The sequence below is a fragment of the Heterodontus francisci genome, chromosome 2 (genome assembly GCF_036365525.1).
Source record: "Heterodontus francisci isolate sHetFra1 chromosome 2, sHetFra1.hap1, whole genome shotgun sequence".
In the NCBI taxonomy this organism is placed as follows: Eukaryota; Metazoa; Chordata; class Chondrichthyes; order Heterodontiformes; family Heterodontidae; genus Heterodontus; species Heterodontus francisci.
The window spans coordinates 187,668,001-187,740,089 of NC_090372.1; positions in this window are offsets into that span (position 1 = coordinate 187,668,001).

Consider the following 72,089-nt stretch of genomic DNA (forward strand, 5'->3'; position numbering starts at 1 on the left):
CCCTCTTGCAAGCTTCAAACCCTGTTTTCTGACCATAAGAACCCAGGGTGCCCCTGCTGCAGACAGAGACTCCTTGAAGGAAATCACATTCATACAACTGTCTCCAGGAAAACAGCCAAATCAGGGGTTTACATCTTTAAATCAGAAGCATCAGGACCACCGAGGGGAAGTTGTAAGACCACTGAGTTCAGCCTGAAACCAGCCGAGTTACCAACCTCCACAGATGGTATACCCCTTTTGTTTCTCTGGGCTCTAATTTGACCAATCTAGCTTCACGCCCCACTCACTCTGTAACCTATTTGTGTGCATGCGTGAACTTCATGTGTGTGTGTGGCTGTGTGTGTGAAAGTCACAGCATATTTTATTATTTTACTTAGATCAGCTTAAGTATAATAAAGGTAACTTCTTTCTTCGTTAAACGCAAGAATACCTGTACAATTGGTTCTTTTATGATCACAGTGCATAAACAGTTAAACACTCACTAAATTGGCAAGCAGATCCTTTAAAAAAAATAAATAAATAAACCTGTTGTAGTCAAACAAGGAGAGGGAAAGAGGGGAGCCATTCGGCCCCTCCTCACCTGATCATATCAATAGCTTGTATTCCACTAAAAGAAGATGCCACAATATTTCATAGGTGTCATACAGGTAAACTTTCAGGCCTCTTCATGATGCATGTTGATGATTTCTTATGGGATGTACTGCAGAATTTGAGAAATATGTTATTCATAAAATTAGAGTAGAATTTAAGATTGTGAGTCAGGCTTCTGGGGCTTTTAAATGTATTAATTTAGATAATAAGTAAAATAGATCTGGAATAGCTTTAAATCAACAATGCACTTAAAGAGAGTTACTCCAATCCCATGTAATGGTGCTCGGTCATCATAGAAAGATGATATTATATCTAAAGAAGAGACAGAGCAATTGCAAAGTTTGCTTGGTCAATTGAACTGGTTGTGCACTCAGACTAGCTTTGATGTATTGGAGTTAAGTACCATGATGAAACATCCTAAATTCGAGAACATTTTAAGGGCAAATAAAACAACAAAAGAATTAAATTTGGAGAAATGCGTACTTAAGTTCCCATCCTTAGGTGACCCAAAGAACATGAAACTAGTAATTTTTAGTGATGCTTCACATGCTAGTCTTGCTGATAGGTATTCGAGTGCAGCTGGTTTCATAATATTTCTGATGGGTGAAAATGGGAAATGTTGTCCATTAGCTTGAGAAGCTAAGAAGATAAGAAAGGTTGTTAAAACTACTTTAGTTACTGAAACACTGGCTCTCGTGAACGCAGTGGATATGGGATTCTATTTGTCAAATATTTTAATTGGCATGTGTGCAATGGTGTACTGAAGTTAGTATACCCATTGAATGTTAGGTAGATAATCGTTCATTGTGGGATAACGTACACTCTACAAAAAGTGAGTGAGCAAAGCAACTGGCTTGAAACAAATGCTGTAGAGAAAGGAAATCTCTTAAATTAAATGGGTTGATGCAAGTCATCAACTGCATGATTGTTTTATAAAAAGACATGCTTGTACATAGAAATTGTTAGGGGTCCTGGAGGAGGGTTCTCTTGCAATGTAATGTTTTGTACAGAATATGGGATTTTTTGTGATTTGTTTTGAAATTTTATTTGGGCATATTAACTCTTAATTTTATTTAAAGAGAAAGAAGGGAATCTGTTAATTGTATATCAATTGTGTTTAATTATATGCAGGTGAAGGGCATGAATTGGTGTTTCACTTGAGCACATCTAAACAGACACTTACTGAAACTGGTGTGGTTGAGTTAGGAGGTGTATGCTTGTAATGTTTCACTCTGTAAATAAATGTTAGACTGAGGAAAGATTGGCTGCAGTACTATCCTTCACCAACTAGTTTTCTGGAGTATAACATTTGTGTCTGTGAAAATCCTTTTATGTGATTGGCTACTTGAACAGCCTGATGACATCACTCCAGCTTTATGCTGTGAATCCCCAGTAAAGAACAGCACAGTCAATTCCAGTATCACTGCCTGGCGGTAGATGTGAAATCCTCGCCGGAGAGATCATTGGATCTCTCAGCGAGACAGAGTTCGTGGTCAGCAGTGAGTGCCCTTGCTTTGTTGCTGTACGCAAAATCCGGGCCCATATTCCTGGGAAAAGAAGGGGGAAGAGTTGCACCTGATGGTTGTTCAATGATCACTGCTTAGTTACCCTGGATGATGGGTAATGATAGGATTGGGTCCGCTGACAATTACCATCCAGACTCACACAAAAAGAACGTCACCACAGCAAAGGACTGGAAGCTGTTAGTGTTTTTGTAAGCACAGCTCAGTGTAAGCTGTTCTGCTGAAAAGTCGTCGATATGGAATATTAACTCTGTTTCTCTCTCCACAGATACTGCCTGACCTGTTGAATGTTTTCCAGCATTTTCTGTTTTCATTTCAATATAAGTTACTGTCTGAAGGACTGATAAACCGAGAAATTAAAATGTTAATATTGCACATGATAAATTTAACCATGTTAGTTTGATATCTTAGGAGTGGTAGAGTCAGAAATGAATTATGATTGTCTGACAAATAGAGCTATTTATCGTATTACTTGTTGGAATTATAATAGATGGTAGGTTTTCACAAACCTTTACTATGCTGCAGATGAGTTATCTTAACAAGTGTGAAGACCGCCACATCTGCAGATAAGAGAATTCATCTAGCAAAACCATGCTGGTTTATCACTAGAAAAATATCTCAAGGATGGCCTTAACCTTGACACCATGTCAATGACACAACTATTTCTCACTTAAGAAGCATTGGAGCTAAAATAGCTGGGAAAATTGTCCTTAGAGACTGTTTTTCAGCCTACCTGGCTAATTGTTTCATTGTTAATCTTACATCAAAAATGATAATGAGACACCAAAACACAAGGTTAAACAACAAGAGCCAGCACTTGTACAGAGCCTGTAATGTAGAAAAATCTTCAAAGGTGCTTCCCAGAAACATAATTAGACAAAAATGAATGCCAAGCCAAAGAAGAAGGTAAGAGCCTTTTATAAATCTTGGTATTTTCTTACATTCATAGCTATTGTTTCTACTTATATTCTTCTGCATACTTCATCATTTTTATTATTTTAATTTATTTCTTCCATTATTTACGTCCAACATACCGATTTCTATCCGTTCTATGCATTTTACCCTGATAAAAAGCAATTTTAAAATAATGCCCATACCACTTTTTGCCTTTACCACAGCCCATCTGCAGCTGAAACCCAAATCCAATGCCTTTGTCAGCTCCAGACTGGACTATTCCAATGTTCTTTTGGCCGGCCTCCCATCCTCCACCTTTTGTAAACTTTGGCTCACCCAAAACTCTGATGTCGAAAGTGGAAGAACAGGGAAATTAAAATGGAGGTCGGGAAGGAAAAGTACTGCTCAAACCCAACAGGGAGGATAGAGGAAGAACTTGGAGAAAATACAAAATAAATTCACTGAACAAAATCTGCTAATAATGATCTTCCAACTTTTTACAATCCCAAAGCAAAGCCCATTCTTTTCAATGGAAATCAGCCCTATTACAAGGAGCACTTAAGTAGGATCTACCCGGACCAACCTGGATACAACAATGGAATCAAGCTGAAGCTAATTGAAAGGTAACCTACTGTAGTGTGAATCTCACATGACATGTGCATTCATTGCCTGGTAAGACAGCCCAACATCTGCACACAAATGCAATGAGGCAATGGGCATGAAGATGGTGAGCAAGAACTCGTCTTTGTCTCTGAAAACAAAACTTCAGATCATCGATGATCTAGACCACACAGGAAAATTGCATGCCACACTCTGAAAAGACCTCAGCTTAGAAAAGAGCCCTGCTGTCACTGAGGAAAAATCAAGGCAGAGATTGTAGAGCAGCATACAGAGAAAGCAAATAGTACTGCAACTCATGAAAATCTCTCTGAAAGAGTTAACTACTGGCTTAAAACAGCCAGTGAGAGTAACTTTCCAGAGTTGGGCAGTGATATGTACAAGGATTAGTGACATTGGGCTAGATTTTCCCAATTGGGTCACAATCCCAACATTGGGCTCAATTCTGGTTCGGGAATACATATGTGGCTGTGGTGGGACATCACTTGTGATCTTTCCGGAAGCAGCCAATTAAGAAGCCACCTCTGGGAGCCCCGTCCAATTAAGGATGATGGGCGGACAAGAGAAGTGGGAGGCCCAATAGGAGGGCCTGCGATGATGTCCAGCCGACAGACCCACTGAGAGAGCAGGCCACTGCTGTGGCAGGCAGGAGTCCGCAAGGTCGCCTCAAAATGGAGGAGCACTCTGTAGCATTGGCCACATCTGTCAGGCCATAATTGTGAAGGGAGAATCCCTCCAAGGATGAACTATGGCCATGGCTGTAACCATTGCATCCCAGTGGGTCCATGGTGGGGTGCTGGAGAGAAGGCGTCAATGGCTCCTGGCCTGCCACTGAGAGGTTGCCTTCAGTTCAGTTCTGGGCTCCGGCCTCAGCAAGTGGCCCAGTCACCATCAGGAAGATCCTGGTGTTGGCGGCATCTCTCCCCCAGTTGGCCTAATAGTGGGGCTAATTGGCTACCCACTGCTGACAAGCAGGTGGCCTCTGCCACGCTCACCCCACCTTTGGTAAGACTACTCAATGGTGGGAACATGTCGGGTAACTGACCCAACACAATCTTTTCTGATTTTGCTCCAAGTCCCGTCTCCTAACCCACCTTTGCGGGACTGGGAAAATTCAACCCTTTGAGTTGAGGAGAGGATGTGGAAATCTCTGGTGATGAGGACATCCAAGGCCAAGAACAAGTTATCCTTTCGCTGGATGAGTGCAGAAAGACAATCGCAACTGTGCAAATCTTCACACAGTTATTACCTTGAACCGAGAACCAGTTTGGATCAGTTCACCAGATAAAAACTGCATGCATTTTTAAAAAACATGAATAATATGAAGCAATATCTTTGTTACCTCTAGACTTGATTATTCTAAAGGTCTCTAGGCTGGCCATTCTTCTTCCATCCTCTATAAACTTGAGCTCATCTATAACTCTGCTGCCCTTATTGTATCACCCATTACGCCCATGCTTGTTGACTTGTACTGGCTCCTGGTCCAGCAACACCTCAATTTTAAAATTCTCACCCTTGTTCTCAAATCTCTCCATGGTCTCACTCCTCCATATCTCTGTAACCTCCTCCAGCCCCATAACCTTCGAGATCTCTGCACTCTTCCAATTCTGGCCTATTGTGCATCCCCTATTTTAATCACTCCACCACTGGCGACTGTGTCTTCAGCTGCCTAGGCCTTAAGCTCTTGAATTCCCTCCCTAAACATCCCCACCTCTTGACCTCTCTCTCCATCTTTAAGACACTCCTTCAAACCTATCTCTTTACCCAAGCTTTTGGTCACCTGTCCTAAATGGACTGAATTTTAACAGCATGCTGAGCTCTGCAGTGGTGTGCTGTGAAAGTGACAGTCTTCCGACACGGAAGTGTCACCACACAGCCACCGTGATGCTATGTGCAGGGGCTCATTTAAATGGAGGCGGTGGACCTGCCGCCACCGATGACATAGAGGGGGCGGCCGCTGCCTCCCCAGCAACGGCGTCTTGCACTACCGCGCAGGTGCCAGCGCCATTTTTAAAGGGCTTCAAGCGCTGAGCAAAAATTTACATTTTTAAAGGTATATTAGATTTAATTTGTTTTTAATAAAGAATTAGACGATGGAGGCCCTTCCCAACACCACACAACACCCCACAATGGTCTTTTCATTGCCCAAGTTCACAAAACTGATTTTATTCCCGACCCAAACTTCCCGACCCAGCCTTCTCACATTTGCCCTTCAACCCCTTCCCATCATCCCCACAGCCAATAAAAAGTGTTTTCCCCACTCCCCCACCCCTCCCACCTTGATAATTTTATTCCTTCCCCCTCCCCACCAGTGTCTCGCCTCTGAACTCCAACGGCGTTCCAAAGGCTCGTGAGTCGCAGCCGATTGGATGTAAAATCGGCGTGGGACGTCTGCCATCGGCAGGCAAGACCAGGGATGTGGAAGGCCCACTGACTTTAACAGCAGGGCCTCATTTAAATAACCCATCACTGACTCTGACCTGACGCAGTGGTTAGCACCGCAGCCTCACAGCTCCAGCAACCCGGGTCGATTCTGGGTACTGCCTGTGCGGGGTTTGCAAGTTCTCCCTGTGACCGCGTGGGTTTCTGCCGGGTGCTCTGGTTTCCTCCCACAGCCGAAGACTTGCAGGTTGATAGGTAAATTGGCCATTGTAAATTGCCCCTAGTGTAAGTAGGTGATAGGAGAATTGAGGGAAGGTGGGGATGTGGTAGGGAATATGGGATTAATATAGGATTAGTATAATATGGGTGGTTGATGGTCGGCACAGACTAGGTGGGCCAAAGGGCCTGTTTCAGTGCGGTATCACTCTATGACTCTATGACACATGGTTAGCTGGTGGGAATATAAATATAATGGCAGGAGGCCACAGTCAGGGACCTGTGGGGATGGTCCACAGCAGTGAGTAGAAGTAGGGCTTTGCAGGAGGTAAGGGGATCAAGTGGGAAGGTGGGGGGAATTTCCTGGGAGCTCAACATGGGGAGATGCTGTTGGGAATGCCTAAGGGCTCCTTGGGGAAGTAATCCAGTGCCTCCTGGCCCACAAGTAGCTCTAAAAAGATCAGATTTTTCATGCTTACCTTGGCCAGTTGGCGCCTCCTATTTTGGATCTGTTGCCAGGAAGTCAACAGCCCAGGACTGCTCCTGGCATTTTGGAAATTTTATGTCATGACATGGATGATGCCATCAGGTCATGAAGTTTGAATGATAACTAAGCCCCCACCTGCCTTTTGCAGGACCCTCGTCAATGGCCAGATTTGGGGTTGTAAAATGGCCTGGAAGGCAGCGGCTGAGAGCTGGAAGATAGAATTTTAACGTTTTAACCTCTGCCATGCACCTTCCCCGTTGAGGAAATTATAAATCAGAGCCAGCGCCTCCAGAATTATCATGATCCTGCATTTGTTGACTTTGTAGAATGTTATTTCTGCTGCTGTTGATGATTAACAAAAACAGTATTCCGTAATAAGAACAAAGAACAAAGAAAATTACAGCACAGGAACAGGCCCTTCGGCCCTCCAAGCCTGCGCCGATCCAGATCCTCTACCTCATGTCGCCTATTTTCTAAGGGTCTGTATCTCTTTGCTTCCTGCCCATTCATGTATCTGTCTAGATACATCTTAAAAGATGCTATCGTGTTCGCATCTACCACCTCCGCTGGCAACGTGTTCCAGGCACCCACCACCCTCTGCGTAAAGATCTTTCCACGCATATCCCCCCAAAACGTTTCCCCTCTCACTTTGAACTCGTGACCCCTAGTAATTGAATCCCCCACTCTGGGAAAAAGCTTCTTGCTATCCACCCTGTCTATACCTCTCATGATTTTGTACACCTCAATCAGGTCCCCCCTCAACCTCCGCCTTTCTAATGAAAATAATCCTAATCTACTCAACCTCTCTTCATAGCTAGCGCCCTCCATACCAGGCAACATCCTGGTGAACCTCCTCTGCACCCTCTCCAAAGCATCCACATCCTTTTGGTAATGTGGCGACCAGAACTGCACGCAGTATTCCAAATGTGGCCGAACCAAAGTCTTATACAACTGTAACATGACCTGCCAACTTTTGTACTCAATACCCCATCCGATGAAGGAAAGCATGCCGTATGCCTTCTTCACCACTCTATTGACCTGCGTTGCCACCTTCAGGGAACAATGGACCTGAACACCCAAATCTCTCTGTACATCAATTTTCCCCAGGACTTTTCCATTTACTGTATAGTTCACTCTTGAATTGGATCTTCCAAAATGCATCACCTCGCATTTACCCTGATTGAACTCCATCTGCCATTTCTCTGCCCAACTCTCCAATCTATCTATATTCTGCTGTATTCTCTGACAGTCCCCTTCACTATCTGCTACTCCACCAATCTTAGTGTCGTCTGCAAACTTGCTAATCAGACCACCTATACTTTCCTCCAAATCATTTATGTATATCACAAACAACAGTGGTCCCAGCACGGATCCCTGTGGAACACCACTGGTCACATGTCTCCATTTTGAGAAACTCCCTTCCACTGCTACTCTCTGTCTCCTATTGCCCAGCCACTTCTTTATCCATCTAGCTAGTACACCCTGGATCCCATGCGACTTCACTTTCTCCATCAGCCTACCATGGGGAACCTTATCAAACGCCTTACTGAAGTCCATGTATATGACATCTACAGCCCTTCCCTCATCAATCAACTTTGTCACTTCCTCAAAGAATTCTATTAAGTTGGTAAGACATGACCTTCCCTGCACAAAACTATGTTGCCTATCACTGATAAGCCCATTTTCTTCCAAATGGGAATAGATCCTATCCCTCAGTATCTTCTCCAGCAGCTTCCCTACCACTGACGTCAGGCTCACCGGTCTATAATTACCTGGATTATCCCTGCTACCCTTCTTAAACAAGGGGACAACATTAGCAATTCTCCAGTCCTCCGGGACCTCACCCATGTTTAAGGATGCTGCAAAGATATCTGTTAAGGCCCCAGCTATTTCCTCTCTCGCTTCCCTCAGTAACCTGGGATAGATCCCATCCGGACCTGGGGACTTGTCCACCTTAATGCCTTTTAGAATACCCAACACTTCCTCCCTCCTTATGCCGACTTGACCTAGAGTAATCAAACATCTGTCCCTAACCTCAACATCCGTCATGTCCCTCTCCTCGGTGAATACCGATGCAAAGTACTCGTTTAGAATCTCACCCATTTTCTCTGACTCCACGCATAACTTTCCTCCTTTGTCCTTGAGTGGGCCAATCCTTTCTCTAGTTACCCTCTTGCTCCTTATATATGAATAAAAGGCTTTGGGATTTTCCTTAACCCTGTTTGCTAAAGATATTTCATGACCCCTTTTAGCCCTCTTAATTCCTCGTTTCAGATTGGTCCTACATTCCCGATATTCTTCCAAAGCTTCGTCTTTCTTCAGCCGCCTAGACCTTATGTATGCTTCCTTTTTCCTCTTAGCTAGTCTCACAATTTCACCTGTCATCCATGCTTCCCTAATCTTGCCATTTCTATCCCTCATTTTCACAGGAACATGTCTCTCCTGCACGCTAATCAACCTCTCTTTAAAAGCCTCCCACATATCAAATGTGGATTTACCTTCAAACAGCTGCTCCCAATCTGCCCCCAGCTCCTGCTGGGGAATGGTAACACTTTTCTTTTGTGGGTGTCTTTTGGAAGTTTGGATGCAAGGTTGGCAGGACAGTGTGAGTATACGCAGAGTGCTCCAGCAGTGTAGCAATGGGGGGAATTTTATGCTCTTCCCCCGCGTTGGGTGTGGAGGTGGGGAGAGCATTTAATGCGCACAGGCAGCTGACGCCATTGCCGGCGATGGACAGCCCACCCCCTCCACATGATCGGGGTTGGGGGGGTGGTGGTGGGTGGAGGCAGCCTGCCCCAGGGATGCAAATGAGCCTCCACACGGAAGATTGCGGTGGCTCTATGGCCTGCTGCCTGTGTGGCAGGCCATCATTTTTCATTCCGTCGCCAATCTCGGTGGCGAGGTTATAAAATCCAGCCCGATGCATCAGGGAGGTCAAGGACAGAATCTATTTGGCTAGAGCTCAGGAACAAAAAAGGTGCAATTACATTGCTCGGTGTAGTCTAGAGACCACCAACTAGTGGGAAAGATGTGGAGGAACACATTTGCAAGGAAATTACATAGGAGTGCAAGAATTATAGAGTAGATATAATGGGGGAACTTTAATTATCTGAATATAGACCAGGCGAGTAGTAGTGTAAAGGGCAGAGAGTGGCAAGAGTTCCGAGAGAGTGTTCAAGAAAATTTCTGCAGCAGTATGTTTCCAGTCCAAATGAGAAAGTCGGCACTGCTAGACCTGGTTCTTGGGAATGAGGTGGGCCAAGTGGATCAAATGTCAGTAGGAGAACATTTAGGGGACAGTGATCCTATCATAAGGTTTAGGTTGACTATGGAAAAGGACAAAGAGGATGAATAATTAACTAGAGGAAAGCGAACTTCAATGAGGTAAGAATGGATCTGGCCCAGATAAATATGAATCAAAAGTTGGCAGGAAAAGCATTAGGTGAACAATGGGCTACCTTCAAAGACGAGATAGTTCAGGCACAGTCAAGGTGTGCCTTGAAAGGGAAAGGTAGGACTAACAAATCCAGAGCTTCCTGGATGACAGAAGAGATTGAGATTAAGATAAAGAAGAAATATGCTCATGACGGATGTCAGTTAGAGAATACTATTGAGAACCTGGCTGAATATAGAAGGTTCAGAGGTGAAGTGAAAAAGCAAATAAGAGAAGCAAAGAGAGAATATGAAACGAAACTGCCAGCTAACATAAAATGGATTCCCAAAGTGTTCAACAGGCATATAAATAGTAAAAGGCTGGAAAAAGGAGGAGTAGGGCTGATTAGGGACCGAAAAGGGGATCTACACATGGAGGCAGGAGGCATAACCGAGGTAGTAAATTAATACTTTTCTTTTATTCGTTCAGGGGTGGGGTGGGGGAAGGGGTGGGCATCACTGGCTAGGCCAGCAGTTATTGACCATCCCTAATTGCTCTTGAGAAGGTGGTAGTGAGTTGCCTTCTTGAACCATTGCAGTCCTTGGGGTATAGGTACACCAACAGTGCTGTTAGGAAGGGAGTTCCAGGATTTTTACCCAGCGACAGTGAAGGAATGGCGCTATAGTTCTAAGTCAGGATGGTGTGTGGCTTGGAGGGGAACCTGCAAGTGGTAGAGGTTGTGGATTTGGAAGATGCTGTCGAAGGAGACTTGGTGAGTTGCTGCAGTGCATCTTGTAGATAGTACACACTGCTGCCACTGTGCGTTGGTTGTGGAGGAAGTGAACATTGAAGGTGGTAGATGGGGTGCCAATCAAGTGGGCTGTTTTGTCCAGGATGGTGTAGAGCTTCTTGAGTGTCATTGGAGTTGCACCCATCCATGCAAGTGAGAGTATTCCATCACACTCCTGACTTGTGCCTTGTAGATGGTGGACAGGCTTTGGGGAGTCAGGAGGTGAATTGGTCACCGCAGAATTCCCAGCCTCTGACCTGCTCTTGTAGCCGCAGTATTTATATATGTGGCTGGTCCAGTTCAGTTTCTAGGGCAATGGTAACCTCAAGATGTTGATAGTGAGGGATTCAGCGATGGTAATGCTATTAAACGTCAAGCAGACATGGTTAGATTATCTCTTGTTTCAGATGGTCATTGCCTGGCACTTGTGTGGTGCTAATGTTACTTGCCATTTATCAGCCCAAGCCTGGATGTTGTCCAGGTCTTGCTGCATATGGACATGGACTGCTTCAGTATCTGAGGAGTCGCGAATGGTGCTGAACATTGTGCAATCATCAGTGAACATCCCCACTTCTGATCTTATGATTGAAGGAAGGTTATTGGTGAAGCAGGTGAAGATGGCTGGGCCTAGGACACTACCCTGAGGAACTCCTGCAGCAGTGTCCTGGAACTGAAATCATTGACGTCCAACAAACAAAACCATCTTCCTTTGTGCTAGCTATGACTCCAATCAGAGGAGAGTTTTCCCCTGATTCCCATTGACTTCAGTTTTGCTGGCTCACCTTGATGACATCAAAGCAGCATTTGACCGAGTATGGCAAGGGCAGTCACTCTCACCTCATCTCTGGAGTTCAGCTCTTTTGTCCATGTAATGCTGTAATGAGGTCAGGAGCTGACTGGCCCTGGCAGAACCCAAACTAAGCGTCAGTGAGCAGATTATTGCTGAGCAGTTTATTGCTGAGCAAGTGCCACTTGATAGCACTGTTAACAATCCCTTCCATCACTTTGCTGATGATCGGGAGTAGACTGATAGAGCGACAAATCTTTTAATGTATTTTCCCAATCCACCATAGCCAACTTGCCCCTCATACCTTCATAGTTTCCCTTGTTCATATTTAAGACCCCAGTTTCAGAATGAATTATATTACATTCAAACGTAATGTGAAATTCCACCATATTACGGTCATTATTTCCCAAAGGCTCGTCTATAGCAAGGCTATTAATTAGCCATTTCTTATCACATAATACTAGATCTAAAATAGCCTGATCCCTAGTTGCTTCTTGACTGTATTGCTCCAGAAACCCATCTCGTATACACTCCAGAAATTCATCCTCCACAGCATTGGTGGGGATTAGGTTTACACAATCCATATGTAAATGGAAGTCACCCATTATTACTGTATTACCCATGTTACATGCATCTCTAATTTCCTTATTTATAGCATGCCCAACATTACCACTACTGTTTAGTCGCCTATAAACAACTCCCACCAATGTTAGCTGCCCCTTGATCCACCCAAACTGATTCCACATCTTGATCCTTTAATCTAAGATCCTTTCTCACTAATGTACTTATCTCGTCCTTTATTGAAAGCGATGTCCCACCTCCCTTCCCTTTTTGTTTATCCTTCCGAAATGCTGAATGTTCTTAGATATTCAGTTCCTACTCTTTGTCACCCTGTAGCCATGGTTCCAGCGATGAGGAACTGCAGTTATGAAGATAGATTGTAAATGTTGGGACTGTTTTCCCTTGAGAAGAGATTTGATAGAGGTATTCAAAATCATAAGGGGTCTGGACAGAGTAGATGGGGAAAAACTATTCCCATTCATGAAAGGATCAAGAACAAGAGGGCACAGATTTAAGTTAATTGGCAAAAGAAGCTATGGCGACCTGAGGAAATATTTTTCACACAGTGAGTGGTTAGGATCTGGAATGCACTGCCAGAAAGTGCAGTGCAGGCAGGTTCAATCGAGGCATTCAAAAGGGAATTAGATAGTTATCTGAAAAGGAAGAATGTGCAGGGTTATGGGGAGAAGGCAGGGGAATGGCACGAAGTGGATTGCTCACTCGAGCAGCCGGTGCAGACATGATGGGCCGAATGTCCTCCTTCCGTGCTATAACAATTCTGTGATTCTGTGGTTTGCTTGCTGGCTCCGGGGGTGGGAGGGAGGAGGGGGTCCCTCATTAAAAGGCACTTAGTGCCTGATCGAGGAACCCAGCATCGGGAAGTGGGGCCCACTGAGATATAAAATCCCGATCACTGTTTTCAGCTGCGTCCTCGTGATTTTTTCGATATTCTTCATGATTCCCCAATGGTGACCGGGATTTTATCTTGGCGACAGGGGTCTCGACCACTGGCTGAAACGCTAACAAGAGCCTCCTCTGGTGAAGGCCGGCACATTACCTACCAATTAGGTACTTAAGTGGACATCGGCGGGCCTTCCTCAGGATTAAGGACCCCAGCAATGGAAGTCCCGCCTGCTGAGAGCTGTTGGCCAATCAGAGGTCAGCAGCTCTTTAACTGAGCAGCGCCACCTCAATGGCAGTGCCGGTACTGGACTCACCAAAGGCGCTGGACCCAGGCCCCAGTTGAGTCAGGGCGGGAGGGCTTTCATGGGGTGGGGGCTGCAGGGGAGGGGGATGTCGGGGGGTCAGCAGCAATGGTAGAGGGTGGCTCTCAGCGGGCCTCTCCCTTTCTGATGTTGGGTCCCTCGTTCAGGTACTAAGTGCCTCTTAACGAGGGATCCCACTGCCCCGCAGCAAGTAAGCAACCCGCACGGGTTTGCTTGACGTGCTCCCCATGTGGCGACAGGCCCACCCACTGCTGGGCTAATACCGGTGGCGGCGGGATGAGGCCCTTAATTTCCTACTTAGCGGCCTCAATTGTCAGCGGGACGTGATGGCCATTCACAGGCATTCCTGCCCCAGACTTAATTTGGGTGGATGCGGGAAGGTGGCAGGGTCGCCCCCTGTTACCATCCTGCCCGAATAAATGCTCTCCCAGCCTCCATACCCAAAGTGGGGGAGAGCATAAAACTCCCCCCCCGGTGTGTCAATCGTTTTTAGCGTATCCATGGGCATGTGTTAATATTGCAAGTTGTTCCTAGAAATATGTCCACTCACACATAAAAATGTGAAAATCTGAGTGATATGTGGCTTGTCCCAATTAAAATAGCACCAGTAATTGTGGCTAATATTGAGTTCATAAGGAAGTTATATTGCTAATGTTGTATCTCCTAGATAACTTTATTCTCGGCTTGTTTGACACCTCTTGCCATCCTCTGCTATTTTTTCCAAGTAGCTGCTATGTTAATCTTATTCGATTTCCTCCCGTACGATAAACTCACATTGTAATCTGACAGATTCAAGACATCTGTCTGAAGGAACTGTGAAAAAATGTCAATGGCTGCCAGCAGAGCTGTGAAATCCAGACTGAACTGGATAAATGTAAAGGAACCAGCCAAGGACTGAGGAGAACAAACATTTGCGAAAGGTTAAATTAGATCCATAGATTTTTATTACAAAGTTGCTATCTTGAGCTTTACATCTGTGCAGTGCCACATAATAAGAGTCAGGATTTGATGAATTTTTAGTGAGTTGCATAGATAAGAGAAAGCAATAGGTCAGATTGAGCTCACCAGGCAGTGAAAATAATAGTGTGAATGATTCAGACATAATTCCAAAATATTTTATTTTTGTCTTCCTACACTACATGGTTCCTGGCAACTTAAAGCTTAGTCAGTTTCCCATGGGATCTGAAGGGCATGTGAGATCCACTAAACAAAGGCGTATTGCTGTGTATGGAATTGTGTGGCTGACCTCTGCAAAGAAGGCTTTCCCTTTGGGACACGTACCCTACTCGGTATTATGGGTAAGGGATTCTCAGTCAACGGACCATTAGGTCACCATTAACTCACAGTTCTATTAAATCACTGCAGATATAAGGTTGGATTTTACCAAGCCCACGACATCTGGCAGAGGGGGCCAGAATATAAGTCCAGCAGCGGCCCACCATGGAGGTCGATGCCGGGAGGGCCCGGCCCGATCCTCCCGGCGGCAGCGAGGCTCCGTGGAGGCCCCCCACCACTGGGCAACGGGACCGGAATTTCAATATTTAAATTAAGAAAATGAATAGATTTAAATAAACCTACCTTTCATCTTCTGGCCCTCCGTGATTCTCAGTGAGTCGGCCGTCACTCCCATGCCTTCAATTCCCCATCTGGGGAAAGCCAGCGTGACACTGGTGGGAGGGAGGAGGAGGTAAGATTCTCAGTGCCGTGGATGGCAGCAGGACAGGGTCAAATAAATATAATGGGTGTAGGGGATGGTGAGAAGAGGTGAATTTTAAACTCTGTGTAGTCTTGGTGGGGGGGGGGCGGTCAGATTTAAAAGGTAAATGTTTTGGAGGGAAAGGGTAAATAGTTAATGCAATTGTTATTGGGAAATGGGAAAGGGGAGTTAGAAATTTATTTAAGAACTTTTGGTGGGGTGTAGCTTTAAAAATTTAAATCTGCCGGCAGGGCTGGCTGCCCTTTAAAAGTGCTCCTGTGCACAGGCAGCGGTCACCATTGCCAGGGATGGACAGCCCGCCCCCTCCACGTGATTGTGGGGGGGGCAGGCCGCCCCGGCTATTTAAATGAGCCACCGCGCAGAAGATTTCAACGGCTCTTTGGCACGCAGCCCGCCATTTTTTGAGCTCACAGCCGATCTCGGCAGCGGGCTCTTAAAATCCTTTGTCTCCTTCTGAAAATACATTGTCAGATGGAAGGTTGTGAATTTAATGTTCATATTTCATTTTACAGTGCTGGTTCCATCCAGGGAAACCCACAGCTACCACAGACTGCATGAAACTGACACAGAAGCGATAGTAACACAAACCTTTAGAAAACAGAAAGTAATACTCGTGGGGGAAGCACATGGCACAGAGTATTGAGGCTCCAAAATGATTCCTCAAACTGTGAGTTCCTGATCTTGGGCTACGCCACCCAGTCATGAAATGAGGCTAAGAAAGACAGGAATGATTAGAGGATGCACGCAATACTTTCGAGTCTTCTTTTGGATAACTCAGATGCAGAGCTGTCAGGCTTCTGATTTAGGGAATAGATCCTGAACAGAGAGAATATTAAAAATTGAAAAAACTTGATTATATAAAAATCAGATTCAAAGGCAACAAAAGTAAAGGAAAACACTTTTGTTCCAAGCCAATTGTTAATTTCTGTAGCCTCCTCCAGCCTCTGCACTCCTCCAATTCTTTCATTTTGCAACTCCCCGATTTCCATCACCTCACTTTTGGTGGCCATGCCTTCAGCTGCCTAGGCCCTTAACTCTCCAATTCTCTCCCTAAACCTTTCCATCTCTCTACCTCACTTTCCTCCTTTAAATTAAAACCTACCTTTTTGACCAAGCTTTTGGTCATCAGTCTTTTATGTGACTTGGTGTAAAATGTTTGTCTGGTCATGCTCCTGTAAAGTCCCTTGGGACATTTTACTATGTTAAAGGCACAATATAAATGCAAGTTGGCATTGCTTTCAATGCCTCTGTCGGGTGGGAACAGGATAGTAGAGCACTGAAAATCATTACCCTATTCCTGCTCTCAATCTACCTGTGGGCTGACACATAGAAAACCCAGCTGCCCACCTGTTTCAGGTGAGAACCCACTTGTAATGTGTAAATTGTGATCCTATTTTATACATAGGCCTCAGAGGCAGCTTTGAGGTACCAATGGGCAGAGTGTGTGCCACACATGTTCTGCCCAGTGGTACTGGGTATATAACAAATTAACCACTGCAAGCTGCTCCAAAACCAGGCAATCTTCTGGGAGATTTTCTTCAACAGCTTTTCGTGGCGTCAGGGCCCCTCAAAAATCTGCCAGTCCGCTGCCATCATGTCTTCTGCCTGAGCTTTGCAGAGGAGCTGTTGGATGTCTTGCCTCCTGATTACATAAAGCTTAGGGAAAATACTTAATTTAAAAAAATTGTTGGGCTTTTGCTGCTGCTGAGAGAAGCAGGAGTGATCTTGATCTCAAGTTTGGGCAGTGCAATCATTTTTTTTGTATGACACAATGATGTATTGATATAAATTGTATCACTGTGTCATGTATTGGCAAAGATACATGTTCATTCGGCAAACCCGCCTTTAATCAATACAATGAGTATCCCTTTAATCATGAATAATAATCTATTTTTATGAATCCTCTGGATTAAATAAGTCCTCATTTGTTGACATTTCTATTTTCCCATGTATTTTAGTCGGCAGTAGCTGCACCAATCTCTCCAAAGAAGTTGAAACTTGTTTTACTGCACAGATGAATTGATAAAAAATACAAACTGGTGCCAAGTGCTCTGTGTACGAAATAGAACTTGCTTGGAGCCTGCAGTTTTTTTTTGTATCAAGGCAAGCAAACACCGTGAACAAAAAAATCAACTTCTGCGCCCTTATGTAAAAGCTGCCTGCGTATTCTCCATGTGTTTTGCCACTTCCTTCTCCTCACACATTCCCATTCATTTCACTGGTAGAACATTGCCTTATATGTGAGTTTTAATGGTAAGGGGCAATTATGTGCTTTAAGACAGAGAACAGTGAAGCTTCAGAACAAAATATGCAAACAAAACAGATTTCTTAAACCAATACCTTATTAATAATGGCCATTCAAGAAACAATAAAAGACCCAAGATGTTGCATTGCATAATATTATCTAATGTTATTCGTCTTCACTTCACCTTGCAGGTCAGAGTTCATTAGCTCAATCTCCACTTCAGGACCTTACCTCGGATAATAATGGTGCGTTGGTTTGAGCTTGTGCTACATTATTGGAACTGCTGCCTTTGGATGAAATGTTAAAACGGGGCCTGTTCAGGTGAATGTAAAAGATGTTATAGCGCTACTCAAAGATTTTGCCCAATGTCCTGACCAATATTCCTCCTTCAACCAACATCACCAAACAAAATCTAATTAAGCAATTATTTATTTAATTTGCTGTGTGTCAACTCCATAACAGTAACTGTTCTTCAAACATAATTCATTCATTGTGAGGCTATTTGAGATGTCCTGAAGACCTGTCCGATATAATTGCAAGTTCTTTCTTTTGTTCCTTCTTTCTTGTTTTTTCTCCCTTGTTTAACTGGAAAAGAGTTAAGTTTCACAGTGCTGCCATCATCTACGTGAGGGTCAGTGCTAGACTCATGGGGTTGGATTTTACTAGCCCTCTGATTGGCCAGCAGCTCTTGGAGTGGGATCTTGTCCCTTAAAGGATCCCTGATGGAAGGCAGTTAATTGCCTGCCTGCTGTTGAATTCATGAATTCGGCCAGGTGCCTGACAAATGGCCGAGGTGGGGTCATCCCCCTCCCAACCCCCCAGCTTTTTGGTCTGCCGCTGGGACCCTCAGCGCTGAAGTAAAATTCAGTCCCTGTTTTTGGATAGGGCACTTAAGCAGGAACTAGCTCTAATTAGCTAACTCAAAAGATGACTAATGCCACATTAAGGCCCTTCATTTACTTCCCTTTCAAATATGGAGTCCAAACTGGAACTATGAATATCATTTATCTCCTGATAAAGAAAAGCCAACCCTCAACTGTTCATTTTGTGATGGTGTCAAAATAATCCTTTGGGTTGTTACACTGTGGTTTATGGCCAAATTATTGCTTTCACACATTCACTAGAACTGTAAGGTTTATCACTGAACAACCTCAAATCCCGAATAGTTCTGATTTTGAAATCTCAGACAGATTATTACAGTCTAATTGTGGACTTGCAGAGCGTTCCATTGAAATTAATGAGAATATGCTGTTGACAGCATTAAGTAATACATTCCCTGCATTAAGCAATGTGCGACGGAATGCACTGCAATTACAGCTAGCAACTACACTTAACGTCTGTTAGTTATATTCTCTCAATGCACTCAGATTGTTATCTGTATGGTGTGTGGCGATTGTAGATACTTGTCTTTAAATCAGCCATTTAATCAAAATAATTAACAGGTGGTTATAATAGGAACAGAATTCTAACTTAAGTAAGACTTACTGAATAATCAATCAGTTCAGCTTAGTTGTCTCCACTGTTATATTTCTGTAATGGGCAAAGTCTGAAAGTGCACTCAAAGCATATAAAATAGACAAGTGGTATTACTTTTCCACTGACATAAAATGCATGAGGGGAGAAAATCAACTCATGGCTTGTGCTATAAAATGGATGTTAGGCTTTCACATTTCATATGGCGATCTCTCCCCGCACCCCGCCCCCCCACCCCCACCCCCTCCCCCCCCGCCCCACACAATGTGCACTGGACATGTGCCCAACATCATATTGAGATGAAATAAAAACAGAAAATGCTGGAAATATTCAGCAGTTCAGGCAGCATCTTTGGAAAGAGAAACAGAGTTAACCTTTCAGGTTGGAGACCTATCATCAAGACTGGAAAAGATTAGAGATCTGTTATGACTCAGGTTGGAGGAGTGCACTGTCTTTTCTAGTCCCACTTCTCCACAGTTCACAACATATATTTTTAAAATGTTTACCCAGTTACTGATTTGGTCAATCATATACTCTACTCTTTATCCCAGAATAAAATACATCAACCAGGTTTCTTTAATAAACAACAAAATTATTAGTTTATCAAACAAGACTTATCCAGTAACGAAGCAAAACATTAACACACAGATTGAAATATAAAAGTTCCCTTTTTAAATTCCCCATACACACTCACACACACTGAAAAAAAAATACAGAAATTCTCACTGCAGAGGTCTGTTACAAGTAAAAAAGACAAAAAAATACTTTGGTCAAATACTTGCTAATTCTTGAAGAATAAAAGAGAAGATATGGAAAGAAGTCAATTGTCCCTTTTGGTCTGGAGTCTGGGTATACAGAAACAGCTCACTGGGATCTTTTGTAAAGCAGTTCTTTTCAGGCGGTGTTGAGAATTAATCTGGTTTTTCCAGCTTCTCAGGAGAGATGCAGCACCAGGGATTTTAGTTCTCTCACACTGGATCTTTACAGGATTTTTTCAAAGAGATAGAGAAAGAGGTGAGCTGGGTGGTTTCTTTTTCCTTGGCAGGCAAAACACCAACTGTCTTCAAAACAGTTCACACCCACAGAAAGTCAACCTCCTGACCTCCATAAACTTTGACATGTGGCTTCACTGTAAACATCTTCCCTAGGTCACCAAGGTTTCTGTTGTTTATTGAGCTTAAATCACATGATTTCCCACGCAGGTTATTTTCAAACAACATCTCAACTGTCCTTTCAGTGAACTTGGTAAAAAAACATCCATGGAATCTTTGCAGTTTTAACACAAGTTCTCAAAAAATAAAATATTTTAAAAATGGAAGCACTTTCGTAACAGATGCAAGTATAGAGGCAGGGAAAGGGGAATGGGGGGGTGGGGGGTGGTGCGGAGGGTGCAAAAACAAAAGGGAAGATCTGAGATTGTGTGAAAAGCAGAAGAGATTAAATGACATTGATGATGGTGCAAGGAAAAAAGCATAGTAATGGGACAAGTAAACAAACAGAAGATGGTCTAGAGGAGGTGTAAATGAGGAAAAGCAGAATCATCACCAAGAATTGCTGTCCCCAAACAAATGGGGGCTGAGATTATTATCTGAAATTGTTGAACTCAATGTAGAGTCTGGAAAGCTGTAAAATGACTAATGGAAAGATGAGATGCTGTTCTCGAACATATGTTAAGCTTCAATGGAACAGTGAAGGAGGCTGAGGACAGAGAGTTCACAGTGGGAGTGGGGCAGAAAATTAAGATGACAGGCGACCAGAAACCCGGGGTCATGCTTGCAGCCTGAACTGTTGCGTTTGGTCTCCCCAGTGTAGAGGAGACTGCATCATCGGCAGTGAATACAGTATACTAAATTGAAAGAAGTGCAAGTAAATTGCTATTCTACCTGGAAGGTGTGTTTGGGACCTTGGGTGGTGAGAAGGGAGGAGTTAAATGGGCAGGTGTTGCATCTCCTGCACTTGCATGAGATGGTGCCATGGGAAGAGGAGGAGGCATTGGGGGTGATTGAGAAATGGACCAGGGCGTTCCAGAGGGACACTGCTCCTTGTGATCAGAGTGCGGGAATGATGTGATGATTTAGAAGACGGTATCTATGCTTTCCTACATGCTATACAAACTGGAGCTGTTGGAACTCAGAGCCTGAATGGCAGCAGTCTGAGCTTCCATTTACCAAAGGCTCTCTATCTGAATCGATCTCTATCACCACGGCAATATGCAGATGTGACCATATTCTCCACAGCTGACTGCATTGCTTTGATGCCTTGCACAATGACCCGTCAGGTTGGAACTGGATCCTCCATATGTCCAATATTGTTCAGAGGTTCCCTGGCAGGTAGTCCAATGCTTTATAGGTTGTACCCTGGAATTATTCATCTATGCCTTTGCATCAGAGCTAGAATACAAGTTTGCCCAATTGCAAACTGGTTCCTGCTTCGTGCTATTCCACCATCCCTGCTCCTATGCACTTGCCCTTTTATTGAACCTTTAATCTATGTTGGGCAACAATTTCAGAGCTGGTGTTTGCAATAGTGTCACTCGTAAAATAAACTAGGCAGTACTAGTAACTTTGGAGTATCTCTTCAGGAGGTGCACTTTCCCATACCACCAAAGCTGGAGTGATGCAAATGTAAATGTCACCTCTGGTGGTGCTGAATGTCGCAGGCCACCATTTATCCTGACCCCCTCTGCCCACCCTTAACTAGCAAAATGGAAAAACACTGACCAGAATAAAATTCGCAGTCAAGACTTTTCAGCCATCTTGCATATGAACAGTTGTTTTTGTGATGCTAACGAGACTCTAAAAACCATCCATAAAGTAAATGGGATGGATTCCAAAGTGCAGGGAGTCAAAATACATTGCAGACTTACTTCAAAGTAGAAGCAATAAAAACAAGGTATGTCTATTGACTTGCCTGAAAGGCCTCTCTAAACTAGAGCTAATATTGCTTTTGAATATTTTTTTCTACCACTCCCTAGTTCCAGTCCACAAAGTTCAGAATAATTATAATAATCACCTAACACATTAACTTCCATTCTTTTGAAAACAATGGTGGCGAATTTTAACTCTCAGGGGGAAAAGCAGACTAGCAATTGGCTGGCCCATCCAGCTGATTTTTTTTTTATTCGTTTCATGGAATATGGGCATTGCTGGCAATGCCAGCATTTGTTGCCCATCCCGAATTGCCTTGAAAAGGTGGTGGTGAGCTGCCTTTTTGAACTGCTGCAGTCCATCTGGTACAGGTACCCCATAATGCTGTTAGGAAGTGAGTTCCAGGAATGGCGATATATTTCCAATCAGGATGGTGTGTGGCTTGGAGGGGAACATGCAGATGTTGGTGTTCCCATACATCTGCTGCCCTTGTCGTTTTAGGCGGAAGAGGTTGTGGGTTTGGAAGGTGCTGTCGAAGGAGACGTGGTGAGTTGCTACAGCGCATCTCATATATGGTACACACTGCTGCCACCATTGCATGGTAGTGGAGGGAGTGAAAGTTTAAGGTGGTGGATGGGATACCGATCAAGTGGGCTGCTTTGTCCTGGATGGCACGAGCTTCCTGAGTGTTGTTGGAGCCACATTCATCTAGGCAAGTGAGAGTATTCCATCACACTCCTGACTTGTGCCTTGTAGATGGTGGACAGGCTTTGGGGAGTCAGGATGTGGGTTACTTGCCACAGAATTTCCAGTCTCTGACCTGCTCTTGTAGCCACAGTATTTATGTGGCTGGTTCAGTTCAGTTTCTCAATGGTAACCCCCAAGATGTTGATAGTGGGGGATTCAGCGATGGTAATGCCATTGAGTGTCAAGGGAAGATGGCTTGATTCTCTCTTGTTGGAGATGATCATTGCCTGGCACTTGTGTAACACAAATGTTACTTGCCACTTATCAGCCCAAGCCTGAATGTTGTCCAGGTCTTGCTGCATATGGCTATGGACTGCTTCAGTATCTGAGGAGGTGTGAATGGTACTGAACATCATACAATCATCAGCAAAAATCCCCACATCTGACCTTATGATGGAGGGAAGATCATTGATGAAGCAGCTGAAGATGGTTGGGCCTAGGATACTACCCCGAGGAACTCCTGCAGCATTGTACTGGGGCTGAGATGATTGTCATCCAACAACCACAACCACCTTCCTTTGAAGGTGTGACTCCAACCAGCGCAGAGTTTTCCCCCGATTCCCATCGAGTTCGGTTTGCATAGGGCTCCTTGATGCCATACTGGGTCAAATGCTGCCTTTATATCAAGGGCAGTCACTCTCACTTCACCTCTTGAGTTCAGTTATTTTGTCCATGTTTGGACGAAGGCTGTAATGAAGACAGGAGCTGAGTGACCCTGGTGCAACCTAAATTAAGCATCACTGAGCAAGTTATCACTGTTTAAATGCCACTTGATAGCACTGTTGACAACATCTTTCATCACTTTGCTGCTGATCAAGAGTAGACTGATGGGGTGTTAATTGGTTGGGTAGGATTTGTCCTGCTTTTTGTGGTCAGGACATACCTGGGCAATTTTCCACATTGCTGGATAGATGCCAGCGTTGTACTGGAACAGCTTGGCTAGTTCTGTAGCACATGTCTTCACTACTACAGTCAGGATGTTGTCAGGACCCATAACCTTTGCAGTATCCAGTGCCTTCAGACGTTTCTTGATATCACGTGATGGGTTTTTACGACAATTGATGATATTTTCATGGTCATCATTACTGAGACTAGCTTTCAATTCCAAATTTTTATTAATTAATTGAATTTATTAATTAATGGAATTTAAATCCCGCCAGCTGCCATGGTGGGATTTCAACCCATGTCCCCAGAGTCTTAGCCTGGGTCTCTGGATTACTAGCCCAGTGACATTACCACTTTGCCACCGTTTCCCCTTAACCGGAAAGCCTCCTTAACATACCACTGGTCGGCTACCCAACCAAAATGGCTGAGAAGTTGGTGAGAGACAGACTGCCGACTGGATCCAAGGTAAGTGCAGGATTGGCAAGGGTGGGAAGGGTGGTGGTCAGGGATACCAGGGCAGTCAGAGGTTCATGGAGGGAGAGTGTGTCTAGGCAAGGAAAGTCTACACTTTCCTTGTGAGGCTCTCAAGGATCAAGCATGCTCCTCCCAGGTGCACAAACAGAGCTGGAAATGTCACTTTGGTCCTTTTCAGCTGTGGGATGGCTGCCTTGGGTCCTCACTCCCCCCACCACCAACTCCCCACAAGCCCCCAACCTCTCAATTACCTCTGCTTTGAAATGATGTCATGGTCCTATTGCTTTGTCAGGGCTCTGCTTGACATAAATATATAATGCTCCTCCATGACTCAAGTGGGCTATCTCATATGCTTTAAAAGCGGGTATCTCATATGCCTTAAAAATCAGACTGAGTGGGAACGGAACGGTTACTTCAGCCAGTTCCTCACCAAGTTTTGTTTCCTACAGCATTCTCTCAAATAGATATTACTTTAAAATATGGCGAATAAAGTTTATCAACACTGACCTGTCCTTCCATAAACTACCACTGGCTGAATGTTATTACTATTACAGACCAAAATTGTCAGCTGTGGCTCTGTTGGTAGTACTCACGCTTCTGAACAAAACGTTGTGGGTGCACAGTCCCACCTCAGAGACTTGAGCACAAAAATCTATGTTGACACTCCAATGTAGTACTGATGAAGAGCTGCACTGTCAGAGATGCCATCTTTTAGATGAGACGTTAAACCGAGGCCCCATCTGCTCTCTCAGGTGGGTGTAAAAGATCCCATGACACTATTTCGCAGAAGAGAGGGGAGTTATCCATGATGTCCTGACCTATAGTTATCCACATTACTAAAATTGATTATCTGGCCATTACCACATTGCTGTTTCCAGGAGTTTGCTGCGCACAAATTGGCTCCCTCATTTCCTGTATTACAAAAGTGACTACAATTCAAAATTACTTTATTGGCTGTAAAGCACTTTGGAATGTCCTGTTGTCATTAAAGGTGCTACATAAATGCACGTCTTTCTTTTGTACAGTGTTCAAAGACAGTAAATTGCTATGATTTTTTAAAAATGGCCTGAATTTGAACCTGTTCCCCCTGTTGGCCTGGCCTACTGCTGCTCCCACCAGCCCCTGTCCTCCTGTCTCCTAGCCTGTAACTCATAGCTGATGCTCCAGATGATGAGGTACACCACCTCAAGACCACTGATGCTGAGCAACACCCACAGTGCAGATTTAATTCACAGATTTGGTGACCAAGTTAAGTTAGGATATTCAACATATCTTTGGATATGTGTCCAACAGTTTACCACATGATGTAGCTCGAGGAAAGAATGGGCTCCAAGCCTGCATATCCTGCACTTATTTTATTTTTGGACCTTTACATGATTGCATTAATCTCCTCGACATGGCAAGCTAACAGGCTTAATTTTAAACTGCCCATTCACTTACAGTTTCACCTTATACTAGGAAGTATTCAATAATTGTTTTGAAAAGTTTTCTTTCGTCACTGAACCAAGCAGTGTATTGTGCTCAAGGAAGTCCTTAACAGCTGTTACCAGTGCATTGTTGTCATGTGGAGCAGCTGGAACTAAGTCTTTGTCTATCTCTCATCCTGACGGAACAAATGCAAATGCAACTGTGTGACCCTCATCCATATCCATTTTATTTATGTAATTTTACTGAGTCAAGCGCAAAACCAAAACAAAATCCTCATGCAACATAATTCAATCATAAATGTAAATATAAGCAATGAGACATAAAAAAGAACAATGCTGGAAATACACAGCAGGCCATTCAGCAGCTGTAAAGAGAAAAGACAGGCTATAACACCTTGGGCAGGACTTTATTAGCTTGCCGCCAATCTGCCCTTCCCTGTCTGTCCCCGGCAATGGCACCAGCTGCCTGTGTATGGCACTGACGCCATTTTTTAAAGGGATGTCAGCCCTACTGACTTATTTAAATATTCGAAGATAGATGGAATAACAGTAAATGAATACATTTATTTTGCCCCTCTCCCACCCCCCGAATAACAAATTAATTATTTGCTCTTCAACTCCCCCCCGCCCACAAAACACTTACCTTTACCATCTGACCTTACCCCACCCCAAACTGCACAAAGTTTAAACTACAACCCTTCCCACCATCCCCAACACCCATGACGTTAATTTGACCCCATCCACCCACCATGATAAAGAACAAAGAACAAAGAAAATTACAGCACAGGAACAGGCCATTCGGCCCTCCAAGCCTGCGCCGATCCAGATCCTCTATCTAAACCTGTCGCCTATTTTCTAAGGGTCTGTATCTCTTTGCTTCCTGCCCATTCATGTATCTGTCTAGATACATCTTATCGTGCCCGCGTCTACCACCTCCGCTGGCAACGTGTTCCAGGCACCCACCACCCTCTGCGTAAAGAACTTTCCATGCATATCCCCCCTAAACTTTTCCCCTCTCACTTTGAACTCGTGACCCCTAGTAATTGAATCCCCCACTCTGGGAAAAATCTTCTTGCTATCCACCCTGTCTATACCTCTCATGATTTTGTACACCTCAATCAGGTCCCCCCTCAACCTCTGCCTTTCTAATGAAAATAATCCTAATCTACTCAACCTCTCTTCATAGCTAGCGCCCTCCATACCAGGCAACATCCTGGTGAATCTCCTCTGCACCCTCTCCAAAGCATCTACATCCTTTTGGTAATGTGGCGACCAGAACTGCACGCAGTATTCCAAATGTGGCCGAACCAAAGTCTTATACAACTGTAACATGACCTGCCAACCCTTGTACTCAATACCCCGTCCGATGAAGGAAAGCATGCCGTATGCCTTCTTCACCACTCTATTGACCTGCGTTGCCACCTTCAGGGAACAATGGACCTGAACACCCAAATCTCTCTGTACATCAATTTTCCCCAGGACTTTTCCATTTACTGTATACTTCACTCTTGAATTGGACCTTCCAAAATGCATCACCTCACATTTACCCTGATTGAACTCCATCTGCCATTTCTCTGCCCAACTCTCCAATCTATCTATATTCTGCTGTATTCTCTGACAGTCCCCTTCACTATCTGCTACTCCACCAATCTTAGTGTCGTCTGCAAACTTGCTAATCAGACCACCTATACTTTCCTCCAAATCATTTATGTATATCACAAACAACAGTGGTCCCAGCACGGATCCCTGTGGAACGCCACTGGTCACACGTCTCCATTTTGAGAAACTCCCTTCCACTGCTACTCTCTGTCTCCTATTGCCCAGCCAGTTCTTTATCCATCTAGCTAGTACACCCTGGATCCCACGCGACTTCACTTTCTCCATCAGCCTACCATGGGGAACCTTATCAAACGCCTTACTGAAGTCCATGTATATGACATCTACAGCCCTTCCCTCATCAATCAACTTTGTCACTTCCTCAAAGAATTCTATTAAGTTGGTAAGACATGACCTTCCCTGCACAAAACCATGTTGCCTATCACTGATAAGCCCATTTTCTTCCAAATGGGAATAGATCCTATCCCTCAGTATCTTCTCCAGCAGCTTTCCTACCACTGACGTCAGGCTCACCGGTCTATAATTACCTGGATTATCCCCGCTACCCTTCTTAAACAAGGGGACAACATTAGCAATTCTCCAGTCCTTCGGGACCTCACCCGTGTTTAAGGATGCTCCAAAGATATCTGTTAAGGCCCCAGCTATTTCCTCTCTCGCTTCCCTCAGTAACCTGGGATAGATCCTATCCGGACCTGGGGACTTGTCCACCTTAATGCCTTTTAGAATACCCAACACTTCCTCCCTCCTTATGCCGACTTGACCTAGAGTAATCAAACATCTGTCCCTAACCTCAACATCCGTCATGTCCCTCTTCTTGGTGAATACCGATGCAAAGTACTCGTTTAGAATCTCACCCATTTTCTCTGACTCCACGCATAACTTTCCTCCTTTGTCCTTGAGTGGGCCAATCCTTTCTCTAGTTACCCTCTTGCTCCTTATATATGAATAAAAGGCTTTGGGATTTTCCTTAACCCTGTTTGCTAAAGATATTTCATGACCCCTTTTAGCCCTCTTAATTCCTCGTTTCAGATTGGTCCTACATTCCCGATATTCTTCCAAAGCTTCGTCTTTCTTCAGCCGCCTAGACCTTATGTATGCTTCCTTTTTCCTCTTAGCTAGTCTCACAATTTCACCTGTCATCCATGGTTCCCTAATCTTGCCATTTCTATCCCTCATTTTCACAGGAACATGTCTCTCCTGCACGCTAATCAACCTCTCTTTAAAAGCCTCCCACATATCAAATGTGGATTTACCTTCAAACAGCTGCTCCCAATCTACATTCCCCAGCTCCTGCCGAATTTTGGTATAGTTGGCCTTCCCCCAATTTAGCACTCTTCCTTTAGGACCACTCTCGTCTTTGTCCATGAGTATTCTAAAACTTATGGAATTGTGATCACTATTCCCAAAGTAGTCCCCTACTGAAACGTCAACCACATGGCCAGGCTCATTCCCCAACACCAGGTCCAGTATGGCCCCTTCCCGAGTTGGACTATTTACATACTGCTCTAGAAAACCCTCCTGGATGCTCCTTACAAATTCTGCTCCATTTAGACCTCTAACACTAACCTACCTCCTCCCCCCTCCCCACCAGTGTTGTGTCTGGTTTCCCAGAATGGGGATCCGAAGACGCAGGAGTGCTGGCTGCCAGGCGACGTAAGTATATTTAACTTAATTAATTCAATTGATTTGAATATTAAAATTGTGGTCCCGTCACCCATCAGCAGGGAAGCCGCCATGGTATCTTGCCACCGCCGGGTGGATTGGGCCGGGCCCTGCCGGCGTCAAGGTCCATGGGGGGCCTCATGCGGGGCCATCTGCAGGCACCCCCCCCACCACCACCGATCCAGACGTCGAGGGCTCCTTAAAATCCAGCCCCTTGTGTGTGCATTCTACCTCAAAACTGAGGGCTGAAATAGAAATTTTATGCTAAACCTTTATAAATAACTGGTTAGGCCTCAAACAGAGTACTGCATCCACTTCTACGCACCACACTTTAGGAAGGATGTCAAGGCCTTGGAGAGAGTGCAGAAGAGCAGCTGAGGCTGTTGTCCTTAGAGCAAAGAAGGCTAAGTGGAGAGTTAATAGAGGTGTTCAGAATCATGAAGGGTTTTGGTAAGAGCAAATAAGGAAAAACTGTCTTCACTGACGTGAAGGGTGGGTAACCAGAGGATACAGAGTTAAGGTAATTGGGCAAAAGAGCTGAGGTGAGGTAGGGAAAATTTATTTTCAACGCAGCGAGTTGTTATGATCTGGAATGCACCAACTGAAAGGGTTGCGGAAGCAGATTCAATAGTAACTTTCGAAAGGGAATTGGATAAATACTTGAAGAGGAGAAAAATGCAACGCTTTGGGGAAAGAGCAGGGAAGTGGGACAAATTGGACAGCTCTTTGAGAGAGGCAGCAAATGCACAATGGGCCGAAGGGCCTCCTTCTAAGCTGTAATATTCTAGGAAATGGAAATTGATGCTCTCTGTGAGAGTTCACCAAGATCCCAGAATAGAAACACTTCGCAGAACATTACTCCCTCATCCTGTGAGAATTTGACAGGTTCTTTGCTTTGAAAACTTTGAAAGAAACTGGAAATTGAATTTTTGAAGCTTTATTTCAAACAAGTCTGACATTATTAACAAATGGTGTGTTCTATTATGTATACCTCAGATAGAATCTGCCTGTGACTAGTAGCACTTGTGATCACAATTCCTTTATTGATGGTTAGCAAAGAAAACAAAGAATGGGGTTTTTAGTCGCTCACTTGTTTACTGCCATTTAAAATTCAGTGATAAAATATCTTTCTCCAAACCATTTTAGAGACTTGAGGATTTTGTATGTATAAAAATTGAAAACTGCATTAATTATGATCTACAATTGCTTGATGAAGTAAATGGCATTCACTTATGTTAATATCTCTTTATTATGGATATTGACAGTCAGGATAACAATAGAATTAGCAGAGAGAACTCGGCAGCGAAGCCTACCACCTCATCTCTGCCCCAATTTTAATTTTCCTCTCCTCAGCTCAGCCAAGATTGTCACTGGCCACTCCTTGCCTGCCCGCTGTATGCTAATGCTAACAGGGAGGCAAGGACCAGGTTCTCAGTCCATTACCTTCCCGTCCCTCTCACTCATTGTTGCTCCCTCAAGCTGCCAAGTAAAGCATGTTGTAGTAGCTGGGCAGGAGCAGGAAGCCCCAAACTCTTCCAATGAAGGGAGTCGCCTGAGTAGCTGTTGTGATAGTGGAAGTAAGCAAAGCTATTTAAATACATGGTTATGCATATGTGTGTGCCATGACGGGAAGTGATGTAGCCAATCCACGTGGTGTCACCATGATGCCCAGCTAGGAGCACATGTAAGAACCATCTCTTGAGAAAGCACCAAGTACAACGTCTATGCTGACTCTTTGACGGATCTTTTATTGATCTAAGCACAAATAATCAATATGGTGGCAGCAGTGGTGGATCGGCAGGCTAATGAGAAGTGGGAAGCAAGTGGCGCGATCTGATCATTATTCTCTTGACGCGAGTAACAAAAAATTAGAAGTGAGCAGAATGCATCCTGGCTCTTTGCCCTGACCAGGCAGAGTAAACGCAGCAGCAGCATTAGCCAGTGAGACGAGTAGAGAGATAATGTATTCAGACATGAATTTTTACTTACTCCGTCGCCACAATTGCACACCAGGAACTGGACCCGCCACCAGAGGCCCTCCAGTCTCCATAACCTCGAGGCCTGCACTGCAGCTGTATATAAAAGCAAAATACTGCGGATGCTGGAAATATGAAATAAAAACAAGAAATGCTGGAATCACTCAGCAGGTCTGGCAGCATCTGTGGAAAGAGGAGCAGAGTTAAAGTTTCGGGTCAGTGACCCTTCTTCGGAACTCCGATGAAGGGTCACTGACCCGAAACGTTAACTCTGCTTCTCTTTCCACAGATGCTGCCAGACCTGCTGAGTGATTCCAGCATTTCTTGTTTTTACTGCAGCTGTATATCTCAGGCTGTGGCTCCAGTCCAGCTCTGTGGCTATTGCGATCAGCTACCGCTTCGCTATCGAGGCTTGCTCCTTAGGGCAAGCAGTGGCAGAAGACAGAGGCCGTGGTGACCAGGTACCCACAAATGAATTGGAAGGTCTCCAATATCCCAGGTGAGTTTAAGCTGCTCAGGCAAAGAATGGAGTTTTGCCTTCTAGGTAGTGAGGTTGCAGATGTAGAAAAGCAAGCAATCAAAATTAAAATTGCAATAGGCAATGAAGGGCTTCGTAGGATAAACAAATCCAGTCCATCTGAAACCTATCTGAAAGATCATGCAAAGCTCTGGTCAATGCTGGAAGACCAGCTTAAAGTGAAGGTAACCTTCAGAATCCATCATTTAGAGCTTATGAGGTATAAGCAGAAAACGAATGATAAGGAAAGGGAAACGAGAATATGAGAATAGACAAGCAAGAGGCATAAAAACAGATTGTGAATGTTTCTATAGTTATATAAATAGGAAAAGATTAGCAAAAGTAAATGTGAATCCAATAGAGGCAGAGACAGGTGAAATTATAATGGGCAATAAGGGAATGGCAGAGACATGAAACAAATACTTTGCATTCTGTCTTCATAGCTGAAGATGCAAAAAACATTCTAGAAGTAATGGAGAGTCAAGGCTCTAGTGAGAATTAGGAACGTAAAGAAATCTGTACAGATAAAGAAATAGTACTAGAGAAATTAATGGGACTAAGTGGCGACAAATCCCTTGGATTTGATGACCTGCATCCTACAGTTTTAAAAGAGGTACCTGCAGAGATAGTGGATGAATTGGTCTTGATCTTCCACAACTCCTTAGATTTGAGAACAGTTCCCAAGGTTTGGAAGGTAGCAAGAGTAACTCCACTATTTAAGAAAGGAGGAAGAGAGAAAATGGGGAACTGTAGGCCAGTTAGCCTAACATCAGTCATAGGCAGAATGCTAGAATCTAGACTCAAATAGCAAGTTATTGGAACATTGTGATCCTAATTTGTTGTTGATTTTATCAATTCATGCATCTCAAGTGGGTGTAGGGACCATGATTTCACACCAATAGTCTGTTGTTCGCTTCCTGTAGCCAAACATTCATGGATCAAACATGAGGCCCTTGTAATCATGTTTGAAATGAAGGAATCTCACACATATCCATTTAAACATCGATGAATATGTGTTTTAGCTTTGATCAGAATTCAAAGATTAGTTAATTAACCACCTGAATTTTAGTATGCAATCAAGTTTAAACCATCAAAATCAAATGCCAATGTAGGTTCTTTTGTCCTGCCTGCCATTATCAGGTTCAAGTATACTTGGGGATGATTATATTCAACTTGTAATTCAGAGGGGCAAAATGTTATCTGTAGGGGGCTTGCATATTATAAACTGAACATTAGACAGTTCCCTGACGGGAGGTAGTGGAAGTTAGTAGTTCTCTTGTATTGCTCTTGCTATTGTTTGACGAGAATATTCTGGAGTGACTAGAAATTAAAGTTCTTTCTTTTGGGCCTCCTTATCTCGAGAGACAATGGATACGCGCCTGGAGGTGGTCAGTGGTTTGTGAAGCAGCGCCTGGAGTGGCTATAAAGGCCAATTCTGGAGTGACAGGCTCTTCCACAGGTGCTGCAGAGAAATTTGTTTGTCGGGGCTGTTGCACAGTTGGCTCTCCCCCTTGCGCCTCTGTCTTTTTTCCTGCCAACTACTAAGTCTCTTCGACTCGCCACAATTTAGCCCTGTCTTTATGGCTGCCCGCCAGCTCTGGCGAATGCTGGCAACTGACTCCCACGACTTGTGATCAATGTCACAGGATTTCATGTCGCGTTTGCAGACGTCTTTATAGCGGAGACATGGACGGCCGGTGGGTCTGATACCAGTGGCGAGCTCGCTGTACAATGTGTCTTTGGGGATCCTGGCATCTTCCATGCGGCTCACATGGCCAAGCCATCTCAAGCGCCGCTGACTCAGTAGTGTGTATAAGCTGGGGGTGTTGGCCGCTTCAAGGACTTCTGTGTTGGAGATATAGTCCTGCCACCTGATGCCAAGTATTCTCCGAAGGCAGCGAAGATGGAATGAATTGAGACGTCGCTCTTGGCTGGCATACGTTGTCCAGGCCTCGCTGCCGTAGAGCAAGGTACTGAGGACACAGGCCTGATACACTCGGACTTTTGTGTTCCGTGTCAGTGCGCCATTTTCCCACACTCTCTTGGCCAGTCTGGACATAGCAGTGGAAGCCTTACCCATGCGCTTGTTGATTTCTGCATCTAGAGACAGGTTACTGGTGATAGTTGAGCCTAGGTAGGTGAACTCTTGAACCATTTCCAGAGCGTAGTCGCCAATATTGATGGATGGAGCATTTCGGACGTCCTGCCCCATGATGTTCGTTTTCCTGAGGCTGATGGTTAGGCCAAATTCATTGCAGGCAGCCGCAAACCTGTCGATGAGACTCTGCAGGCACTCTTCAGTGTGAGATGTTAAAGCAGCATCGTCAGCAAAGAGGAATTCCCTGATGAGGACTTTCCGTACTTTGGACTTCGCTCTTAGACGGGCAAGGTTGAACAACCTGCCCCCTGATCTTGTGTGGAGGAAAATTCCTTCTTCAGAGGATTTGAACGCATGTGAAAGCAGCAGGGAGAAGAAAATCCCAAAACGTGCGGGAGCGAGAACACAGCCCTGTTTCACACCACTCAGGATAGGAAAAGGCTCTGATGAGGAGCCACCATGTTGAATTGTGCCTTTCATATTGTCATGGAATGAGGTGATGATACTTAGTAGCTTTGGTGGACATCCGATCTTTTCTAGTAGTCTGAAGAGACCACGTCTGCTGACAAGGTCAAAGGCTTTGGTGAGATCAATGAAAGCAATGTAGAGGGGCATCTGTTGTTCACGGCATTTCTCCTGTATCTGACGAAGGGAGAACAGCATGTCAATGGTCGATCTCTCTGCACGAAAGCCACACTGTGCCTCAGGGTAGACGCGCTCGGCCAGCTTCTGGAGCCTGTTCAGAGCGACTCGAGCAAAGACTTTCTCCACTATGCTGAGCAGGGAGATTCCACGGTAGTTGTTGCAGTCACCGCGGTCACCTTTATTTATATAGAGGGTGATGATGTTGGCATCGCGCATGTCCTGGGGTACTGCTGAAATTAAAGTACATAGTTAGTTAATACCACGGCAATTAGAGTGTTCCTTCTGATAGAACATTTTGTACTTTCTTTAGGGTCATACCCTGAAGTACTCAAGGAAGGGGTAGAGCACACTGTGTAGAGACTAATTACCACTTCCTTGTACTTCTACCCTATCCCTTGAGCCCAACATCTGAAAATCATATTTGCCCTTTTCACCACCACTGTGCAGTGTTGATGGTTGAAGAACATTTTCCATTAAAATCCCGAAGTCCTTCCACCCCATTTTGTTTCCTATAAACTGTTCTTATTTATCTTGGCCCATCAAATCTACCTCAGTAGTTTTTCTCCATATGAGCCATCTAGTTTAATCCCATTCTGCTTTTATTATTCCTCTCTCTCAAGCAGCCATTTAACTCTCTTTTAAATATTTTATGAACTCTGATTTAGCAGCAGTTTGTGGCAGATAACTCTACCCACCTTATGGATACGAATTATTTTCTATCTCACATTTTTAATTCTTTGCCAAATTATTTAACATTTTTACCTAATTATTACCACCTGGTTATACATTCCATTAATTAACAGACACAATGTATTACTATTTACTTTAGCAGAACTCTGCACATTCCTGAAAACCTCTTAATGGTCATACCTTAACCTTGTCACTTCTAGTGAAAAAATGTTAACTTCTCAACCCTTCCTTATAACCCCTCACCTCTGGTAATATTCCAGTGAATCTATGCTGCAACTTTTCCATTGTCACTAGATCTTGGGGTGATCAAAACTGCATATAATTCTCTAACTATGGCCTAACTAAGATCTTGTCCAAGTTCAACATTACCACTCTGCTTTACTTTTCATTGTACCTTGAAAAGAATCCAAGGTTGCATTCAACTTTTTTATGGCCTTATCTACTTGTGGTGCTATATTTTAATGGTCTGTTTATCTATACAGCAAGGTCCTACTACTTCTCCAATCCATATAAAATCTTCTCATTTAAGGTGTACTTCCTTTCCCTACTCTTACTTTGAACATGTATTATCTCACTGATTCTGTTTATGAGGCAGCATTGCCTGAGGCTGCACGTACACAAAACACAATTCAAGCATCAGCATGTTTTATAAAAGAAATGAGCTCATGAATTACAAACAGGAAGAAAACAACAAGACAAGAACCATTAAATTAAGTTTGTATCTTGTTTCTCTGGCAACAGTTCCGGACAGAAATGGATAGTGTAAACTGAACATGAAAGGACAGAGGAAAAGCATAATGGAAAATATCATTAATTTCCTTTGGTGAACTTGTGTGATTCAGAACCACCTTAATTGCTAGTTCAATATAAACACCAGAGTAAAATCATAAATGCACAGTTAGTGGGGAACTTCCTTTGTAAGAGTGCGGAATGTAAGTGGCTGTGTCTTCACAGATTTGTTATGAATTGAGTTGTTTTAAACTGAGTAACTTTATTTGGATGGATTCCAGATCACAGTATAAACAATGCCAGGGTCTCATCATATCAAAATATCAAACAAAATGGCCAGCTATTAAATTTCCTTTCTTACATGCAGTGTACACAGAACAAATTTAGCTGAAAGCACAGTGCAGAACTCACAATGGTTAACCATTTACTAGGCACCAATGTGAAGTGATCACAATTATATTGGTAAGTAGTAAATGGGCCTCTCTATTTAAAAACTTCTTCTTTGCTATGCAACTAAGATCATTGTACATTCCTGAGTCAATATTTATTGCATCGTGGAATGTGTTGCAAGAGTGCTCCCGAACAGAGGTGAGACACAATCTCTGGAATTAGCCTACAGGGAATGACTCTTTCATGGTTTATCAGCTCTGATCATCTTAGCAGTGTAAACAGAAATGGCTGGCTTAACCATACATGGAGACGTTGATCTCTGAGTGGTTGGAATGTCACATTACTGGTGAATAGTTTGCCGATGAGCTTGTTTTGTATAAGCTCCATTGTAACAGCCTCGCTTCGGGTCAGTATTTCATAGACCATGTCATCGAATGATGATGTCACTCTGTATTGTATAGTGATCCTTTTGTGCTTTTGGAATTCAGAAGCTTTGACTAGATACCAAATATCTGTAATGGACTTTAACCATTTGCATTCAAGAGAATGTGAAATAAAATGCAGAGCAAGTATAAATTTGTGACCTTCCATCCATGTAGCCAAACAGAGGTTATTTATTTGTTGAATGCAATGAATTCAGGGCTTCTGAATACGCTTACCACATTCACAATCACAATGCCACCGTGTACTGTTTGTCCCAGACTAACTCAACATCAGGGATGAACCACAGCACTTTTACATCAGGAAGTGGGCCTACTGCCCTAATTCCAGTCACTCTGCTATTAAAAGAGCCCTGTTTACAGTTCAACGTGGCAGCAAACAAACATGGTCATCACTAGGCTTTGCAGCTAAAATTCTGTTGCTTAAGTAGCTGGAAGAAACGCTGTACTACGGTTGCCAACTCTGGTTGGAGGTGTTCCTGGAGGTTTGATCATGTGACATCTGCAAATATTATTGCTTTTACCTCAGTAGTTAATTATCTTTGCTCATGATTTCATGACAGCAGCAGTTATGCGAGATATCCCAAGAACAAGGAGGACAGCCTGCAAGCAGGTGAAGAAGGGAAACCAAGAGTGGGGGAGCAATTTGCAGGGGAAGAAACCAGAGGCAGGAGGAACTTTTATTCCATCAATAGTAACTCACTGAAACTGCACCGATAACTATAGTATTACTGGTAACACTCAGATTCCCCTCATAATCTACATTAATAACTCATTGTTAGTTTGTATGTAACTTGTAGCAATAGGTGTCGTACCCCAACATCCTACTTGTAAGCAGTAATAATCCCACAATCTGCTGATATTCATTCTGAATTCCCCCTGTACTACACAAAGTGTGGGCAGGTTCCCCAGTCAATGCCACTTTTAACTGGCTCAATCTCTCTCTCTCTCTCTCTCTCTATGTTCTCGGACTCAGGTTCCGTGGGAAGGTGACAACTCTGAAATGATGGCTTCATTTAGATATAATGTGAACTCGCCTTCACATATCAAAACAGCACAGATTGACCTAAACCAAATGGAAAGAGCGCACAAAGGGCAGTGGACCCTATGTTTGGAGCACTTCTCACAGGGCACATCGTCTTCAACTCGAAGCAGCACCAGAATTTCTCAACCACTCGCGGACATTGACAAAATAAAGGAGAGTTTATCGAGAATATGATATAGCATCATTTGATAAAGTCGAGCACCCCCCCCCCCCCCACCCCTCCACCAGAGTTCTGTGCATTCCTCGCACACCAGCCAGCACCATCTCACTGCATCAGCAGCTGTGACATCATGTACCAAGGGTGTGCAGACATTGCAACTGGAAATTTAAAGCACAGAGATCTTCCAGGCAGCTAGCAGCAGCACCTGAGAGATCTATGTTCCATCCTGGGCTCCCATTCTGTATAAGTAAGTGGAGTGAGGCCACCTATTTTTTGCCAACCTCAACATCTCCTATGACAAGAGCCAGGCGAATCCAAAACACTTCCTTGGCCTCTTCCTCAAATGGCAGTGGGGGGTGGGGAGGTGAGGGTACAGTTAAAGGTGAGGATGTCCACTCCACTGACCTGCTTTTTGTGGGTGTTGAAAAACAACCTGTTCTGTAAGAAGATGGAGTGAAGATGTTTAAGACCAGCCGTTGAGGATTGTGTGCCAAGTGAAGTAAGAGATGTGAGAGATATGAGATTGCTAAAGTGGAGGAAGAGGTTTTAAATATAAAAACAGAAAGTGCTGGAAATACCCAGCAGGTCAGGCAGCATCTGTAGAGACAGAAACAGAGTTAATGTTTCAGGTCGATGACCTTTCTGCGCAGAAGATCAAAACGAAGGGCCATAAATATGACATGTCTAGGGTCCAATATGTGGCCTGAAGGAAAGAAGTTTATACAGACATTCACTGTTGTAAAACCATTTCATGAGCAGGATGTGTAAAAGCAATATGAAATTATTAAAATCTTACTTATCTCAAACAAGATTAATTCACAAGCAGGCTACAACAATCTCACCATCAGGCACTCGCCGTAATAAGCAGTCCTCTGGAGTGTTCAAGCATGAGCTGTAGCAAAATAAATATTTGAGTCAAATAATGATTTCAGCAAGAGACAAGCTTAAAGCTTCTAACTTATTAATGTGCAGCAGAGTCCCCTTGAACATCTAAAGAGGACGTCATATTCACATTCATTCCCCTATTACCCAGAGTGATTTATAAACAAGGTTATCAAAAGAAGCAATTTCTGAAATGTCTCCCTGCCAGCTCACAAAGCCAACTCCTGCTGAGTCTTCCTCTCACTGAGTAATCATTCCTCAGCTATTTTAAAGTACACTAGCATTAACTGAAAATGATGCTGTGGGCCACAAGTTTCTCTCCGACTCACTTTGACAGAAGTATATCATATCTACTTCCTAAGAATATGATTCTGCAAAAAATAAATTGCTGTCTTCACAGATGAATTCCATCTTTGCACAGCTCCTGTTCCTGTGCACTCACGGAGACATATATCATAGAAAAAACATCTCTCCATACTCAATCGAAATGGCCTATTGGATGAGATGCATATCCCTGTTTGATATTTAGGCAAGAGTTAGAATTGACCATTACCTAATTAATATATGAACATATAATTTTTGACTTTAGAGAGAAGCAGAGTAAAGCCTGGCTACCCGATTCGAACCTGACTAGACCCGACTACATGTGTCGGGTTCGGGTCGGGTCGGATCGAAATTCGGAGTCCAGCATTCGGGCTCAGGTCGGGTCGGGCTGGACGGGTGCTGCTTCCGGGAAGTCACGGGATCAGGCTTACCCATGATTCCCCACAACTCCAGCTGCAGAAATAGCCTGCTGCCGGAACAGATGAAGGAGATTTGTGTCGACTCGGGTCGGGTCGGACACGAAAATAAATTAAAGGGCTCGGGCTCAGGTCAGGTTCGGGTTGGCTGTGGGCAGGTCGGGCCCAGGTCGGGTTTCAATTTTATACCCGAACCAGGCTTTAAAGCAAAGTGATACTTGCTATGCTAGCGAATCCCACTTTACTTTGTTCTGGAGTCAGGTTGGACTCTAGACTCTGAATTTAAACTGTAACTTTAACTTCACGGATGGCAGAGCTACAGGGTAAATATAACCTCAGAAATATAGGCCCTGAAGTTCCATGGCGGTGATCCTGACATTTACACAGGTGCCCTCCAACACTGGAGCTTGTGAGGGCAGCAGGAAAGCATCTCATTTAAATGGGGCCAGGGACCTTCCATAGCAAAAGTAACCTGCCTGTCCTGTTCAACTGGAAAATTCAGCATCCGTCCACCATCGGGAAGCGGGAGATGCCCAAGTCTCTTGGCCCACTGTGTGAGGTCCCTCCTGAACTACACAAACGCAAACACCCAAAATTAGAAGTAGCCAACATGTGCTTGAGAAATCTGACAGAGAACTTTGAGGAGGTGACAGATATAGTAGATGGAGGAAATGCAATGGATATAATCTAGATCAGGGTTGTCCAGCCTTTTCGTGTGGGGGACCACATTGCAATTTTTGTCTTACATGGGGGCTGGTGAGACAATTTCAGAAAGATAAAGGCATTAAAAATTTAAATTACTATTAATCAAAACAACAACAAATGTGCATTTTTGTGAAAAAGCTTTAAATGCGAAGAATAATTTATTGACTTACTTTCTCATCACTAGGTTGGACACTGATTTAGTGAGATACCGGGCATTATTTTGCTTGCACAAGTAGTCAAATGTTTGCCCACAAAATTGTAAAGATGCAGATGTCCATCTGTCAGGAGTGATCTCTCTCTCTTTGTCTCTCTCGCAGACTCTCTCCCTCTCCTGCTGTTCCCCCCTCACTGTGTTGTTTCCCCCCATGTCATCCTCGCTCTCTGTGTCCCCCCTCTCTCTCTCTCTGTCCCCCCCTCTCTCTTTCTGTCCCCTCTCTTTATAGGAACATAGGAGCAGGACTAGGCCATTCAACCCATTGAGCCTGCCTTACCATTCAATACGACCATAGCTGATCTTCCACTTCAATGCCTTTTTCCCACACTATCCTCATACCCCTTTATATCATTTGTATTTAGAAATCTGTAATCTCTGCTTTAAACATGCTCAATGACTGAGCTTCCACAGCCCTCTGGGGACAGAATTCCAAAGATTCACAACCCTGTGAGTAAAGAAATTTCTCATCTCTGTCCGAAGTGGCTTTCCCCTTATTTTGAAATAGTGACCCCTGGTTCCAGAATCCCCAACCAGGGGAAACATTTTAGCTGCATCTACGCTGTCTATCCCTTTAAGTATTTTGTGAGTTTCAATTAGATCACTTCTCATTCTTCGTAACTCTAGAGAATACAGGCCCCGTTTCCCCAATCTCCCTTCATATGACAGTCCCGTCATCCCGGGAACAAGTCTGGTGAACTTTTGTTGCACTCCCTTTATGGCAATAATATCCTTCCTCAGGTAAGGGGACCAAAACTGCACACAGTACTCCAGGTGCGGTCTAACCAAGGTTCTATACAATTGAAGCAAGACTTCACTAATCCTGTACTCAAAATCCTCTCGCAATAAAGGCTAACATAACATTAGTCTCCTTAATTGCTTATTGCACTGCATGTTACCATTTAAGAAATACTCTGCACATCTATTCCTCCTAGCAAAGTGGATAACCTCATATTTTTCCACATTATATTCGTTCTTACCCACTCACTAAGTCCGTCCAAATCCCCTTGAAGCTGCTCTGCATCTTCCTCACAACACACATTCCCACATAGTTTTGTGTCATCTGTGAACTTGGAAATATTACATTTGGTCCCCACATCCAAATCATTGATATATATTGTGAACAGCTGGGGCCCAAGCACTGATCCCTGCGGTACCCCACTAGTCACAGCCTGCCAATGCGAGAATGACCTATTTATTCCGACTCTCTGCTTTCTGCCTGTTAACCAATCTTTAATCCATGCCAGTATATTTCCTCCTATCCCATCTGCTTTTATTTTGGTAACCAACCTCCTGTGGGGGACTTAATCAAAGGTCTTTTGAAAATCCAAGTATACCACGTCCATCAACTCCCCTTTATCAATTCTGTTAGTAACATCCTCAAAAAGCTCCAATAGGTTCGTCAGACATGATTTCCCATTCATAAATCCATGTATGACTGTGCCGAATCAGATCATTATTATCCAATTGTCCATTTATCACATCCTTTAGAATAGATTCTAGCATTTTCCCAATGACTGATGTAAGGCTAACAGGTCTGTAGTTCCCTGTTTTCTCTCCCTCCCTTCTTAAATAGTGGGGTGACATTTGAGACCTTCCAATTTACAGGAACTGCTCCAGAATCTATAGAATTTTGGAAGGTGATCACCAATGCATCCATTATCTCCATAGCTACCTCGTTCAACACTCTAGGATGTAGAATATCAAGTCCTGGGGACTTATCAACCTTCAGCCCCATTAATTTCTCTAATACAACCTTCTTACTAATACTAAATTGCTTCAATTCCACATTCTCCCTAATCCCTTGGATCTCTAATTCTGGAAGATTTCTTGTATCTTCCTCAGTGAAGACAGACACAAAGTAATTATTTAGCTTCTCTGCCATTTCTCTATTCCCCATTATAAATTCTCCTGATTTTACCTGCAATGGACCCACATTTATCTGAGCCAAACATTTCTTTTTACGTACCAATAGAAGCTTTTACAGTCTGTTTTAATATTTTTTTGCCTGCTTACATTCATATTCTATTCTTTCTTTCTTTATCAGTTTCTTCGTCCTCATTTACTGTATTCTAAAATCCTCCCAACCCTCAGGTTTACTACTATTTCTTTCTCGCTGACAGTTGCAGGGAACGAGAGTGCTCAGCACAGCAGCTTTGTGGTTGGTCAATTTATTTTTAAAAAATCACGCTGAGTTTCACAGCTGACAGGCGCTGACATTGGGAACAGTGCTTTCTGAACTTCAGATAGACCCAGGTTTTCTGGAGGCCTTTTAAAAAAAGTTAGAAAACCCCGAATCTGTCCAAAGTGAAATACACCCAGGGGCCGGATGGAAACCTTTGGCAGGCTGGATCCTGGCCCACGGGCCAGATGTTGGACAACCCTGGTCTACATGGACTTCTATAAAGCTATTGATAAGGTACTTTACATGAAACTATTGGATAAGATGAAGGGATATGGAATAAGAGGAATAAGAATTTTGTTTTAAACTGTTTCGGAGGGATGAAATAGACTAGGAATTAAGGGAGGTTTCTTAAAGTCATTGGAAGTGGGTAGCCCCACAGGGTTCTGTTCTGGTTCCACTTCTGGCAACTGTCCATGTCAATGATTTGCACATGGGGCTAGAGGTGAGTATCCATAGATGCTGACAATACTAAAATAGGAGACATAGGGCTGAATTTTGCCATCGACGATCAATTTTGCCACCGCTGGGGTCGAAAGCGGGAGTCAACCCCCACCCCAGCAGACATTAGGACTGGGGTGACATTTTGCTGGTGGCGATCAATCAACAGGCTGCTGGGGCCTCTGTCCAATTGAGGATGGCAGACCGTCTCCCAGAGTTGCTGGCCCAATCAGAGGGCTGGCAGCTTGGCAGCCTGGGCAGTGCCACTGTGAGTGGAGGCCATTGCTGAGGCTGCAGCATGAAGGAGAGGGCGCCCACATGCCGAGGGGCCCTTGAAGACAGGTAAGTTTCTTTCAGCAAGCCAGGGTCAGGCAGGTAGGCCCCGGCGATCGGTAGGTTGGGAGTTGGTCATACGCCAGCAGTGGTGCTTAGCTGCATTGCCACTGGGAGGGCCCCCTCCATGAATCTTGGAGCAGCCAATAAGGAGGGCACCCACCCACCCACCCCGGGAACCTGCTGGGAGTCATAGAGTTATACAGCACAGAAACAGACGCTTTGGCCTATCGTGTCCGTGCCGGCCATCGAGCACCTATCTATTCTAATCCCATTTTCTAGCATTTGGCCCATAGCCTTGTGTGCTATGGTGTTTCAAATGCTCATCTAAATACTTCTTAAATGTTGTGAGGGTTCCTGCCTCTACCACCCTTTCAGGCAGATGCTGATGTTCCAGATGCCAACCACCCTCTGGGTGAAAACATTTATCCTCAAATCCCCTCTAAACTTCCTGCCCCTTACCTTAAATCTATGCCCCCTGGTTATTGACCCCTCTGCTAAGAGAAAAAGTTTCTTCCTTTCTGCCCTATCTATGCCCCTCATAATTTTGTGTACCTCAATCAGGTCCCCCCTCAGCCTTCTCTGCTTTAAGGAAAACAACCCTGGCCTATCCAGTCCCTCTTCATAGCTGAAATGCTCCAGCCCAGGCAACATCCTGGTGAATCTCCTCTGTACCCTCTCCAGTGCAATCACATCCTTCCGAAAGTGTGGGGACCAGAACTGTACACAGTACTCCAGCTGTGGCCTTACGAGTGTTTTATACAGCTCCATCATAACCTCACTGCTCTTAGATTCTATGCCTCGGATAATAAAGGCAAGTATCCCATATGCCTTTCTAACCACCTTATCTACCTGTGCTGCTGCCTTCAGTGATCTATGGGCAAGTACACCAAGGTCCCTCTGACCCTTTGTACTTCCTAGGATCCTACCATCCATTGGATATTCCCTTGCCTGTTTAGTCCTCCCAAAATGCATCACCTCATACTTCTCAGGATTAAATTCCATCTGCCACTGCTCTGCCCATCTTACCAGCCCATCTATATCGTCCTGTAATCTAAGGCTTTCCTCCTCACTATTTACGACACCACCAATTTTCATGTCATCTGCGAACTTACTGATCATACCTCCTATATTCACGTCTAAATCATTAAGGTACACTACAAACAGCAAGGTTCCCAGCACCGATCCCTGCAGTACACCACTGGTCACTGGCTTCCAATCACAAAAACAACCCTCGACCATCACCCTCTGCCTCCTGCCACTAAGCCAATTTTGGATCCAATTTGCCAAATTGCCCTGGATCCCACGGGCTCTGACCTTCTAAACTAATCTCCCACAGGAAACCTTATCTGATGCAGACTACATCAACTGCTTTACCCTCATCTACACATCTAGTCACATCCTCGAAAAATTCAATCAAATTTGTTTACCTAGCGGTCTCCCCATGCCATCCTGATGCGAGCAAAATGCTGACAGGGCAGAAAATGTTCCTTAATTGGGCATTCAATAGGCTACCCAGTGGGCAGCTGCACCACTGAGGTTCCGCCACTGGTAATATGCCACGGCAGCTAGAAGACATCGGGCTCCCCTCCTGATGCCTTCCCCAGCCATATTACCAACTCTCCCACCTCCCAGCCCATTTGCCACAGGGCTGAGGAAATACAGCGCATAGTAATTAATTTTGAAGACCAAAGAAAGATTCAATGAATCCCACTGTTAGTGATTGAAGTGTGGACTATGCCAAATTTAAGAATAGGTTAGATAGGTGGTTAAAGGAAAGGAAAATTAAGGGATATGAAAACAGAGCAAGCACATGGGGCTGAATTTGCATTGCGGGGTCGGGAATCCGACAACTAGAACTTTTCTAGGTCTCGATCCCAGCTGATGTGGTGCTATTTGGCTGGGTACGCGTCAGGCGTCCAATTGGAGTGTGTCTGGAAGTGTCCTGGAGGCAGAAACATGTCACTAAGGGCAATGTTAAAAGGCAGTTTGCAGCCATGCCGTTGCCTTCAGTAATGCAGCACCAGGGAGATCGGAGGGCCTCTATGGGCATGGGTCCCCGAGTGCCTCTTTGGCGGCACTCATTGATGCCGTGTCAGACAGGAGAGTGCTGATCTTCCCGGCTTTGAGAAGGAGAAATCCACCCAGTGAGAACAAAAGGATGTAGATGGAGGTGGCCTCGTCAAAAAGAAAAAGGAAGCATTTGTAAGGGCTGGAAGGCTAGGAACAGACGAAGCACTTGAGGAATATAAAGACAGTAGGAAGGAACTTAAGCAAGGAGTCAGGAGGGCTAAAAGGGGTCATGAAAAGTATTGGCAAACAGGATTAAGGAAAATCCCAAGGCTTTTAAGAGGTATATAAAGAGCAAGAGGGTAACCAGGGAAAGGGTTGGCCCACTCAAGGACAGAGATGGGAATCTATGTGTGGAGCCAGAGGAAATGGGCGAGGTGCTAATTGAATACTTTGCATCAGTATTGACCAAAGAGAAGGACTTGGTAGATGATGAGCCTAGGGAAGGGAGTGCAGATAGTCTCAGTCATCTCGTTATCAAAAAGGAGGAGGTGTTGGGTGTCTTGCAAAGCATTAAGGTAGATAAGTCCCCAGGGCCTGATGGGATCTACCCTAGAATACTGAGGGAGGCAAGGGAAGAAATTGCTGGGGCCTTGACAGAAATCTTTGCATCCTCATTGGCTACAGGTGAGGTCCCAGAGGACTGGAGAATAGCCAATGTTGTTCCTTCGTTTAAGAAGGGTGGCAAGGATAATCCAGGAAATTATAGGCCGGTGAGCTTTACGTCAGTGGTAGGGAAACTATTAGAGAGGATCATTCGGGACAGGATGTACTCCCATTTGGAAACAAACGAACTTATTAGCGAGAGACAGCATGGTTTTGTGAAGGGGAGGTCGTGTCTTACTAATTTAATTGAGTTTTTTGAGGAAGTGACGAAGGTGATTGATGAAGGAAGGGCAGTGGATGTTGTCTTTATGGATTTTAGTAAAGCCTTTGACAAGGTTCCACATGGCAGACTGGTACAAAAGGTGAAGTCACATGGGATCAGAGGTGAGCTGGCAAGATGGATACAGAACTGGCTCGGTCACAGAAGACAGAGGGTATCAGTGGATGGGTGATTTTCTGAATGGAGGGATGTGACTAGTGGTGTTCCGCAGGGATCAGTGCTGGGACCTTTGCTGTTTGTCGTATATATAAATGATTTGGAGGAAAATGTAGCTGGTCTGATTAGTAAGTTTGCGGACGACACAAAGGTTGGTGGAGTTGCGGATAGTGTTGAGGATTGTCAGAGGATACAGCAGGATATAGATCGGTTGGAGACTTGGGCGGAGAAGTGGCAGATGGAGTTTAATACGGACAAATGTGAGGTAATGCATTTTGGAAGGACTAATGCAGGTGGGAGGTATACAGTAAATGGCAGAACCCTTAGGAGTATTGACAGGCAGAGAGATCTGGGCGTACAGGTCCACAGGTCACTGAAAGTGGCAACGCAGGTGGATAAGGTAGTCAAGAAGGCATACGGCATGCTTGCCTTCATCGGTCGGGGCATAGAGTATAAAAATTGGCAAGTCATGTTGCAGCTGTACAGAACCTTAGTTAGGCCTCACTTAGAATATTGCGTGCAATTCTGGTCGCCACACTACCAGAAGGATGTGGAGGCTTTGGCGAGGGTACAGAGGAGGTTTACCAGGATGTTGCCTGGTCTGGAGGGCACTAGCTATGAGGAGAGGTTGGAAAAACTCGGATTGTTTTCACTGGAACGACGGAGGTGGAGGGGCGACATGATAGAGGTTTACAAAGTTATGAGCGGCATGGACAGAGTGGATAGTCAGAAGCTTTTTCCCAGGGTGGAAGAGTCAGTTACCAGGGGACATAGGTTTAAGGTGTGTGGGGCAAAGTTTAGAGGGGATGTGCGAGGCAAGTTTTTTACACAGAGGGTGGTGAGTGCCTGGAACTTGCTGCCGGGGGAGGTGGTGGAAGCAGATACGATAGCGACGTTTAAGAGACATCTTGACAAACACATGAATAGGAAGGGAATAGAGGGATATGGGCCCCGGAAGTGCAGAAGGTGTTAGTTTCGGCAGGCATCAAGATCGGCGCAGGCTTGGAGGGCCGAATGGCCTGTTCCTGTGCTGTACTGTTCTTTGTTCTTTGTTCTTTGTATGTCATGCTGGAAGAGATGAGGAAGGGGAGCCTACTGATTAATCTTCTCCTCTCATCTTGCAGGAGAATAGAGCCCATGATACGCAGGAGATGGTCAGAATGGGAGGTGGAGTGGTCGAGCTCCACACGCTGACAGCAGGCAGAGGCAGCCCCTGCCATGGCGTAGGTGCAGCAGCCTCTGGAGGAGCCCCTATGTCACCTCCAATACGAGGATCTGGCAGAGAGTAGGGAGGAAACTACTTCCCCTTCATCCTCTGCCACAAGGGGAATGTTAGGGAGAGGAAGGCGCTATGACATTGAATTCATTTATTGGGTCACCTGGGTGCTATTGTCTGCATGTCTGTTATTTCATTTGCATCACAATATAATTTCTTTATGTCATCACTCTGACAGCTGTGTTGTTGATGACTCATCTCAAAAAAAGGGGACGTAGCATTGTGGGGCAGGTGTTGGGGACGTGGGGCCCTGAGAACGTTATGTGCCCGTGCCTTATGACGTTGGACAATATTAGTGGAGGAACCCTCCAGCTGCGTGCTCATGGCTGCTAATGGGACCTCGCAATTAAGGGTCATATTGGTGAAATAGCTCTCAATGCTGCAAGGTGAGTTATGGGATCTTCAGCCGCAAGGGCTCAGGAGTGATCAAATGGAGCGCTGCTGAATCAGTGTGGCCCTTGCTGCCGTGCCAGCCTACAATTCACCCTGAGGTCTGGGACATTGTCACCGGGCGTCCTCTGCTGTCTGGTTGCCGGTAACCTCTTCAGCGATTACTTCCTCCTCCTCTTGCACGTCACAGTCCTCCTCCGAGGTCAAAGGGCATTCCAGCTCCACTTCCTCATCTGTCACAAGGCCTCTGTTCAGTGTCATGTTGTGCAGGGCGCAGCAGACAACCATGCTGTGGGATTCTCTGGCTGGCTTGTACTGGAGGGCACAACCAGTCAAGGCAACAGAAGAGCATCGAGAGGCCAATGGTCTGTTCAATGCTGGTCCGTGTTAGGAGATGGTTCCAGTTGCAACACCTCTCCCCATCCGTGTCTGGATAGCAGACGGTCATCAGGAGCCACCTCCTTAGGGGATAACTCTTATCTCCCAGCAGCCATCCATAGAGTTGAGCTGTGGGCCTGAAGAGGTGCGGCACCTGGGACTCTCACAAGATGAAGGAAATATGCCAATATTCCATGGCGCTTCACAGGAACATAATCAAACAAAAATTGAGTCTGGTAGAAGCCACTGAAAAAAAACACAATCCCAGCACAGTAACGGGCTGTTTCAGCCAACCAATCCATGTTGCAGTTTACCACATCAGCAGCAGTATTCTAACTCGCAGCAAATCCTATTTGCCCATCACTCCCGTGCTCTGTGACCTACATTGGTTTCTGGTCTGCCAATTAGGTGAAATTTAATATTTTCATCCTCGTGTTCACATCCTTTCATGGCCACACCCCTTCCTTGTCTTTATAATCTCCTCCAGCCTGACAACTGTCCAACCTTGACTTCTTGTGGCCATCTCTAATGCATGAGAATTCTGCTGCCATTGACCCAAGGGAATTAACAGATTCAATATAAGCAGCAGTGCCCTGAAAATGGCAGCAGCTACAGCCTTGTAGGCCTCACTAAAGACCAAGGCTTACACAGGTAAGCTATTAGGACCGAGTCTGGAATGAGCGGAAATTGTCATAAAGCCATCTCCCTGCTTGGAGAGACCTCTGGACCATTACCACTTCTTCCCAGGGCCTACAGCCAATTACGTTAGGACAAAGGGAGATACACTGTGGTCTCTGTCCCCACCTCTGCCATTTGCATTTGCTTGGCTCTGTCACTTTTGTTCCCCCTCTCTCTCCCCCTCTCAACAAACCAAGAAACGGGATTGAACTGAAACACCTGACATTAACTCCCCTTTTTCAACCAAAGTAAGATCCCATAACAATATGTATACATGAAATAAAGGGTTAACAATGAAACGATGACTCAAAGCTATACATATATGTTTCCAGTGTAGAGCGCACTAATAGCATTCAAAGCGATCAAAATAAATTCAGTCGCAGGGCCGATGAAAGACAGATGGATTCAGTAACTAATTGTAATAATTCCTATAGGAAAAGGAAGCCAAAAGATATGATGCTCAATTTTAGCAGCCCTCTGGCATTGGGCTGGGGGGCGGGTGTCTGTGAAATGGTGAGGAAAGGCAGGGGCGTAGAGTGGCTGTCATCTTCTCACTGCTATGCCACCTTGCCAGCGGTGGGGAAGGCAGAGGACGGCTCTCCTGCCCAGAGACCAATTGAGCCACTTACGTGGTCAATTAAGGGCCTCTTCTTGGGATCTTACCATTGGCAGGGGTGCCTCCACCACGCAGGGAGGGCGCCTTGTAACATGAGGCACACTCCCTGTGGGCTTGGGAGGGCCCTCCTCCGTGGGCAATCTGCCCATGGAGGAACCCTGCTGGGAACCACTTCACCACCCGAGTCCACCCTCCCATGGACTGCGTGACCACCTTCCACCACCCCCTCTCCAGAAACTTATGGACTGGCCCCGGTGACCCCACCTCACTTAGCTGAGGTCCAGGGTTCAAGTGCTGGGCCTGGATTCGAGGCCTCTGCAGTACTGGCAGTGGGCACGGCTCTGGAGGGTTGATTTTTGGAGGGGGGGGGGGGGGGCGGCCATTGGTGGGGGGGGGAGGGGTTCGTGGGGGGCACAAAATGGCAGAGGTGGGCTTTTTCCCGCCTTTATGGCCCAGCGCCAGGAGGCCCATCACCAACACAAAATCCAGCCCCCAGGGTTTACCACTGTGTTGATGCCTAGGGGTTGGTGATGCCAAAATCTGTTTTGCATCAATGAGTTGGATTCGTTTAAAATTTACATTACAAACCTCCCATCCAATCTTCATAAGTTACTGAGTGGATGAATTAGCCCTTTATTATCACAGAAGAAGTGAGACAACAAATTTATGAACTAACTATTGTTTATTGCCCTGAATTTGTCAGAATTTAAAACTTAAATGTTGACGATACAAATAATTAGCAGATGGGGTAACTGATGAAATAAATAATAGAGGTAACAAAGGCGAGTAAGCAATTTCACAGAAATTCAGTGCTTGCGGATTCTAAATTTACAGTTGAAATCAATGACTGAAACTGATATAAATTGCTGAGATTAATTTAGTATTAACCTCGAACAAAGAACAGTACAGCACAGGAACAGGCCATTCGGCCCTCCAAGCCTGCGCCGATCTTGATGCCTGCCGAAACTAACACCTTCTGCACTTCCGGGGCCCATATCCCTCTATTCCCTTCCTATTCATGTGTTTTTCGAGATGTCTCTTAAATGTCGCTATCGTACCTGCTTGAACCACCTCCCCCGGCAGCATGTTCCAGGCACTCACCACCCTCTGTGTAAAAAACTTGCCTCGCACATCCCCTCTAAACTTTGCCCCACACACCTTAAACCTATGTCCCCTGGTAACTGACTCTTCCACCCTGGGAAAAAGCTTCTGACTATCCACTCTGTCCATGCCGCTCATAACTTTGTAAACCTCTATCATGTCGCCCCTCCACCTCCGTCATTCCAGTGAAAACAATCCGAGTTTTTCCAACCTCTCCTCATAGCTAATGCCCTCCAGACCAGGCAACATCCTGGTAAACCTCCTCTGTACCCTCTCCAAAGCCTCCACGTCCTTCTGGTAGTGTGGCGACCAGAATTGCACGTAATATTCTAAATGTGGCCTAACTAAGGTTCTGTACAGCTGCAACATGACTTGCCAATTTTTATACTCTATGCCCTAACCGATGAAGGCAAGCATGCCGTATGCCTTCTTGACTACCTTATCCACCTGCGTTGCCACTTTCAGTGACCTGTGGACCTGTATGCCCCGATCTCTCTGCCTGTCCCAATACTCCTAAGGGTTCTGCCATTTACTGTATACCGCCCACCTGCATTAGACCTTCCAAAATGCATTACTTCACATTTGTCCGAATTAAACTCCATCTGCCATTTCTCCGCCCAAATCTCCAACCGATCTATATCCTGCTGTATCCTCTGACAATCCTCATCATTATTCGCAACTCCACCAACCTTTGTGTCGTCCACAAACTTACTAATCAGACCAGTTACATTTTCCTCCAAATCATTTATATATACGACAAACAGCAAAGGTCCCAGCACTGATCCCTGCGGAACACCACTAGTCACATCCCTCCATTCAGAAAAACACCCATCCACTGTTACCCTCTGTCTTCTGTGACTGAGCCTGTTATGTATCCATCTTGCCAGCTCACCTCTGATCCCGTGTGACGTCACCTTTTGCACCAGTCTGCCATGCGGGACCTTGTCAAAGGCTTTACTAAAGTCCATATAGACAACATCCACTGCCCTTCCCTCATCAATCATCTTCGTCACTTCCTCAAAAAACTCAATTAAATTAGTAAGACATGACCTCCCCTTCACAAAACCATGCTGTCTCTCGCTAATAAGTTAGTTTGTTTCCAAATGGGAGTAAATCCTGTCCCGAAGAATCCTCTCTAATAGTTACCCTACCACTGACATAAGGCTCACCGGCCTATAGTTTCCTGGATTATCCTTACCACCCTTCTTAAACAAAGGAACAACATTGGCTATTCTCCAGTCCTCTGGGACCTCACCTGTAGCCAATGAGGATGCAAAGATTTCTGTCAAGGCCCCAGCAATTTCTTCCCTTGACTCCCTCAGTATTCTAGGGTAGATCCCATCAGGCCCTGGGGACTTATCTACCTTAATGCTTTGCAAGACACCCAACACCTCCTCCTTTTCGATAATGAGATGACTGAGACTATCTGCACTCCCTTCCCTAGGCTCATCATCCACCAAGTCCTTCTCCTTGGTGAATACTGATGCAAAGTACTCATTTAGCACCTCACCCATTTCCTCTTGGTCCACGCATAGATTTCCATCTCTGTCCTTGAGTGGGCCAACCCTTTCCCTGGTTACCCCCTTGCTCTTTATATATGTATAAAAAGCGTTGGGATTTTCCTTAATCCTGTTTGCCAATGACTTTTCATGACCCCTTTTAGCCCTCCTAACTCCTTGCTTAAGTTCCTTCCTACTGTCTTTATATTCCTCAAGTGCTTCATCTGTTCCTAGCCTTCCAGCCCTTACAAATACTTCCTTTTTCTTTTTGACTAGGCTCACAATATCCCGTGTTATCCAACCTTCCCGAAACTTGCCAAACTTGTCTTTCTTCCTCACAGGAACATGCTGGTCCTGGATTCTAATCAGCTGACGTTTGAAAGACTCCCACGTGTCAGATGTTGATTTACCCTCAAACAGCCGCCCCCAATCTAAATTCTTCAGTTCCTGCCTAATATTGTTATAATTAGCCTTCCCCAATTTAGCACCTTCACCCGATGACTACTCTTATCCTTATCCACAAGTACCTTAAAACTTATGGAATTATGGTCACTGCTCCCGAAATGCTCCCCTACTGAAACTTCGACCACTTGGCCGGGCTCATTGCCCAATACCAGGTCCAGAATGGCCCCATCCCTAGTTGGACTATCTACATACTGTTTCAAGAAGCCCTCCTGGATGCTCCTCACAAATTCTGCCCCATCCAAGCCCCTAGCACTAAGTGAGCCCCAGTCAATTTTGGGGAAGTTAAAATCACCCACCTCTACAACCCTGTTACCTTTACATCTTTCCAAAATCTGTCTGCATATCAGCTCCTCTACCTCCCGCTGGCTGTTGGGAGGCCTGTAGTAAACCCCCAACGTCGTGACTGCACCCTTCCTATTCCTGAGCTCCACCCATATTGCCTCGCTGCATGACCTCTCTGAGGTGTCCGCCCGCAGTACAGCTGTGATATTCTCCTTAACCAGTAATGCAACTCCCCCACCCCTTTTACATCCCCCTCTATCCCGCCTGAAGCTTCTAAAGTCTGGAACATTTAGCTGCCAATCCTGCGCTTCCCTCAACCAAGTCTCTGTAATAGCAACAACATCATATTTCCAAGTATTAATCCAAGCTCTAAGTTCATCTACCTTACCTGTTATACTTCTCGCATTGAAACAAATGCACTTCAGACCACCAGTCCCGCTGTGCTCAGCAACATCTCCCTGCCTGCTCTTCCTCTTAGTCCTACTGGCCTTATTTACTATGTCCTCCTCATTTACTTCACTAGCTGTCCTACTGCTCTGGTTCCCACCCCCCTGCCACACTAGTTTAAACCCTCCCGAGTGACGCTAGCAAACCTTGCAGCCAGGATATTAGTGCCCTTCCAGTTTAGATGCAACCCGTCCTTCTTGTACAGGGCCCCCTGAAGAGAGCCCAATGGTCCAGATATCTGAAACCCCCTTCTACACCAGCTGCTCAGCCACCTGTTTAGCTGCACTATCTTCCTATTTCAAGCCTCACTGGCACGTAGCACAGGGAGTAATCCAGAGATTACAACCCTAGAGGTCCTGTTTTTAACTTACTACCTAACTCCCTAAACTCCCCCTGCAGGACCTCATCACTCTTCCTGCCTATGTCGTTGGTACCGATGTGTACCACAACCTCTGGCTGTTCACCCTCCCCCTTCAGAATGCCCTCTGTCCGTTCAGAGACATCCTTGACCCTGGCACCAGGGAGGCAACATACCTTCCTGGAGTCTCTTTCACGTCCACAGAAGTGCCTATCTGTGCCCCTGACTATAGAGTCCCCTATAACTATTGCTCTTCTGCGCTTTGTCCCTCCCTGCTAAACAACAGTGCCAGCCGTGGTGCCACTGCTCTGGCTGCTGCTGTTTTCCCCTGATAGGCCATCCCCCTCAACAGTATACTTGTTCGAGAGGGGGATAGCCACAGGGGATTCCTGCACTGACTGCCTGCCCCTTCTAGCGGTCACCCATCTATCTGCCTGCACCTTGGGTGTAACCACTTCTCTAAAACTCCTGTCTATGACGCTTTCCGCCACCTGCATGCTCCTAAGTGCATCCAGTTGCCGCTCCAACTGATCCATGCGGTCTGTGAGGAGCTGCAACTGGGTACACTTCCTGCAGATGTAGTCGCCCGGAACGCAGGAAGCTTCACGGACATCCCACATCTCACAGGTGAAGCACTTCACCCCTCTAACTGACATTTCTATCAGTAATTAGTTAATTGATATAAAATAAATAAATACTTATTAAATCCTTACTAAATTATGATACATTTCACTGTGTGGTTCCTAGTGCTAGATTTCTACAATAAATATTAAATGCTGTCTAAATACAGTAATCTCCTCCCTCTGGTTTCGTTACTCTACTTATTAATTAGTTAATTAGTGTTTTAATCAATTTTTATCAGTTTTATTTTCAAATTCGATACAGATTCCCTACCAGCCAATCAGGTCACAGCTTTCCTGTGACGTCACTTTTTCAGTTTTTTTTTCCCACCCGAGGTAACTTACTCTGTGTACTCACCGCTCTGGAACTCCGCCCTGCGAGTCTGCTCCGAGAATCCCCGAGGTAAGTTTTTTTATATACTCACCGCTCCGGAACTCCACCCTCCGAGTCTGCTCCGAGAATCCCCGAGGTAAGTTTTTTTATATACTCACCGCTCCGGAACTCCGCCCTCTGAGTCTGCTCCTTCAATAACTAACAAATTAACAGCATTGGATAACTGGTCTGTTGATGGTCTATGTGCTTGTAGTTAGCAATGTTCCCAGAATTTATATGATCTCATCCTTACAAGCTAGAATGGATGAGCTGCTTGTCTCACCTTTCTCTGAGAGGATGGTGTTAGTCTTCTGAGACGTCAGAGTGTTGTTTTGTAGCTGTATCTGGACAATGTCTCAAGTAGACTTATTTGTATAAGTGACATGCATATATATACTTGTATCTGGCTGGCATAACCATACAACAACAACAACAACTTGTACCTAGATAGTGCCTTTCAACGTAGCAAGATGTCCCAAGGCACTTCACAGGAGACAAAATTTAACACTGAGCCACATAAGGAGATACGAGGACAGGTGACCATAAATGAACCTCTGGTCAAAGAGGTAGGTTTTAAGCAGCAACTTAGAGAAGAAGAGAAAGGGAGGCAAAGAGGTTTAGGGAGGGAATTTCAAAGCTTAGGGCCCTTGCAGCTGAAGGCATGGCCGCAAAATGTAGAGTGAAACTCAAGAAACCAGCATTACGTGAGCGCAGATATCTCAGAGGGTTGTGGGGCTCAAGGAGATTACAGAGATAGGGAGGGGCGAGGTAATGGAGGGATTTGAAAACAAGGTTGAGAATTTTAAAATCAAGACATTGCTTAACCAAGAGCCAATGTAAGTCAGCAATCACAGGATTGATGGGTGAACAGGACATGATGTGAGTTTGGACACAGGCAGCAGCGTTTTGGATGATCTGAAATTTATGAACATGACAGGCTGGCCAGGAGTGAGCTGGAAGAGTCAAGTCCAGAGGTAACAGAGGCATGATGAGGGTTTCAGCAGCAGTTGAGCTGAGGCAGTGGCAGAGTTGATCGATGGTACAGAAATGGAAATAGGCAGTCTCCATAATCATGTGGATATGTGGTTGGAAGCTCAACTATGACGCCAAGGTTGTGAGCAGTCTGGTTCAGTCTTGAACAGTTGCCGGGAGAGGAATGGAGTCAGTGGCTAGGGAACGGAATTGTAGTGGGAACTGAAGACAAGTGAAATTTTGTCACAGTCGTGATGAGGACTGGGAGGTGGGAGGGGCAGCAAAATGCCGATGGATAGCATCAAGGCAGAAGCCTGACATCTTTACACCGCTAGGTGATATTCTTGTATTCCTGGAGCTGGCCAGGCTGGTGGATGGAGGCTGTGCTTTAAGGTGGGCAGGTAATTGAGCCTGTTAAACAGGCAATTAATGGCAATTTTATGAGGTGTTTACAATTTTGCAAGGGGCACATAAGGACATTCAGAGCCTCATCAGCTATAAGGAGGCTGAAGGTAAGTTTTGGCTGCAGTTGGCAGCCATTGTAAGAAGTAGTGTTGAAGTGATTTATGACTTTATCCCCTTATAGGGACTAAACCAAATCAGGAGTACATCCCTATGAATCTCCTTTAATTACATTCAAACCAGACAAATTATTATAGACACTTATTTGGGTCCAAAGAATTGAACTAGCTTTCCCTCAAAGAAAGAAAACTAACAGAGAAAATTACCATCTTTCGGATAGCCTATTTTTAATAATTATGGCTGTCATAAATATCCCAGATATTATAAGGGTCTGGAAAATTCTCTTCAACAAGTATCTCTCCATTGAAAGAGACACAGAGAGGAGATTCTTGTTGTTGTATACAGAATACTACATGAGACGATTTATTAACTTTTACACATATTTATTAAATAATTTAACATGCAATTCACTTCTAAGTGGATAAGTATATCACAAAATCAAATATTACAAAGAGATACAACACATAATCTTATTTCTCATGTAACCTCACACTACAGTTACCATCAAGCCAGGAGACCAACCCTGGTTCAATGAAGAGTGCAGGAGGGCATGCCAGGAGCAGTATCACGCATACCTCAAAATGAGATGTCAACCTGGTGAAGCTACAACACAGGACTACTTGAATGCCAAACTGCGTAAGCAGCATGCGATAGACAGAGCTAAGCGATCCCGTAACCAACAGAACAGATCTAAGCTCTGTAGTCCTGCCACATTCAGTCATGAATGGTGGTGGACAGTTAAACAGCTAAATGGAGGAGGCGGCTCCCCAATATTCCCATCCTCAATGATGGGGGAGCCCAGCACATCAGCGTGAAAGATAAGGCTGAAGCATTTGCAACAATCTGCATCCAGAAGTGCCAAGTTGATGATCCTTCTCTGCCTCCTCCTGAAAGTTCCACATTCTAACCACTCTCTGGGTAAAGACGTTTCTGTTGAAATCCCTATTGGATTTATTAGTGGTTATGCTATATTTATAGCCACTAGTTCTGGTCTTACCCACAAGTTGAAACATCTTCATGATGTCTACATTATGAATATTTTCATAATCTTCAAGACCTCTGTCCAACAACCCTCTGTTTACTAGAGGAAAGAGCCCCAGCCGGATTATCCTTTCTTGATAGGTATAACCTGGTATCATTCTAGCAAATCTTTTTTACACCTTCTCCAGTGCCTTTTTATCATAGAGAGAACATTCCCTTGCTTCTCAGGTCTTTGCTAACAAAGGGGTCGCAGACAGGTCCAGATAGGTTGGGACATCTTTACATTCTCCTTACTGAGCCATCTCTGGGCCAATGATCTTGATGGCTTACTTTCTATCTTTGGTGAGTAGTGTTTTATTTGTAGAAGCCTACATGGCTTAATTAGCATTAGCCCTTTACTGTCCGAGCATTCAGTCTGACTTCTGATTCCATTCTGAGGATGCTTTTAAAACAATTCTTGAGATTTCTCCTACCTGTCTTATCAACAGGGTTAATCAACGACTGAGATGCATATCAAGGCTAGTTGATTACAAATCTAGTTTTAACCTAAAAAGCTCAAATAGTAAGACTGCTATTAGAATGTTTTGTGCAATTGTATGCACCGTCACTTCTAAAGAACACTGATAAATTGAACAGTGTTCAGAAGCATAACAATGATATTTCTGTGATTTAAGGGACTAAAATATAAAGAGAGTCTGAAACGAGAAAAGAAGATTGAGAGGCAATGTGGCCCTTTTCTAATTAAATATTGAATGCTAAGAATAGATAAGGTAAAGCACAAATAATACTTCAAATTAAGCCAGAATGTGGGACTGGAAGACATAGCTGCAAATTAGATTAAAAAACAGTAAATTCAAAACAGATATTCAAACTATTTACTCAAGAAGTGATAAATGTTTTGAGTAATCTGCCTGCTGGGTTAGTAGGAATAACATATTAGAGACAATAGCATTCAATTTAATGGTATAATGAGAGTGCCAATGGTTGATTTTTCAAGAATGCACTTCAGGTGGGAAGCTTCAAGCTCCAAACCAATGTATTAGTGACATTTTGGTCACACAGCCCATAATTTTCAGTCCATTGATTTGTGTCCACTGACCTTCTGTTGTCCTTGATTTTTCTTAACGTTTTCTATAGTTACGACAATGAGAGGCATAATGTGGACATGTGCAGATTGCTTAACTTGTGGTTGCAGAACAAAAGGACAAGTAAGAAATAATCAAGTTATAAATGAGACTAGACATTGACATTTTCCCCACAATGTAAATAGATGAAATGACTCCCAAAGAATTCGTGCTCTTGATTAATTTCTTTAAAAAGTGCTGAATACGTACATTTAAGGACAAAGTTATTGGGATAAAATAAACAATGAAGGGCAAGTGCTCTTTGCGTTATTTGGATCTATGGATATCTCACCTGTTGAATGCAGCTGCTGAATAGCATATATGCGAGATGAGTTAATATCCTGCAACTTTGATTGAATAGCGTTGAAAGTTGAAAAGAAATTTCAAACAGTATTATTTTCTTGGAAGTTCACTTTTGGTTGTTGCCTTTCATGGGACATTGAATGGACTGAAGAGGGGCTGTAATAGGGCAAATTACACATGGCATGATTCTTTATGAATAAACAAATAATGGCAGTGTAGAAAAATCCACTGGTCGATCCAGCCTGTCTCACAAAACTCCGATGACCTTCCCTCCATCATAATCTCAGAAGTGGGGATGTTCGCTGATGATGGCACAGTGTTGAGTACCATTCACGACTCCTCAGATGCTGAAGCAGTCGTGTTCATATGCTGCAAGACCTGGACAACATTCAGGCTTGGGCTGATAAGCAGCAAGTAACCTTCACACCACACAAGTCCAGGCAACAACCATCTCCAACAAGAGAGAATCTAAACATCTCCCCTTGACATTCAATGGCATTGCGATCGCTGAATACCCCACTATCAATATCCTGAGGGTTATCACTGACCAGAAATTGAACTGGAGCAGCCACACAAACACAGTGGCTGTAAGAGCAAGTCAGAGGATGGGAATTCTGTGGCAAGTAACCTATCTCCTGACTCCCCAAAACTTGTCCACCATCTATAAGGCACAAGTAAGGAGCGTGATGGAATACTCCCCACTTGCCTGGATGAGTGCAGCTCCAACAACACTCAAGAAGCTCAACGCCATCCAGGAGAAAGCAGCCTGCTTGATCGGCACTCCATCTGCCACCTTAAACATTCATCCCTCTATCACAGGCTGCAGTGTGTACCGTATTCAAGATGAGAATTGCTGAAAATAGAGACATATTGTCGAAGCTTTTCGTCTTGCACTCATCAGGACAATATGCAAGAATAACCAATGTAAGGGATAACAACAACTTATACTGCATAAGAGAGTGCTGAATACACAAAACACAGTGTCCAACATTAGATGTGATTCCGCGATTGGACAACATTTGCTAAATAATCTGCAGTGTGATAAGAATTACGCTGACAACCAATTTAAGATTGTCAGTAGAGCTCACAGTGTGGCACATTTGCGTGTACTGAAGGTTACATGTATTAATACACAGGGCCTTGTTTTTTGCAGACAGAAAGAACATGTACAAACATTGCGCCTGTTTCAGCTGAACAAAATAAGTGACAGCCATTCACAATCAGAGTCAAGCTGAATGGTTTAAATTTCAAACAAAGCTTGGCAGTTAACTGTCAGTCACCGTAAACTGGTGCATCCTCCACGGCAACGCCTCCACCAATCAGAGTTCACTTGCCAACCAATCAGCACTCTCTTATGCAGTATAAGTTGTTGTTTTTCCTTACAGTGATTACTCTTGTGTATTGTCCAGATGAGTGCAAGACAAAAAGCTTCGACAATATGTCTCCATTTTCAGCAATTCTCAAGTTCTGTACTACCAAACGACTATTTATATGCAAGATGCATTGCTGCAACTCACCAAGCCTCCTTCGACAGCACCTTCAAAACCCGCAACCGCTACCACCTAGAAGGACAAGGGAGCAGGCATATGGGAACACCACCAACTGCAAGTTCCCCTCCAAGCGACACAGCATCCTGACTTGGAACTATATCGCTATTCCTTCACTGTTGCTGGGTCAAAATCCTAGAACTCCCTTTCTAACAGCACTGTGGGTGTACCTACCTGCAACAGTTCAAGAAGGAGGCTCACCACCACCTTCTCAAGGGCAATTCGGGGTGAGCAACAAATGCTGGCCTTGCAAGCGATGCTCACGTCCCATGAAAACAAATAAAAATAAGCACAATATATACACTCTCCACCCCATTGCAAAGCAATTTAATCTCTCTTATCTAACACGTGCTTATGTTTATGTACTGGTTGTTATAACATTGTGTTTTTCTCTCACCCGTCTTTTGCTGTGCACCACAAAAGTGATCTGCCATGTTGAAACGGAGTGAGTAAGGCAAGTGTTATGTAAACATTTAATTATATTTTGCTTGAGGTCTCAGTTCCAGTTCCCATCATTACATGTTGGGCAGCTCCTCCCATTGATTTAATCAGTGACTTAATTGAGAATAGAAATTCATACTGACTGGTATGGCTGCCAGATGTGTCAACTGATTTTAGGCATAGAACGCACTGCCTCAGCAGTAAGATGCTCAAGTGTCTGAACTGTTGCATCATTGACCAATATATGCCACAGGATTCCTTACGTTATGCACCAGATGGCATTTTATTATTGTTCTGGGCATAATTTAATGTTGAGTTGCAATGTGTGTTGAACCCAATATCACCTTCAGAAATAAAAAATACAGAAGTTTCTGGAAATACACAGCAGGTCCAACAGCGTCTGTGGAGAGAGAAACAGAGTTAACGTTTCAGGCCAGTGACCCTTCATCACCTTCAGAAACTTGGATCAGCTGCAGGGACTCTAATGGCTGTAGAATATACTATCTGGTCTGCATGACTTCATGAGCAAAGCAGCCATTTCAAACACAAAGAGTTACAAAGAGTTAACTGGAAGATGTTAGGCTGAATAGCTGAAAGGGACAGGATTACCTGATTGCTACATCCAAACCAGAACAGGGGGCGGGATCAAAGTCTGGCTGCTGAGATAGCCTTGGGCAGGATAAAAATCTATTGAAAAGCTTAAAACTTAAATAATTAATGCCTCCACATCATAGACTTTAATGATAAAAACACCAGACTTTTGGAGCTGAATTTTTGTGTTGAGAGTAGGAAACGGAAGTCAGGACTGTTGCGAAATCAGGGGAAGCAGATTAAACTCACGATTTTTGTGGAGGCATCCCCTTAATTGGATTGGAGGCAGCTTTGGCAGCTAATTGCAGGCTGCAGAGGTGGGAACGGAATTGGGCCAGATGAAGTGCGGGCCCGATTTAAACCCGCCATGGCAACCATTACTGTGGCTGTTGTGTGACTGTTGAGGGAGCAAGCCTTTGTGCCTTGGACTGAACTGCAGAGTCCCATGATGTCACTGGAAAGCTGAAGGCCTGGCACCTGGGGCAGGGCAGCCCTTCAGTTCTCAGACAACGACCTTGAGGTGATTCTGGAGGCCATGAGGGAGAGGAAGGAGGTCCTCTTCCCAGTGGGTGGCAGGAGGAGACCACCCATAGAGACAAAGAAGCCCTAGATGGAGAAAGCAGCCTCTGTAAGTTCAGATGTATCATCAGAAGATCCTGGATTCAGTGCCGCAAAAGGTTCATTGACCTCATATGCTCTGGCATGGTGTGTGCAACCCCCTACCCTCAGCACAGACCTCTGGGCTTGCACCCTCCAGCAGACAGGCCACCTGAGGATCCTCAGGACACATGCTGTTCCTGAACATGGGAGGGGTGTGTCCCCAGGAAACTTATTCATCTCTCAGAATGGCTCATAGCCATAGTGTTGCTGAGGACCTGTCACTGAAACATGCAGCTTCTAATGGATCTGGGCAGATGCAATTGGCCACAGAGGACAGCGGTACCTTATCTCGCTCCCTATTGTCATTGCAGGCGAAATGGGTACATAATGCCCTGGAAAGGATGCAAATAGGCAGTGAAGTTCCATACTTCCACATGTCCACACAATGGAAGACTGAGTGATGGAAATAGCCATGATCACGGACAAGGAGGTAGTCGCCCTGGTGAGAGGACACCTAACAGTGGGGATGGTAATGACAGAGGGTAAAGCGCTCACTAGGGGAGTGTAGTGGACACGCCCTGTCCGATGGCATGCCGAGCACTGAGTTGCATTGGGTAGCCTCATCACTGCAGTGCCTTCTGCTCTCCTAGGCTAGCTGTCATGATCTCTTATTGTGTCTCCCGCAGGTGCAGGTGTCTACCCAACGACACCCTCTCCCTCCCTCCGTGGCCCCAGAAGAACATCACAAAACTGAATAAGCATCATCATACCTGACAAGCGCAACATCCACAATCACAGAAATTCACCACTTGGTGGGTCCTGGTGCACTTTTAGATAAGGTGGCACTGGATGAGGAGCATGGCACTCGTGTTCAGAAGAAGTTGCCAGAAGCAGTGGCAGCTGTTGGCAGTTCCCCTCAGAGGAGGTAGGACAGACACAACCTTGCTCAACTGAACATAGATGCAGAGCCTCAGGAGTCACATGAAAGAAGGCTCTATCTTACAGCAGCAATAGGAGATGTGCTCTCACATGTCAGAGTTCCCTGACATACTGCGGGGTCATGGGCAGAGGATAGAGGAGTCCATGCAACTCAAGTGTGCAACTATGGCTTATTCCTGTTCATGGATCTCACCAGCCAGTCACTGGGTGCCTTGATGGCCACATGCGTGCAATTGATGATGCCCTGCAACTGGGGGTATCCAGCGATGGTGGCAAAACCCACTGCCCTCTGTCCCTGCAAGACCGCCTCTGTCATTAAATGAATGTAGTGTCCAGTTCTGGCAAAGAGGGCATCAGTGACCTACGAGATGCAGTGGAATGCTGCTGTTTGCGAGATGCCACCAAGATCCACAGCTGATCCTTGAAAAGATGCAGAGGCGAAAAGGTTCAAGGCCACAGTGACTTTGACAGCTACTGGCAGGGCATGGCAAGCAGTACTGCAAGGTGTGAGATTTTCGGCGACGAGATCACAGATATTTGTGACCATCTCTCCAGAGAGTCGCAGTCTCCTGTGGCACTGGGTCTCGGTCATCTTCAGGAAGCTCCTTCTTCCATCATGTTACGAACAGATGAGGAGAGATCGAAAGGCTCCCCTCTTGTCCCTCTCCTTGTTTAAATGCAACAGGATTTATTCCTTTTTAAACAGTGGATGTGTTTATCAAATCCATGAGTGTTTCATCCTTTATGTGCTATGATCATAAAAGAACCAATCGGGCAGGTTTTCTTGAGTTTAAACAAAGAAGAGATTAGTTTATTGTACTTAAAATCTAAACCCAATCAAAGTAAAATAATAAAACTACACTCCAACTTTCACACACACACACACACACACACACGAGAATGACACACACATACACAAATAGGTTATAGAGTGACAAAGGATAGTTTGGCTGGATTAGAGTCCAGAACAAATAAAAATAATATACAGTTTGTGGGTCTGGTAATTCAGTTGTCTTGCAGTCTCTGGCTGGTAGAACTGCACTTGCAGCTGGTCAACCTGGTTCAGGGTTTTCTTGGAGACAGTGATGTAGGTGGCTTTCTCTCCGGGATCTCTGTCTGTAGCAATGGAAGATTTGGATGTTCTGCAGTCATAGACAGATTTCAAAAATTTGCAATGTTATCGGGAAAGAGAGAGAGAGAGGGAGAGAGAGACAGCATTGGTTAGCTCTCAAAGCTTGCCTGCTGTGTGTAACAAAAAAACTCCAAGTTCACACAGCTTGTGGGGACTATCACATGTTTCTCTCATTTTCCCTTTTTTCTTAATGATGTCCAAAGCGTAAGAATCCGAAATCTCTCTCAGGTTGTATTGTTTCAATGTTTACTCCCTGAAGGTACATCTCCATTAGTGAATGCTGAAAGATGGCTTTGAATGTCATTCAGCTTAGCATGTTTTCTTGACAATCAGTGGATCCTATATGGAAGGCATGGCCCCCATGCCCTTCCTGCCCCTCGTCCCTCTCTTCTTCCCCCTGATGCCCAGATCTCTGCCCTTTCTGCGGAGGGTGTTGCTCTTCATTGCCACTGGGCCTAAAATCCGAGAATCGTGCCTCCATTGCCAGCTGCTGCTTTCCTTGTGCACAGCTGGTTGCCCAGTTGTCCTTGGCTGCTTTGGCCCCTGCTTTTCTGCCCTGCAATGCCAGGAGAGTGGCGATGCCCTGTACTGCCTGAGCGCTGACTGCCCATTCTCCCCACCACCTGCGAGGTGCCAATGGCACATGCTTCTCCCAAGAAGTGAGTCCCCCACTGTGCCGTTGGAATTTTTATGGGCGTGGGGTAATTCCCTGGGGCAACCATGACCAGTTCCCCAATCTGTACCCGTCTCACTTCATCTGGTCTGCCCCACATAGCATGTGTAGCCCGAGCACCCCCGTGAAGCTCTCAACTCTCCCCATTAACGAGCTATTAATGAGCTTTTCAAGCACCTTAATTGCCTTTAATCAGGAATCAAGTGGGATCACTGCCCTGCCCGCCCCCTGGCCCTGATGAACTGGGAACTGCATCAGGAAACTGGCATGCCAGCCAGCACCAGTATTTTCAGGCCCTGTCCCCCTCCATTCCTGCCCCTGGTGGGGCCTGAAAATTCAGACCTTGGTATGTGGTTAACATTTTTGAAAATTGCAGACAGTCACTCATAAAACTAGACTATCCAGATTGAAGTTGAATGGATAGCAGCCTTAAAGAATGACGTGATTTTACACAAATTTAACGCTTCAAATGATTAGATTTCTGAGGGGGTCACATATATTGATGTCTCGTCAGAACTTCTTTTAAAACTCCAACAATTGTGAATAAGACCTTATGAAAAGTCAGGGATGGGAAAAGACTATTGGTACATTGTAACTCAGCTCTTTATGATGAACATTTCTTTGGTCTATTTTTCTTGGGCTTTGCTTACATTTGTTGAAATTTATTGATATCATCAGAGGAGTTTATTATGACCAAGGGAGGAGGAGTGTATTTTTTTTTCTAGTTCCAATACTCCACAGTTCACAACATATATTTAAATGTTTACCCAGTTATCGATACAGTCAATCATACACTCTACTCTTTATCCCCGAATAAAATACACCAACCAGATTTCTTTAATAAACAAAATTATCAGTTTATTATAAAAGAAGACTTATCTAGTGAGACACAGATTGAAATATGAAAGTTCCCTTTTTACCTTAGCCACGCATGCACACACACACACACCGGTGAACTGGAAAATAAAGCTATTTTCTCTGCAGAGCTCTTTTACAAAAAAAAACAAAAAAAGAATACTTTGGCCAAATACTTATTAATTCTTGAAGAAAATGGATGAGATATGTTGTGTCCCAAAATGGCATACAGTCTGGCATCCAAGTATACCTATCTCAGAAGCGAAACCCAAACAGCAATTCAGAATCTCCTGATCCCCATAAATCTTGACGTCACTTTTCTGTAAACATCTCCCCAAGTCACCAAGGTTTCTGTTGTTTATTGAGCTTAAGGCATGTGACTTCCAATAAAGGTTGTTTTCAAACAAGACCTCGAGTGTCCTTCTGGCAACCTCTTTTAAAAAACTAAGTCCAACATCCATGGAATTACTTCAGTTCTCCAATGAATCCATCTCCACAATTCTATCACACGAATCCTCAAAAAAATATTTTAAAACAATAGAAGCACCTTTATAACAAGTTGTATTGGACCATTCGTAATGATGGGGTAATATTAGTAGACTGCCAGCACTCAAAGAATTTGAGTAATGACATTATTTCAACTTTGTGTGTTCTTCAACTCCCTCAACTTCTTCTACACAATTTCCCAAATTATGTCATTAACAGGCATGATTCAAACTGAAAAATATGTTTGAGTTTATCATTTGCATGAGTACTTTTAAACATCAACTCTATAAAAGAAACATTGATAACAGATTTATTCTTTTTCTGAACTTGTATCACAAATGACATTTCAATGTAGGCAAGTGTGAAGTCATCCACTTTGGATCAAAAAGAAAAGAACAGAGTACTTTCAAAATGGTGAAAAGCCAGAAACAGTGGAGATCCAAACAGACCTAGGGATCCATGTAGATAGATAAGTAAAAAGTTATGGACAGGTACATGTAATAATCATAAAGGCTATTGGAATGCTGGCCTTTATATCTAGAAGAATACAATATGAGGAAGTAGAAGTTAGACACACCTGGAGTACTATATTCAGTTCTGGACACCGCAGCTTAGAAAGAATGTATTGGCTTTGGAGGGAGTACAACGCAGATTTGCCAGAACAATATTAGGACTTCAAGGGTTATATTATGAGGAGAAAGTACACAAACTAGGGTTGTAGCCCCTGGAATTTAGGTTAACAGGTGATTTGATAGAAGTTTTCAAGATATTAAGGGGAACTTATAGGGTAGATAGAGAGAAACTATTTCCATTGGTTGAGGAATCCAGGACTGGGGGACGTAGCCTAAAATGAGGAGTGAGGTTAGAAAATACTTCTGCATGCATAGAGTAGTAGAAGTTTGAAATGCTGTTCCGCAAATGGCAAGTGTTGCTAGATTAATTGTTAATTTTAAATCTGAGATTGATGGATTTCTGTAAACCAAAGGTATTAAAGGTTATGGGGCAAAGGCGGGTATATGGAGTTAAGTCACAAGTCAACCATGGTGGGAACAGGCTTGAGGCACTACACCTGTTCTTATGTTCCAAAGCCCATTATCCTTATGTACATGAAATTATTATGTTGCAATACATTTGCTTTCAACTTGTCTATTGTCCATATTCTTTTGTCTAACAACCAATTCTTTGAATCTTTTTTTATTCATTCATGAGATGTCGGTGTTGCAAGGCCAGCATTTTTACCCATCCCTAATTGCCCTTGAGAAGGTGGTAATGAACTGCCTTCTTTGATACAACTGGCTGGCTTGCAAGGCCATTTCAGAGGGCAGTTAATGTCAACCACATTGCTGTGGGTTTGGAGTCACATGTAAGCCAGAGCAGGTAAAGACAGCAGATTCCTTCTATAAAGAACATTAGTGAAACAGAACAATACAATAATTCAGTAATTTCATGGTCACCAATACTGATACGAACTTTTTTTATTCCAGATTAGTTTAAGTAATTTATTTTAAATTCCCCTGCAGTCGTCGTGGGATTTTTACTCACATCTGTAGATTATTAGTCCAGGCCGTTGGATTACTAGTCCATAGCATAACCACTACACCAATCTGATATGAGAGAGAATGGTTTTAAGAAACCAAGTCTGTGGAATTGATAACTATTAGAGAGATACAGCACTGAAACAGGCCCTTCAGCCCACCAAGTCTGTGCTGACCAACAGCCACCCATTTATACTAATCCTACATTAATCCCATATTCCCTACCACATCCCCACCATTCTCCTACCACCTACCTACACTAGGGGCAATTTATAATGGTCAATTTACCTATCAACCTACAAGTCTCTGGCTGTGGGAGGAAACCAGAGCACCTGGCAGAAACCCATGCAGTCACAGGGAGAACTTGCAAACTCCGCACAGGCAGTACCCAGAACGGAACCCAGGTTGCTGGAGTTGTGAGGCTGTGGTGCTAACCACTGCACCACTGTGCTGAAAGCAGTTGGTGAGCTAGTTCATAGAATCATAGAATGGTTACAGCACAGAAGGAGGCCATTCAGTCCATTGTATCAATGCCCACCCTCTGCAAGAACAACTCACCCAGTCCCACTCCCCCGCCTTTTCCCCTTACCACAACAAGGTTTTTCTCTTCAGGTAATTATCCAATTCCTTTTTGAAAGCCAAAATTTAATCTCCCTCCATCACATTCTCAGACAGTTCATTCCAGATCCTAACCACAAGGTTTTCCTCATGTTGCTGTTGCTTCTTTCGCCAATCACCTTATATCAGTGTGCTCCAATTCTCAGGCCTTCCGCCAATGGGAAAAGTTTCTCCCCAGCTACTCTGTCCAGACCCCTCAAGATTTTGAACACATCTATCAAATTTTCTCTTAATCTTCTCTCCTCCAAAGAGAACAGGCCCAGCTTCTCCAACCTATCCATATAACTGAAGTTCCTGATCCCTGGAAGCATTCTCCTGAATCTTTTCCGCACCCTCTGTAAATTCATCAAATCCTTCCTAAAATATGGTCCCCAGAATTAGACACAGTACTCCAGTTGAGGCCAAGCCAGTGTTTTATACATGTTTATCATAACTTCCTTGTTTTTGTACTCTATACCTTTATTTATAAAGCCCAGGATCCTGTCTGCTTTATTTTTTTCATTTGTTTGTGGGATGTGGGTGTCGCTGGCTAGGCCAGCATTTATTGCCCATCCCTAATTGCCCTTGAAAAGGTGGTGGTGAGCTGCCCGCTTGAGCCGCTGCAGTCCTTGGGATGCAGGCATACCCACAGTGCTGTTTGGAAGGGAGTTCCAGGATTTTGATCAAGCAACAGTGAAGGAACGGCAATATAGTTCCAAATTAGGATGGTGTGTGGGTTAGAGGGGAACTTGCAGGTGATGGTGTTCCCAGGCATCTGCTGCCTTTGTCCTTCTAGGTGGTAGAGTTTGTGGGTTTGGAAGGTGCTGTCGAAGGAGCGTTGGTGAGTTGCTGCAGTGCATCTTGTAATTGGTACACACTGCTGCCACTGTGCGTTTTTGCTGGAGGGAGTGAATGTTGAAGGTGGTGGATGGGGTCCCAATCAAGCAGGCTACATTGTACTGGATGGTGATGTTGTTGGAGCTGCACCCATCCAGGCAAGTAGAGAGTATTCCATCAGGTCCAGTTACATCACATCAATCGCATTCTCCTCATCAACCCTCTCTGTTACTTCATCACAAAACTTAAGTGAGTTAGTTTTAGTTTTACTTTAGTTTAGTTTAGAGATACAGCACTGAAACAGGCCCTTCGGCCCACCAAGTCTGTGCCGACCATCAACCACCCATTTATACTAATCCTACACTAATCCCATATTCCTACCACATCCCCACCTGTCCCTATATTCCCCTACCACCTACTTATACTAAGGGCAATTTATAATGGCCAATTAACCTATCAACCTGCAAGTCTTTGGCATGTGGGAGGAAACCGGAGCACCCGGAAGAAACCCACGCAGACACAGGGAGAACTTGCAAACTCCACACAGGCAGTACCCAGAATTGAACCCGGGTCGCTGGAGCTGTGAGGCTGCGGTGCTAACCACTGCGCCACTGTGCCACCCTCAAAGTTAGTGGAACATTATTTCCTCTTAACAAATCCATGCTGGCTTTCCATATGTAATCCATATTTGTCCAATTGGCTGTTAATTTTGTCCCGAATTATCATTTCTAAAATCTTTCTCACCACAAAGTTAAACTGACTGGCCTGTCCTTGCTGGGCTTATTCTTACACCCTTTTTTGAACAAGGATGTAACATATGCAATTCTCCAGTCCTCTGGGACCATACCTGTATCTAAGAAGTATTGGAAGATTATGGCTAGTGCCTTTGCAATTTCCACCCTTACTTCCCTCGGTATCCTTGGATGCATCTGATCCAGTCCTGCTGCTTTAACTACTTTAAGTACAGCCAGCCTATCTGAAACCACCTCCTTATCATTTTTTAGCCCACCTAGTGTCTCAACTACTTCCTCTTTTAATATGACTTGGGCAGCATCTTCTTTCTTGGTAAAGACAGATGCAAAGTATTGATTTAGTACCTCAGCCATGCCCTCTGCAGCCATGCATATCTCCTTTTAGGTCCCTAAACAGCCCCACTCCTCCTTTTACTATCTTTTTACTATTTATATGCTGATAGAAAACTTTTGGATTCCCTTTTATGTTAGTTGCCTGTCTCTTATACTCTCGCTTTGTTTCCCTTATCTGTCTTTTCACTTCCTCTCTGAACCTTCTATATTCAGTCTGGTTCTCAGTTGTATTATCCACCTTCATGTTACTCTCTATCTCTTTCAGCATTCAGGGAGCTCTAGATTTGTTTGCCCTACCTTTCCCCCTCATGGGAATGTACATTGATTGTACCCAAATTATCTCCTCTTTAAAAGCAGCCCATTGTTCCCTTACAGTTTTGCCCATCAATCTTTGATTCCAATTTATCTGGGCCATATCCGTTCTCACCCCATTGAAGTTGGCTATCCCCCTACTATTTATTTTTACTTTGGATTGCTCCTTGTCCTTTTCCACAGCTAACCCAAACCTTATGATAATATGATAATTATCCCCTAAAGTTTCACCTACTGACACTTGATCAACTTGAGCCACCTCATTCCCCAGAACCAGATCCAGTAGTGCCTCCTTCCTCATTGGACTGGAAACATACTGATGGAGAAAATTTGCCTGAGCACACACTAGAAACTCTTGCCCCTCTCTGCCCTTTACACTATTACCATCTCTGTCTATAATAGGATAATGAAAGTCCCCCTTTATAACCACTCTGTAATTCTTTCTCTTCTCTGCAATTTCCTTGCAAATTTATTCTTCTATATCTTTCCCACTAGTTGGTAGCTTGTAGAATACACCCAGTAATGTAATTGTACCTCTATTGTTTCTTAGCTCCAAGCAAATAGATTCTGTCCTTTCCCCTCAAGACCTCCTCTCACTCCAGCACTTTTTGTCCTTAATTTCTCCACAATTTTCTCCTTAATCAATAATGCTATCCCTCCTCCTTTCTTTCTTTCTTTCTCTATCTTTCCTGAACATTTTCTACCCAGAAATATTTAATTCTCAGTCCTGCCCTTTTTGATCCAAGTGTCCGCAGTCACCACAATATCATAGTTCCACATGGCTATCTGTGCCTGCAGCTCACCAACCTTACTTACCACACTCCACACATTCACATACATGTGCAGTAAACCTAAGTTAGACCTTATTGCATTCTCTCTTACTCTGGCCCCACCTAATACCTGACTATTTCCTACTCTAGTGCTATATGTCTCTCCCAATTCTCTGTGAACTTTTGTTTTCCTCTCTAATGTTAACTCCTGTTTTCCACACTCCAGCCAAGTTAGTTTAAACCCTCCCCAATAGCAACAGCAAATCAAACCACAAGGACATTGTTCCTGGCTCAGTTCAGACGCAAACTGTCCAGTGTGCACAGGTCCCATTTCCTCCAGAACTGGTCCCAATGTCCCAGGAATCTAAAGCCCTCCCTCCTGCACCATCTCTCCAGCCATACATTTATCTGTTTTATTCTCTTATTTCTATACTCACTTGCACGTAGTGCCAGAAGTATTCTGAAATTACCTTTGAGATCCCGCTTGCTAATCTCTTTCATAGCTCCCTAAACTCTGCCTGCAGGACCTCATGCCTCTTTCTACCTCTGTAATTGGTCGCAATATGGACCAGAACTGCTGGCTGTTCACCTTCCCCCACCTCAGAGTACTATGCAGCTGCTCAGAGGACTTATGCACTACCTGCTTTGTCCTTCTTGACTACCCAGCAGTCACCCACTCCCTCTCTGCCTGCACAGCCTTAAGCTGCAGAGTGACCACATCTATAACTGTGCTATCCATGAAACTCTCAGCCTCGTGGATGTACCACAGTGACGCCAGTTGCCGCTCACACTCCAAGACCCAGCGCTCAAGCTGCTGCAGCTGACAACACTTACTGCACATGTGGTTGTCCAGGACACGAGAAGCAACCTGTGGGAGTTCCCACGTGGAGGAGGATGCACATTCCATGGGACTGAGCTCCCCTGCCATGCCTCTACTTAAATGAATATTTAGCTTATGACTTAAATAAATAAAGACTCACTAGCTACTCATCAATCATCTGCTTTTAGTTGCTACAATTTGTTGAGAAATATAGCTTCTTACATTTCAGTGGTACTAATATATCATAGAAACTAGGGTGAAATTCCAGCTATTACAGTTTTACTGAAAAGGTTGCCATGCATGTACTAATTTGTTACTTTTTTGGTAAAATTGCTAACAAAAAAAAAATTACCTTTCTAGTTGCTAAATGGATTCATAGATTTTGTTTGTGTCTGACATTCATTGTCACGCATTTGACTTCATATATGCATTACAGTGTAAATTATACGAGTTAATAGCCCCAACTCTAAGCTTCACTCAACAGGAAGATAGGTTGGGAAATTTGACACAAAGGTCAGCATCTACAATTTGTGGCCCTTCCAATTTTTTTGTTCATTAAAATGAGTAACTGGAAAATTCGAAGAACAGTCAAAGAACTGACATAGGCAGATTGCCCTCTGTGTCCA